Source organism: Triticum aestivum, chromosome 6B (assembly GCF_018294505.1).
Source record: "Triticum aestivum cultivar Chinese Spring chromosome 6B, IWGSC CS RefSeq v2.1, whole genome shotgun sequence".
In the NCBI taxonomy this organism is placed as follows: Eukaryota; Viridiplantae; Streptophyta; class Magnoliopsida; order Poales; family Poaceae; genus Triticum; species Triticum aestivum.
The window spans coordinates 461,203,426-461,275,514 of record NC_057810.1 but is presented as its reverse complement, the minus strand read 5'-3'; the positions used below and the strand labels follow the sequence as shown (position 1 = coordinate 461,275,514).

Sequence of the window (72,089 nt, the reverse complement as noted above, 5' to 3'; positions counted from 1 at the left end):
ATCCAAGATGGATATAATAAAAACTTTCATATAAAGTGCATTGAATACTATGAGAAGTTTGATTCTTTATGATTGTTTTGAGATATGAAGATGGTGATATTAGAGTCATGCTAGTACAGTAGTTGTGAATTTGAGAGATACTTATGTTAAAGTTTGGTGATTCCCGTAGCATGCACGTATGGTGAACCATTATGTGATAAAGTTGGAGCATGATTTATTTATTGATTGTCTTCCTTATGAGTGGCGGTCGGGGACGAGCAATGGTCTTTTGCTACCAATCAATCCCCCTAGGAGCATGTGCGTAGTACTTCATTTCGATAACTAATAGATTTTTGCAATAAGTATGTGAGTTCTTTATGACTAATGTTAAGTCCATGGATTATACGCACTCTCACCCTTCCATCATTGCTAGCCTCTCTTGTGTCGCGCAATTTTCACTGATACCATACACCCACCATATACCTTCCTTAGAACAGCCACCATACCTAACTATTATGCCATTTCCATAGTCATTCCGAGATATATTGCCATGCAACTTTCCATCGTTCCATTTATTATGACATGCTCCATCATTGTCATATTGCTTTGCATGATCATGTAGTTGACATCGTATTTGTGGCAAAGCCACCATTCATAATTATTTCATAGATGTCACTTTGATTCATTGCACATCCCGGTACACCGCCGGAGGCATTCACATAGAGTCATATTTTATTCTAAGTATTGAGTTGTAAGTAAATAAAAGTGTGATGATCTTCATTATTAGAGCATTATCCCATGTGAGGAAAGGATGATGGAGACTATGATTCCCCCACAAGTCGGGATGAGACTCCGGACAAAAAATAAAAAATAAATAAATAAGAGGCCATAAAAAAAGAAGGCCCAAATAAAAATAAAAATGAGAGAAAAGAGAGAAGGGACAATGTTACTATCCTTTTACCACACTTGTGCTTCAAAGTAGCACCATGATCTTCATGATAGAGAGTCTCCTATGTTGTCACTTTCATATACTAGTGGGAATTTTTCATTATAGAACGTGGCTTGTATATTCCAATGATGGGCTTCCTCAAATTGCCCTGGTCTTCGTGAGCAAGCGAGTTGGATGCACACCCACTTAGTTTCTTTTTGAGCTTTCATACACTTATAGCTCTAATGCATCCGTTGCATGGCAATCCCTACTCACTCACATTGATATATATTGATGGGCATCTCCATAGCCCGTTGATACGCCTAGTTGATGTGAGACTATCTTCCTCCTTTTTGTCTTCTCCACAACCACCATATTCTATTCCACCATAGTGCTATACCCATGGCTCATGCTCATGTATTGCGTGAAGATTGAAAAAGTTTGAGAACATCAAAAGTGTGAAACAATTGCTTGGCTTGTCATCGGGGTTGTGCATGATTTAAATATTTTGTGTGATTAAGATAGAGCATAGACAGACTATTGTAGGGATAGCTTTCTTTGGCCATGTTATTTTGAGAAGACATTATTGCTCTGTTAGTATGCTTGAAGTATTATTGTTTTTATGTCAATATTAAACTTTTGTTTTGAATCTTTCGGATCTGAACATTCATGCCACAATAAACAAAATTACATTGATAAATATCTTAGGTAGCATTCCACATCAAAATTTATGTTTTTATCATTTACCTACTCGAGGACGAGCAGGAATTAAGCTTGGGGATGCTTGATACGTCTCTTACGTATCTATAATTTTTGATTATTCCATGCTATTATATTATCTGTTTTGGATGTTTAATAGGTTGCTATTTCATATTATTTTTGGGACTAACCTATTAACTGAGGGGCCAGTGCCAGTTTCTATTTTTTCCTATTTAAGAGTTTCACAAAAAAGGAATATCAAACGGAGTCCACGGAATGAAACCTTTGTGATGATCTTTCTTGGACCGAAAAGCCAGAAGACTTCGAGATGAAGTCGGAGACGCAACGAGGCAGCCACGAGGCAGGAGGGTGCGCCCTGGGGGTAGGGCACGTCCCTTCCCTCGTGGGCCCCTCGTAGCTCCCCTGACCTAGTTCCTTCGCCTATATATACTCTTATACCCTGAAAACATTCAGGAGAGCCACGAGACCACTTTTCCACTGCCACAACCTTCTGTACCCGTGAGATCCCATCTAGGGACCTTTTCTGGCATCCTGCCGGAGGGGGATTCGATCACAGAGGGCTTCTACATCAACACTATTACCTCTCCGATGAAGTGTGAGTAGTTTACCACAAACCTTCGGCTCCATAGTTATTAGCTAGATGGCTTCTTCTCTCTCTTTGATTCTCAATACCATGTTCTCCTCGATGTTCTTGGAGGTCTATTCGATGTAATATTCTTTTGCGGTGTGTTTGCCGAGATCTGATGAATTGTGGATTTATGATCAAGATTACCTATGAATATTATTTGGTTCTTCTCTGAATTCTTATATGCATGATTTGATATCTTTGCAAGTCTCTTCGAATTATCGGTTTAGTTTGGCCTACTAGATTGATCTTTCTTGCAATGGGAGAAGTGCTTAGGTTTGGGTTCAATCCTGTGGTGTCCTTTCCCAGTGACAGTAGGGGCAACAAGGCACGTATTGTGTTGTTGCCATCGAGGATAACAATATGGGGTTTTCATCATATTTCTTGAGTTAATTCCTCTACATCATGTCATCTTACTTAATCATTACTCTGTTCTTTATGAACTTAATACTGTAGATGCATGCTGGATAGCGGTCGATGTGTGGAGTAATAGTAGTAAATGCAGGCAAGAGTCGGTCTACTTGACACAGACGTGATGCCTATGTTCATGATCATTGCCTTAGATATCGTCATAACTATGCACTTTTCAATCAATTGCTCGGTAGTAATTTGTTCACCCACCGTAATATTTGCTATCTTGAGAGAAGCCACTAGTGAAACCTATGGCCCCCGGGTCTCCTTTCCGTATTATTAAATCTCTTTTACATCTTGCTAGTTTCCATCTACTACTTTGCAATCTTTTACTTTTGGTTCTATAAACCAAAAATACCAAAAATATTTACTTTACCGTTTATCTATCTCTATCAGATCTCACTTTTGCAAGTGACCGTGAAGGGATTGACAACCCCTTTATCGCGTTGGGTGTAAGTTGTTGATTGTTTTTGCAGGTATTCGGTGACTTGTGCGTTGTCTCCTACTGGATTGATTCCTTAGTTCTCAAAACTAAGGGAAATACTTACGCTACTTTGCTGCATCACCCTTTCCTCTTCAAGGGAAAACCAACGCAAGCTCAAGAGGTAGAAGGTATCTCCGAAGGTGTTTGTTGGGTTGGCATAGATCGAGATTAGGATTTGTCACTCCGAGTATCGGAGAGGTATCTCTGGGCCCTCTCTGTAATGCACACCATAAGAAGCCTTGCAAGCAAAGTGACTAATGAGTTAGTTGTAGGATGATGCATTACAGAACTAGTAAAGAGACTTTCCTGTAATGAGATTGAACTAGGTATGAAGATACTGACGATCGAATCTCGGGCAAGTAACATACCGGTGGACAAAGGGAATAAGGTACGTTGTCATAACGGTTCGACCGATAAAGATCTTCATGAAATATGTAGGAATCAATATGGGCATCCAGGTCCCGCTATTGGTTTTTGACCGGAGAGGTGTCTCGGTCATGACTACATAATTCCCGAACCCGTAGGGTCGCACACTTAACGTTTGTTGACGCTAGAGTAGTATTGGGATATTTGATGAGTGGTAACCAAATGTTGTTCGGAGTCCCAAATGAGATCTCAGGCGTCGAGGAGTCTCGGAATGGTCGAGGGGTAAAGATTTATATATGGGAAGTCATATTTTGGGTTCCGGAAAAAGGTGTAGTTTTTTCGGTATTGTACTAGGGAGCTCCTAGAAGGTTCCGGAGGATTCCGGAGAGGTACGGAAGTCCCCAAGTGGGTTGACCACGACCCAAGGGATATCATGGGCTGCGGGGATGTGCCCTGGCCTTATTGCGCTAGGCGCACCAAGTCCTCAAAAGCCCATATGGCTAGAGAAGGCAAAAAAGGAAGGAGTCCTGGTAGGAATAGGATTAGACTTGGAGTCCTCTCCCCCTTAGATGTGCCCTAGGACTTGGAGGGGCTGTTTGCCACGCCCCTCCACCTATATATATAGGGGAGGGGGCGCCACAAGTGGATACACCAAGCCCTTGGCGCCCCTCTCTCTCCCATTACTCTGTAGTTCCACCGCCTCGTCCCGGCGACGCTTAGCGAAGCGCTGTCGGTGCTCCACCACCACCCTCACCATCACACTGTCGTGTTGGTTGTGATCCATCTACTTCTCATCTCCCGCTTGCTGTATCAAGAAGGAGGAGACGTCATCAAGCCGCACATGTGCTAAACCCAGAGGTGTCGTTCGTTCGGCACTAGATCGGTTGGATCGTGATCGAATCACGAAGAGTACGACTACATCAACCGCGTTGGCAAACGCTTCCGCTTTCGGTGTACGAGGGTACGCATACACACACTCTTCCCTTCTTGTTGCTATGCATGTCCTAGATAGATCTTGCATGAGCGTAGGATTTTTTTTTGAAATTACATGCTACGTTCCCCGATAGTGGCATTCCGAGCCAGGTCTATGCGTAGATGATATGCACGAGTAGAACACAAAGAGTTGTGGGCGGTGATCGTCATATTGCTTACCACCAATATCTTATATTGATTCGGCGGTGTTGTTGGATGAAGCGGCCCAGACCAACCTTACATGACCACGTTCATGAGACCGGTTCCACCGACAGACATGCAACTAGTTTTGCATAAAGGTGGCTGGCGGGTGTTTGTTTCTCCAACTTTAGTTGAATTGAATTTGGCTGCGGCCGGTCCTTGTTAAAGGTTAAAACAGCAAACTTGATAAATCACCGTTGTGGTTTTGTGCCGTAGGTAAGAACGGTTCTTGCTAGAAGCCCATAGCAGCCACGTAAAACTTGCAACAACAAAGTAGAGGACGTCTAACTTGTTTTTGCAGGGCACGTTGTGATGTGATATGGTCAAGACATGATGTGATATACATTGTTGTATGAGATGATCATGTTTTGTAAAAGTTATCGGCAACTGGCAAGGAGCCTTATGGTTGTCGCTTTATTGTATGAAATGCAAACGCCATGTATTTTATTTACTTTATCAGTAAGCGGTAGCAATAGTTGTAGAAGCAATAGTTGGCGAGACGACCACGACGCTACGATGGAGATCAAGGTGTCGAGCCAGTGATGATGGAGATCTTGGCGATGCTTTGGAGATGGAGATCAAAAGCACAAGATGATGATGGCCATATCATGTCACATATTTTGATTGCATGTGATGTTTATCTTTTATGCATCTTATTTTGCTTAGTACGACGATAGCATTATAAGATGATCCCTTAACTAAAATTTCAAGGTATAAGTGTTCTCCCTGAGTACACATTGTTGCGACAGTTCTTCGTGTTGAGACACCACGTGATGATCGGGCGTGATATGCTCTACGTTCACATACAATGGGTGCAAGACACTTTTGCACATGCGGAATACTCGGGTTAAACTTGACGAGCCTAGCATGTACAGACATGGCCTCGGAACACTGGAGACCGAAAGGTCGAACGTGAATCGTATAGTAGATATGATCAACATAGAGATGTTCACCATTGATGACTACCCCATCTCACGTGATGATCGGGCATGTGTTAGTTGATTTGGATCACGTTACACTTAGATGACTTGAGGGATGTCAGTTTAAGTGGGGGTTCTTAAGTAATTTGATTAGTTGAACTTTAATTTATCATGAACTTAGTCCTGATAGTATTTGCAAATTATGTTGTAGATCAATAGATCGTGTTGCAACTCCCCTATGTTTTTCATATGTTCCTAGAGAAAAAGTTGAAGATGATATTAGAAATGATGCGGACTGGGTCCGTGATCTAAGGATTATCCTCATTGCTACACAGAAGAATTATGTCCTTAATGCACTGCTAGGTGACAGACCTATTGCAGGAGCAGATGCAGACGTTACGAACGTTTGGCAAGCTCGATATGATGACTACTTGATAGTTTAGTGCACCATGCTTTGCGACTTAGAATCGGGACTTCAAAAATGTTTTGAACACCACAGAGCATATAAGATGTTCCAAGAGACGAAATTGGTATTTCAGACTCATGCCCATGTCGAGAGGTATGAGACCTCTGACAAGTAGCCTACAAGATGGAGGAGAATAGCTCAGCTAGTGAGCATGTTCTTAGAATGTCTGGGTACTACAATTTCTTGAATCAAGTGGGAGTTAATCTTCCAGATAAGATAGTGATTGACAAAGTTCTCTAGTCACTATCACCAAGCTACTAGAACTTTGTGATGAACTATAATATTCAAGGGATGACGAAAACAATTCCCGAGCTTTTCGTGATGCTGAAATCTGCGAAGGTAGAAATCAAGAAAGAGCATCAAGTGTTGATGGTTAACAAGACCACTAGTTTCAATAAAAGGGAAACAGGAAAGAAAGGGAACTTCTAGAAGAACGGCAAGCAAGTTGTCACTCCCATGAAGAAGCCCAAAGTTGGACCTAAGCCTGAAACTGAGTGCTTCTACTGCAAAGGAAATGGTCACTAGAAGCAGTACTACCGCAAATATTTGGTGGATAAGAAGGATGGAAAAGTGAACAAAAGTATATTTGATATACATGTTATTGATGTGTACCTTACTAGTGCTCATAGTAGCCCATGGGTATTTTGATACCTGTTCGGTTACTAAGATTAGTAACTCAAAACATGAGTTGCAGAAGAAAATAAAGTTTCTATGATCTGATCGAGGAGGCAAATATTTGATTTACGAGTTTGGCCTTCATTTAAAACAATGTGGACTTGTTTCACAACTCACGCCACCTGGAACACCAAAGCATAATGGTGTTACCGAACGTCGTAACCGCACTTTATTAGATATGGTGCGATATATGATGTCTCTTACCAGGTTTACCACTATCGTTTTGGGGTTTTGCATTGGAGATAGTTGCATTCACGTTAAATAGGGCACCATCTAAATCCGTTGAGATGACACCGTATGAACTGTGGTTTGGCAAGAAACCTAAGCTGTCGTTTCTTAAAGTTTGGGGTTGCGACACTTATGCCAAAAGGCTTCAGCCTGATAAGCTCAAACCCAAATCGGAGAAGTGCGCCTTCATAGGGTACCCTAAGGAAACAATTGGGTACACCTTCTACCACATATCCGAAGGCAAGATCTTTGTTGCCAAGAACGGAACCTTTCTAGAGAAGGAGTTTCTCTCGAAAGAAGTGAGTGGGAGGAAAGTAGAACTTGATGAGATAATTGTACCTTCTCTCAATTTGGAAAGTAGCTCATCCGAGAAATCCATTCCCGTGATGCCTACACCAACTAGAGAGGAAGCTAATGATGATCATAAAACTTCAGATCAAGTTACTACCGAACCTCGTAGGTCAACCAGAACACGATCGACATCAGAGTGGTATGGTAATCATGTTCTGAAAGTCATGTTACTAGACCATGACGAACCTACGAAATATGAAGAAGCTATTATGAGCCCAGATTCTGATAAATGGCTTGAGGCCATGAAATCTGAGATATGATGCATGTATGAGAACAAATTGTGGACTTTGGCAGGATTTGCCCGATGATCGGCGATCCATAAAGAATAAATGGATCTTCAAGAAGAAGACTGGCGCTAATGGTAATGTTACTGTCTATAAAGCTTGACTTGTCGCAAAATGTTTTCGACAAATTCAAGGAGTTGACTACGATGAGACTTTCTCGCCCATAGCAATGCTTAAGTCTATTTGAATCATGTTAGCAATTGTCATATTTTATGATTATGAAATCTGGCAAATGGACGTCAAAACTGCATTCCTTGATGGATTTCTAAAAGAGGGTTGCATATGATGCAACCAGAAGGTTTTGTCGATCCTAAAGGTGCTAACAAAGTGTGCAAGCTCCAGCGATCCATCTATGTGCTGGTGCAAGCATCTCGGAGTTGGAATATGCACTTTGGTGAGGTGATCAAAGCATATGGTTTTATACAGACTTCCGGAGAAGCCTGTATTTACAAGAAAGAGAGTGGGAGCAATATAGCATTTCTAATATTATATGTGGATGACGTATTGTTGATCGGAAACTATGTAGAATTTATGGATAGAATAAAGGATACTTGAATAAGTATTTTTCAATAAAAGACCACGGTAAAGCTAGTTACGTATTGGGCATCATGATCTATAGAGATAGATCAAGGCGCTTAATAGGACTTTCACAAAGCACACACCTTGACAAGATTTTGAAAGAGTTCAAAATGGATCAGTCAAAGAAGGAGTTCTAGCTTGTATTGTAAAGTGTGAAGTTGAGTAAGACTCAAAGCCAGACCACGGTGGAAGATAGAGAGAGAATGAAAGTCATTCCCTATACCTCAGCCATAGGTTCTATAAAGTATGTCATGCTGTGTACCAAACCTGTTGTGTACCTTGCCATGAGTTTAGCAAGGGGTACAATAGTGATCCAGGAATAGATCCCTGGATAGTGGTCAAAATTATCCTTAATTGCCTTAAAGAGGACTAAGGAAATGTTTCTCGGTTATGGAGGTGATAAAGAGTTCTTCGTAAAGAGTTACGTCGATGAAAGCTTTGACACTGATCTAGATGACTCTAAAGTCTCAATCTAGATACGTATTGAACGTGGGAGCAATTAGCTAGAGTAGCTTCATGTAGAGCATTGTAGACATAGAAATTTGCAAAATACATACAGAATTGAATGTGGTAGACCCGTTGACTAAACTTCTCTCACAAGCAAAACATGATCACACCTTTGTATGATTTGGGTGTTAATCACATAGCAATGTGAACTAGATTATTGAATCTAGTAAACCCTTTGGGTGTTTGTTGTGGAATTTTCACGTCAGATGTCCTAGTGAAAGGACTTAGTCGTGGAGCCATTGCAACTAGGAAGCTTAAAGGGGTTAATCGGGACAAAGGACACGAGGTTTATACTGGTTCGGCCCCTTACGGTGAAGGTAAAAGCCTACGATCCAGTTTTGAGTGGGATTGCTTATGACTCGATAACTAGGGAGCGGAATCGCTTGACCTAGCTCTCGATCTGATGTTACTTGCCCTGAACCGCCACCGGGTCGTCCCTTTATATACAGAGGTCGACGCCCAGCGGCTCACAGAGTCCCAGCCGGCTCATAAACAGTGTCCGGCTCGGTCTCTTAACTATTCTTGCCTTACAATACAAGTCACGTACATATGACAGTTTATTACTACGGGCCTTAAGTCGCCTCTGGGCCTTGGGCCCTTAACTGAGCCGCCATCTTCAACCTTGGTCTTTGGCTTCAAGAATACTTGTAGGTATAACCCGGCCCCTCCTGGGCGGGTCATACCAATAGTTATATCCCCAACATTAGGCCCCACATTAATTTGAACTGGTTCATGTCAATCTTCAACACTTAAGAAAAAATCTTCTGCCCTTTACTTATGAAATTTTTGTAACCCGCCATGACGTCATCCTCTAGATTTGGTAACCCGCCATGATGTCATCCTCTGGATTTGGTAACCCTCCATGACGTCACCTACCGTAAATGCACGTTTTGTTCAATGTATCCCAACTAGATCTTTATCTTGATGACTGATAACCCACAAGTATAGGGGATCGCAACAGTTTTCCATGGTAGAGTATTCAACCCAAATTTGTTGATTCGACACAAGGGGAGCCAAAGAATATTCTCAAGTATTAGCAGCTGAGTTGTCAATTCAACCACACCTGGAAACTTAGTATCTGCAGCAAGGTGTTTAGTAGCAACGTAATATGATAGTGGTGGTAACGGTAACAAAAGTAAAGACAACAAAAGTAATGTTTTTGGTATTTTTGTAGTGATTGTAATAGTAACAACGGAAAAGTAAATAAGCGAGAACCAGTATATGGAAAACTCGTAGGCACCGGATCAATGATGGATAATTATGCCGGATGTGGTTCATCATGTAACAGTCATAACACAGGGTGACACAGAACTAGATCCAGTTCATTAATGTAATGTAGGCATGTATTCCGAATATAGTCATACATGCTTATAGAAAAGAACATGCATGACATCTTTTGTCCTACCCTCCCGTGGCAGCGGGGTCCTATTGGAAACTAAGGGATATTAAGTCCTCCTTTTAAAAGAGAACCGAAACAAAGCATTAGCACATAGTGAATACATGAACTCCTCAAACTAAGGTCATCACCGGGAGTGGTTCTGATTATTGTCACTTTGGTGTTGCCGGATCATAACACATAGTAGGTGACTATAGACTTGCAAGATAGGATCAAGAACTCACATATATTCACGAAAACATAATAGGTTCAGATCTGAAATCATGGCACTCGGGACCTAGTGACAAGCATTAAGCATAGCAAAGTCATAGCAACATCAATCTCAGAACATAGTGGATACTAGGGATCAAACCATAACAAAACTAACTCGATTACATGATAAATCTCATCCAACCCATCACCGTCCAGCAAGCCTACGATGGAATTACTCACGCACGGCGGTGAGCATCATGAAATTGCTGATGGAGGATGGTTGATGATGACGACGCTGACGAATCCCCCTCTCCGGAGCCTCAAACAGACTCCAGATCAGCCCTCCCGAGAGAGATTAGGGCTTGGCGGCGGCTCCGTATCGTAAAACGCGATGATTTCTTCTCTCTGATTTTTTTCTCCGTGAAGGCCAATGTATGGAGTTGGAGTTGGCGTCGGAGGGCCACCAGGGGGCCCACGAGGTAGGGGGGCGCGCCCAGGGGGGGGGGGGGCGCCCCCACCCTCGTGGACAGGGTGTGGGCCCCCTGGTCTTCTTCTTTGGCGAGGATTTTTTATTAATTATCCTAAGATATTCCATGGAGTTTCAGGTCGTTCCGAGAACTTTTATTTTCTGCACAAAAAACAACACCATGGCAATTCTGCTGAAAACAGCGTCAGTCCGGGTTAGTTCCATTCAAATCACACAAGTTAGAGTCCAAAACAAGGGCAAAAGTGTTTGGAAAAGTAGATACGACGGAGACGTATCAACTCCCCCAAGCTTAAACCCTTGCTTGTCCTCAAGCAATTCAGTTGACAAACTGAAAGAGAAAAAGAAAAACTTTTACAAACTCTGTTTGCTCTTGTTGTTGTAAACATGAAAAGCCAGCATTCAAGTTTCAGCAAATATTATGAACTAACCATACTCACAATAACACAAAGGTCTCACAATTACTCATATCAATAGCATAATCAGCTAGCAAGCTATAATAGCAAAACTATGATGACAACACTTTCTCAAAATAATCATAATATGATATAACAAAATGGTATCTCGCTAGCCCTTTCTGAGACCGCAAAACATAAATGCAGAGCACCTTCAAAGATCAAGGACTGACTAAACATTGTAATTCATGGTAAAAGAGATCCAGTCAAGTCATACCCAATATAAACCAATAATAATGAATGCAAACGACAGTGTGCTCTCCAGCGGGTGCTTTTTAATAAGAAGTGTGATGACTCAACATAAAAGTAAATAGATAGGCCCTTCGCAGAGGGATGCAGGGATTTGTAGAGGTGCCAGAGCTTGGTTTTAAAATAGAGATTGAATAACATTTTGAGCGGCATACTTTTGCTGTCAACGCAACATATATGAGATGACGATATCTTCCATGCTAAACAAATTATAGGCGGTTCCCAAACAGAATGGTAAAGTTTATACTCCCCCTCCTCCAGAAGCATCAATCCATGGCTTGCTCGAAACAACGAGTGCCTCCAACATTCAACGGGTCCCTGGGGGAGTTTTGTTTGCAATTATTTTGATTTAGTTTTCATAAAGCATGGGACTGGGCATCCCAGTGACCAGCCATTTTCTCGTGAATGAGGAGTAGAGTCCACTCCTCTTGAGAATAACCGCCTAACATGGAAGATAAGGACAACCCTAGTTGAAACATGAGTTGCTCGAGTATACAAAACAGAATTTCATTTGAAGGTTTGGAGTTTGGCACATACAAATTTACTTGGAATGGCAGGTAAATACTGCATATAGGAAGGTATAGTGGACTCATATGGAACAACTTTGGGGTTTAAGGAGTTTGGATGCACAAGCAGTATTCCCGCTTAGTATAGGTGAAGGCTAGCAAAAGACTGGGAAGCGACCAACTGGGAGAGCGACAACAGTCGTAAACATGCATCAAAATTAATTTACACCGAATACAAGCATGAGTAGGATATAATCCACCATGAACATAAATATCGTGAAGGCTATGTTGATTTGATTCAACTACATGCGTGAACATGTGCCAAGTCTAGTCACTCAATTCATTTAAAGGAGGATACCATCCCATCATACCACATCATAATCATTCTAATAGCATGTTGGCACACAAGGTAAACCATTATAACTCATAGCTAATCAAGCATGGCACAAGCAACTATAATCTCTAGATGTCATTGCAAATATGCTTATTTCATAATAGCTAACTCAGGAATGATGAATCATCATATTTACAAAAACAAGAGAGGTCGAGTTCATACCAGCTTTTCTCATCCTAATAAGTCCATCATATATCACCATTATTGCCTTTCACTTGCACAACCGAACGATGTGAATAATAATAGGAGTGCACGTGCATTGGACTAAGCTGGAATCTGCAAGCATTCAACTCAAGAGAGAAGACAAGTAATATGGGCTCTAAGTTAAATAAACAATCATGCATATAAGAGCCACTAAGCATTTTCAATACGGTCTTCTCGACCCCCAAAGAAAGGAAAAGAAAAACTATTTACACGGGAAAGCTCCCAACAAGCAAAAGAAGAACGGGAAATATTTTTGGGTTTTTCCTTTTTAATTACTACAGCAAAGAAATAAACTACTACTAATTTTTTTGGTTTTCTTAAGGTTTATTAAACACACAAGAAGAAAGCAGGAAAAAGAAAATAATATATCATGGATATTACAGTGAAAGAGTATGAACACCGACATCTAGCAATGAGTGTGTGTAAACATGAATGTAATGTCGGTGGGAAATACGTACTCCCCCAAACTTAGGCTTTTGGCCTAAGTTGGTTTATTGCCAAGGATGGCCTGGCGGATACCCGTAAGTGAAGCTGGGGTCATACTGTGATGCAGCGGCTATTGCCTCCTGAGCTATCACTGACTGGCAGCCTCCTTTAGATCCCAAGAATAAACAGATAGTCGTGGAGGCTCATCTTGTGGCTCCCGTTCCGGGGCGGGTGCAGGATTTCGATAGGCTTGAATGGCCGCCCACGGAACAATGTGAGGACCTGCAGACAAGTTAAACAAAGAGGGAGCAGGCAAAGTAATAGTCTCACGGTGATGTTTATCAAAGTACAATTAATATTTGAGTTCCCCTTCATGACTCTTAACAAGAAAGTCATGCGCTATCATACTCCTATAATATAAATAAGCACGGGGCAGCGATGTTTCCTCTTTCTCATCATGCCTAATAGGTATTTCAAAATTTTCAGCTAGGCGTGAGGCATAAATGCCTCCAAAGATGGGTCCCTTAGTACGGTTCAGACTTAATCGTCTAGCAACAATTCCACCCATACTAACAGAGTTATTGCGGTATAAACCATGGAGCAAAATCATAACATCAGGAATACTAAGGTTTCCACAGTTTCCGCGACCTATCAAGCAACAACTAGCAAATAAGGCAAAGTAGCGTAAAACAGGAAAATTTATGCTAGTAATTCTTGCATTAGAAACCTTCCTGGTTTCTCCCACCGTGATAGTGTTAATAAAGGCTTCTACCTCATTACGGTGTGGTTCATCCAAGGTGCCCTCAAAAGGTATTTTGCAAACCTCGCAGAATTCAGCTAGTGGCATCGTCTTAACAACTTCATATAAATGAAATTCTACCGATAGGTGAATTCTTAGGGAAAAAGTAGAAATTTTGCACAAAAGTATTTGTGAGTAAGAGATACTGATGACGTTGGTCGCGGAGGAAGTCGGTGAGGCCAGCATTCTCAATTAATAAATAGAAATCTTCATAAATCCCAGCTCTCCTCAAGAAGTCATCGGAAGGCCATTCACACGGCCGGACCTCCGCGGTGCGAGGCAAATTAAATTTGGGCTTCTGTTCTTCTTCCTTTTGTTTTTCCTTCGAACTCCGGCTCGACGAGCCCCTCAAAAGTCTCTTCATTATTTCTGAAACAATCTGAAATTTTTAGTAACTTCAAATAAAAGTGAACTAACTTCAACAAAATTGATAGCAACAACCCCTACAAGTGCCTAGAGCTTAAATCAAGCACTGGAACTACTTGGAACCATATAAATTTGACATGCAAGCTCAAGAACATGGTCACCTATGCAGCACAAATTTGCAATGAATAAAACACTAGAACAAAAACTAATTGGACCAATGGAGGAGTCACATACCAAGGAACAATCTCCCCAAGTAGTTTTGCGAGAGGTGCTTTGAGCAAGGAGATCGAAAATCACAGCAACGGGGGCTGGAACTCGTGCTTGAGTTGATTTTGCGTGTTTGTGTGAGGCAGAGGAAGAAGATGGGTGCAGAAACAAGTGGAGGAGGGCCACCATGGGCCCACGAGGCAGGGGGGCGCCCAGGGGGGTAGGGCGTGGCCTCCACCCTCGTGGCCATGTGGCAGCTCCCCCCTCGTTGATTTTTGCATAGTAAATTCTTAAATATTCCCGAAAAATCATATTAAATTGGCATGGCATTCTGAGGACTTTTATTTTTGGGATATTTTTATATTGCACGGATAAGTTAGGAAACAGACAGAAAATACTATTTTACTTTGTTTCTACTAAATAACAGAAAATATAAAGAGGGTACAGAAGATTGTGCTTCCAGTTTCATCCATCTCATGTTCATCAAAAAGAATCCTTTAATAAGGTTGATCAAGTCTTGTTAACGAGCTCATTCCGATTAACACGGAACCGGAGAAATTTCGAATAGCACTAAGTTACCTCAACGGGGATATGAAAATCCCCAACAATAATAATATCATACTTTTTCTTGACAGTAGGGAGAGGAAATTCAAAACCTCCAAATATAATTGATGGAATTTTTCCAATAGAGTTGATACTGTAAATTTGAGGTTGTTTTCTTGGAAAGTGTACCGTATGCTCATTGCCATTAACATGAAAAGTGACATTGCCTTTGTTGCAATCAATAACAGCCCCTGCAGTATTAAGGAAAGGTCTTCCAATAATAATAGACATACTATCATCCTCAGGAATATCAAGAATAACAAAGTCTGTTAAAATAGTAACGTTTGCAACCACAACAGGCAAATCCTCACAAATACCGACAGGTATAGAAGTTGATTTATTAGCCATTTGCAAGGATATTTCAGTAGGAGTCAACTTATTCAAGTCAAGTCTATGATATAAAGAGAGAGGCATAACACTAACACCGGCTCCAAGATCACATAAGGCGGTTTTAACATAATTTCTCTTAATGGAGCATGGTATAGTAGGTACTCCGGGATATCCAAGTTTCTTTGGTATTCCACCCTTAAAAGTATAATTAGCAAGCATGGTGGAGATTTCAGCTTCAGGTATCTTTCTTTTATTAGTAATAATATCTTTCATATACTTAGAATAAGGATTTGTTTTGAGCACATCAGTTAATCGCATACGCAAAAAGATAGGTCTAATCATTTCAGCAAAGCGCTCAAAATCCTCACCATCCTTTTTCTTGGATGGTTTCGGAGGAAAAGGTATGGGTTTTTGAACCCATGGTTCCCTTTCTTTACCATGTTTCCTAGCAACGAAGTCTCTTTTATCATAACGTTGATTCCTTGATTGTGGGTTATCAAGATCAACAACAGGTTTAGCTTCTACATCATTATCATTACTAGGTTGAGCATCAACATGAACATTATCATCAACATTATCACTAGGCTCATGTTCATCACCTGACTGTGTTTCAACATCAGAAATAGAAATATCATTTGGATTCTTAGGTGGTTCAGCAATAGGTTCACTAGAAGTTTACAAAGTCCTATCATTTTTCTTTTTCTTCTTTTTAGAAGAACTAGGTACATCAATATCATTTCTCTGAGAATCTTGCTCGATTCTCTTAGGGTGGCCTTCAGGATACAAAGGTTCCTGAGTCATTCTACCGGTTCTAGTAGCCACTCTAACAACATAATCATTTTTCTTACTATTCATTTCATCAAGCACTTCTTTTTGAGCTTTAAGTACTTAATCTACTTGAGTGGTAACCATAGAAGCATGTTTGCTAACAAGTTTAAGTTCACCTCTAATATCAGCCATATAATCACCCAAGCGTTTAATCATATAGGCATCTAGTTTTAATTGTCTACCAAAATAAGCATTAAAGTCATCTTGCTTAAACATAAAGTTATCGAACTCATCCAAGCACTGACTAGCAATTTTAGTAGGAGGGACTTCAGCTTTATCATATATATAGAGAGAATTTACCTTTACTACCTGTGTCGGGATATCGGGAGGTTCTTGAGTAAATAAGTAATTGAGATCATATATTTCGTCAACAGGCGGTAGATTAAGACCATGTATTTCTTCAATAGGAGGTAAATTCTTAACATCTTCAGCTTTAATACCTTTTTCTGTCATAGATTTCTTTGCCTCTTGCATATCTTCAGGACTGAGAAATAGAACACCTCTCTTCTTTGGAGTTGGTTTAGGAATAGGCTCAATAATTGGCTCAGAAATTGGCTCAGGAGCTGGCTCGGAAGGTGCCCTATTATTTTCATTTGTCAACATATTGTTCAATAGAATTTCAGCTTCATCCGGTGTTCTTTACCTGAAAAGAGAACCAGCACAACTATCCAGGTAATCTGTGGAAGCATCAGTTAGTACATTATAAAAGATATCAAGTATTTCAGGTTTCTTAAGAGGATGATCAGGCAAAGCATTAAGTTACTTGAGAAGCCTCCCCCAAGCTTGTGGGAGACTCTCTTCTTCAATTTGCACAAAGTTATATATTTCCCTCAAGGCTGCTTGTTTCTTATGAGCAGGGAAATATTTAGCAGAGAAGTAATAAATCATATCCTGGGGACTTTGCACACAACCAGGATCAAGAGAATTAAACCATATCTTAGCATCACCCTTTAATGAGAACGGAAATATTTTGAGTAAATATAGGTAGCGTAATCTCTCATTATTAGTAAATAGGGCAGCTATATCATTCAACTTAGTAAGATGTGCCACAACAGTTTCAGATTCATAGCCATAGAAAGGATCAGATTCGACCAAAGTAATTATATCTGGATCAACAGAAAAATCATAATAATCCTTATCGGGAACACAAATAGGTGAAGTAGCAAAAGCAGGGTCGGGTCTCATTCTATCTCTAAAAGATTCTTTACTCCATTTAACTAGCAACCTCTTAAGTTCATATCTATCCTGTCAAGCAAGGATAGCTGCAGAAGATTCTGCATCAAAAACATAACCTCCAGGAATAGGAGGCATATTTTCATCATCACTCTCATCATTGTATTCAGGTGCAATAATTTCTCTTTCTCTAGACCTAGCAATTTGCTCATCAAGAAATTCACCAAGGGGCACAGTAGTATCAAGCATGGAAGTGGTTTCATCATAAGTATCACGCATAGCAGAAGTGGCATCATCAATAACATGCGACATATCAGAATTCATAGCAGTAGCAGGTTTAGGTGTCACAAGCTTACTTATAACAGAAGGAGAATCTACTGCAAGGCTAGATGGCAGTTCCTTACCTCCCCTCGTAGTTGAGGGCAAAATCTTGGTCTTAGCGTCTTTCAAGTTCTTCATAGTGTCCAGCAGATATAAATCCCAGGTGACTCAAAGAATAGAGCTACGCTCCCCGGCAACGGCGCCAGAAAAAGGTCTTGATAACCCACAAGTATAGGGGATCACAACAGTTTTCGAGGGTAGAATATTCAACCCAAATTTGTTGATTCGACACAAGGGGAGCCAAAGAATATTCTCAAGTATTAGCAGCTGAGTTGTCAATTCAACCACACCTGGAAACTTAGTATCTGCAGCAAGGTGTTTAGTAGCAAAGTAATATGATAGTGGTGGTAACGGTAACAAAAGTAAAGACAACAAAACTAATGTTTTTGGTATTTTTGTAGTGATTGTAACAGTAACAACGGAAAAGTAAATAAGCGAGAACCAGTATATGGAAAACTCGTAGGCACCGGATCAATGATGGATAATTATGCCGGATGTGGTTCATCCTGTAACAGTCATAACATAGGGTGACACAGAACTAGCTCCAGTTCATCAATGTAATGTAGGCATGTATTCTGAATATAGTCATACGTGCTTATAGAAAAGAACTTGCATGACATCTTTTCCTACCCTCCCGTGGCAGCGGGGTCCTATTGGAAACTAAGGGATATTAAGGCCTCCTTTTAATAGAGAACCGGAACAAAGCATTAGCACATAGTGAATACATTAACTCCTCAAACTAAGGTCATCACCGGGAGTGGTTCCGATTATTGTCACTTCGGGGTTGACGGATCATAACACATAGTAAGTGACTATAGACTTGCAAGATAGGATCAAGAACTCACATATATTCATGAAAACACAATAGGTTCAGATCTGAAATCATGGCACTTGGGCCCTAGTGACAAGCATTAAGCATAGCAAAGTCATAGCAACATCAATCTCAGAACATAGTGGATACTAGGGATCAAACCCTAACAAAACTAACTCGATTACATGATAAATCTCATCCAACCCATCACCGTCCAGCAAGCCTACGATGGAATTACTCACGCACGGTGGTGAGCATCATGAAATTGGTGATGGAGGATGGTTGATGATGACGAAGGCGACGAATCCCCCTCTCTAGAGCCCCGAACGTACTCCAGATCAGCCCTCCCGAGAGAGATTAGGGCTTGGCGGCGGCTCCATATCATAAAATGTGATGATTTCTTCTCTCTGGTTTTTTTCTCCGCGAAGGCCAATATATGGAGATGGAGTTGGCGTCGGAGGGCCACCAGGGGGCCCACGAGGTAGGGGGGCGCGCCCAGGGGGGCGCGCCCCCACTCTCGTGGACAGGGTGTGGGCCCCCTGGTCTTCTTCTTTGGCGAGGATTTTTTATTAATTATCCTAAGATATTCCGTGGAGTTTCAGGTTGTTCCGAGAACTTTTATATTCTGCACACAAAAAAACACCATGGCAATTCTGCTGAAAACAGCATCAGTCCGGGTTAGTTCCATTCAAATCACACAAGTTAGAGTCCAAAACAAGGGCAAAAGTGTTTGGAAAAGTAGATACGACGGAGGCGTATCAATGACCATCCCAAAAATCGAGGTGTCCTTGTAGTTGGATAACTTTATGTTTTCGGCCTCCTTGTTTTTCGTGCTCTTTCAGTGGTCCTTCCTTATAAATAGAACCGACTAGGTCTTTCTTCATTCTTCCCTTTCTTTGTCTTCTTCCTCCCGCCCCCAACTGTCGCTCGAGCTCCGCCGCCGCCCAGCACACCTTGTCTCCGTCAACCTTGGCCGATGCATCGACTTGAATCCGACCAGAGAACGACGGCGCCCCTCTGCAACAGATTTGCCGCTGTAAGTTTTCCCCTTTCTGCATCTCAAATCCAATGCTAGGGTTCGCAAGTTCTTCTGTACAGTACGCAGTTCATCTCGGTTTCTTCATGCTTCTTCTACCGCGGCCTCTTTTGATCCAACAATAGCATAAAACTCATGCGGTGGCTGTTTTGCATCCATTTTAGGCACTAGCAGATCCTTTTTGTTCGTAAGGAAGTCTCACTAGAACGCATGAACTCCTCTGTACCATGTTTTTAGGTCTAGAATTTTTCATTTTTTGAACAACCATTTGATACAAAATAATAGCTGCAGTTTGTGAAACTTGTTTATGCCACACTTAGGCAAAAATCTGAATTTGTTAGATCCATCTAGCCATGGCGACTCTTATCACCGGCTTTAAAGAGGCAATGCTCAATTGATAACCTTGACCACCCATGGCGGTTTAAACAGCTTTAACGGCTTATAGAGCCTATGGCGGCTTAAATAATCTTGACATAATTATCCTTATACCATTAGGCCCCTTCATAAGTGATACGTCTCCAACGTATCTATAATTTATGAAGCATTCATGCTATTTTATTATCTGTTTTGAATGTTTATGGGCTTTATTATACATTTTTATATTATTTTTGGGACTAACCTATTAACCGGAGGCCCAGCCCATATTGTTGTTTTATTGCGTATTTCAGTATTTTGAAGAAAAGGACTATCAAACGGAGTCCAAATGGAATGAAACCTTTGGCAGCGTGATTTTTGGAACGAACGTGATCCGGGAGACTTGGAGTACAAGCCAGGGAAGCTTCGAGCAGGCCAGGAGATAGGAGGGCGTGCCCACCCCCTTGGGCGTGCCCCCTGTCTCGTGGGCCCCTCGAGGCTCCCCTGACCGACTTCTTTCGCCTATATATTCCCATATACCCTAAAACTATTGAATACGAAGATAGATCGGGAGTTCCGCCGCCACAAGCCTCTGTAGTCACCAAAAACCTCTCGGGAGCCTGTTTCGGCACCCTGCCGGAGGGGGGATCCCTCACCAGTGGCCATCTTCATCATCCCAGCGCTGTCCATGACGAGGAGGGAGTAGTTCACCCTCAGGGCTGAGGGTATGTACCAGTAGCTATGTGTTTGATCTCTCTCTCTCTCGTGTTCTCTCTATGGCACGATCTTGATGTATTGCGAGCTTTGCTATTATAGTTGGATCTTATGATGTTTCTCCCCCTCTACTCTCTTGTAATGGATTGAGTTTTCCCTTTGAAGTTATCTTAACGGATTGAGTCTTTAAGGATTTGAGAACACTTGATGTATGTGTCGCTGAGGGAGTTCCGGACTAGGGGGTGTCCGGATAGCCGAACTATCATCATCGGCCGGACTCCAAGACTATGCAGATACAAGATTGAAGACTTCGTCCCGTGTCCGGATGGGACTTTCCTTGGCGTGGAAGGCAAGCTTGGCGATACGGATATGTAGATCTCCTACCATTGTAACCGACTCTGTGTAACCCTAGCCCTCTCTGGTGTCTATATAAACCGGATGGCTTTAGTCCATAGGACGAACAACAATCATACCATAGGCTAGCTTCTAGGGTTTAGCCTCCTTGATCTCGTGGTAGATCTACTCTTGTAACCCACATCATCAATATTAATCAAGCAGGACGTAGGGTTTTACCTCCATCAAGAGGGCCCGAACCTGGGTAAAAACATCGTGTCCCTCGTCTCCTGTTACCATCCGCCTAGACGCACAGATCGGGACCCCCTACCCGAGATCCGCCGGTTTTGACACCGACATTGGTGCTTTCATTGAGAGTTCCTCTGTGTCGCCGCCGATAGGCTCGATGGCTTCTTCGATCATCATCAACGACGCAGTCCAGGGTGAGACCTTCCTCCCCGGACAGATCTTCGTATTCGGCGGCTTTGCACTGCGGGCCAATTCGCTTGGCCATCTAGAGCAGATCGAAAGTTACGCCCCGGGCCGTCAGGTCAGATTTGGAAGTTTGAACTTCATGGCTGACATCCGCAGGGACTTGATCTTCGACGGATTCGAGCCACAGCCGAGCGCGCCGCACTGTCATGTCGGGCATGATTTAGCTCTGCCGCCGGACAGTACCCTGGAGGCCGCACTCGAGCCCGCTCCGATCTTCAATTCGGAGCCGGCCGCGCAGATCGAGGACGGATGGCTAGACATCACCTCGGGTGCCGCAACCTCTACGGCGATAGAGCCGAACACTGATTTTGTCCCTCATGAGGCTCGTGACTCCGAGGTGCCAGACTCCCTGCCGGACTCCGAACCTCCCGCGCCCCCACCAATCGAATCCGGTTGGGCGCCGATCATGGAGTTTACAGCCCCGGACATCTTTCAACACTCGCCTTTTGGCGACATCCTGAGTTCGTTAAGGTATCTCTCATTATCAGGAGAGCCCTGGCCGGACTGCGGCCAGGACGGTTGGGATGCGGATGACGAAGAAATTCAAAGCCCACCCACCGCCCACTTGATAGCCACTGTCGATGATCTAACCGACATGCTAGACTACGACTCCGAAGACATCGACGGTATGGACGACGATGCCGGAGACGACCAAGAACCAGCGCCTACCGGGCACTGGAAAGCCACCTCGTCATATGATATATACATGGTGGATATCCCGAAGGATGGGAATGGCGAAGGGGCAGCGGAGGATGACCCCTCCAAGAAACAGCCCAAGCACCGGCGTCAGCGGCGCCGCTCTAAATCCCGCCATAGCAAGAATGAAGATTCCGGCACCGGAGATAATAATACACCGGATAGCACCGAAGACAACCCACTCCAGCAAGATCCAGCGCAGGAGGAAGGGGACGCCAACCCTCATGAGAGAGCGGCCGAAGAAGAGGTAGAGGACTACATGCCTCCCTCCGGAGACGAGGCAAGCCTCGACGACGACGAATTCGTCGTGCCTGAGGATCCCGTCGAACAAGAGCGTTTTAAACGCAGGCTTATGGCCACGGCGAACAGCCTCAAGAAAAAGTAGCAACAGCTTAAAGCTGACCAGGATCTGCTAGCCGACAGATGGACTGAAGTCCTGACGGCCGAAGAGCATGAGCTCGAACGCCCCTCCAAAAGCTACCCTAAACGTAAGCTGCTCCCCCGATTAGAGGAGGAGGCATATGAACCCGCATCACCAGGAGACAATACGGCTGATCGACCACCCCGTGGTCGCGACAGAGAGGCCTCTAGGCCCTTCACTAGACCCGTACCCCGGCATCGCTCGAAAAGCACAATGCCACAGGGCAACACTCCGAACTTGCGAGATATATTGGAGGATAGGGCAAGACAATCAAGATCGATCTATGGATCACGTGGGCACCCCATGATACGTGATGATTACCGTCGCCCCGGACACAGTAAGTCCGGCCGGTCCGAACAAAACAGACAAAGCTCTTTTGAGCTCCGTCGCGATATCGCCCAGTACAGAGGCGCCGCACACCCACTATGCTTCACAGATGAAGTAATGGATCATCAAATCCCCGAAGGGTTTAAACCCGTGAATATCGAATCTTACGATGGCACAACAGACCCCGCGGTTTGGATCGAAGACTATCTCCTCCACATCCATATGGCCCGCGGTGACGATCTTTACGCCATCAAATATCTCCCCCTCAAGCTTAAAGGACCAGCCCGGCATTGGCTGAACAGCTTGCCAGCAAAGTCAATTGGGAGTTGGGAAGACCTGGAAGCCGCATTTCTCGATAACTTCCAAGGCACGTATGTGCGACCACCAGGCGCTGATGATCTAAGCCACATAATTCAGTAGCCAGACGAATCGGCCAGACAATTCTGGACACGGTTCTTAACCAAGAAAAACCAAATCGTCGACTGTCCGGATGCGGAGGCCCTTGCAGCCTTCAAGCATAATATCCGCGACGAGTGGCTTGCCCGACACCTGGGACAGGAAAAGCCGAAATCCATGGCAGCCCTCACATCACTCATGACCCGCTTCTGTGCGGGTGAGGATAGCTGGCTAGCACGCAGCAACAACGTCAGCAAACATTCTGGCAGTCTGGATACCAAGGACCATAATGGCAGGCCGCGTCGTAACAAAAATAAATGCCGCATTAACGGCGACAATAGTGAAGATACGGTAGTCAATGCTGGATTCAGAGGCTCCAAACCCGGTCAGCGGAAAAAGCCATTCAAAAGAACTACTCAGGGTTCGTCCAATCTGGACCAAATACTCGACCGCTTGTGCCAGATACATGGCACCCCTGAAAAGCCAGCTAACCACACCAACAGGGACTGTTGGTTATTCAAGCAGGCAGGCAAGTTAATTGCCGAAAACAGCGACAAGGGGCTACATAGCGATGACGAGGAAGAGACCCGACCGCTGAACAATAGAGGACAGAAGGGTTTCCCCCCATAGGTGCGGACGGTGAACATGATATACGCAACGCACATACCAAAAAGGGAGCGAAAGCGTGCACTCAGGGATGTATACACGATGGAGCCAGTTGCCCCGAAGTTCAATCCATGGTCCTCCTGCCCGATCACTTTTGACCGAAGGGACCACCCCACCAGCATTCCGCCATGGTGGATTCGCCGCATTGGTTCTAGACCCAATCGTCGATGGATTTCAGCTCACCAGAGTCTTGATGGATGGCGGCAGCAGCCTGAACCTGCTTTATCAGGACACAGTGCGCAAAATGGGCATAGACCCCTCAAGGATTAAACCTACCAAGACGACCTTTAAAGGCGTCATACCAGGTGTAGAAGCCAATTGTACAGGCTCAGTTACACTGGAAGTGGTCTTCGGATCCCCGGATAACTTCCGAAGCGAGGAGTTAATCTTCGACATAGTCCCGTTCCGCAGCGGCTATCATGCCTTGCTCGGACGTACCGCGTTCGCAAAGTTCAACGCGGTGCCGCACTATGCATACCTCAAGCTCAAGATGCCAGGCCCTCGAGGAGTCATCACGGTCAACGGAAACACCGAACGCTCCCTCCGAACGGAGGAACATACAGCGGCTCTCGCGGTAGAAGTACAAAGCAGCCTCTTAAGGCAATTCTCGAGTCCGGCCGTTAAGCGGCCGGACATAGCTAAGAGCGCCCGGAGTAACCTACAACAAGACCACCTGGCACATTACGAGCATGCATAGCAGTGCGGCCCCAACCCCAGCCCCTGTAAAACATCAAGACATGTCCTTCGCGTATACCATTATGCTCTGAAGATACCATGCGCATGGGGAGAGGGACGCGACCACGATAGGCCCAGACTATGGTTCATCCACACCAGGGGCTCTCAAGTGTGTCGTTCTTTTTTTTCTTTTTCTTTCTTTCTATTTTTTACCCGCAGGACTCCGTTCGTCAGAGGCCCTGTCCAGCAATAGACCTGCCGAACTCATGATGCAACAGCCAGGGAAGAAGAAAGGCTACAGCGAATATCCAGGTGGTCTCCATTACGAGCATTAAATCTGTTTTATGTACCATTCCGCAGCCTACCCCTGGAGGGGGACATATTTTACAGTCCCATCCCTTGCTTATCACACCATTTGTATCGTTCTGCACTTATAGCAGTTTTTCTTGAATAAGTAATGCAGCACCCTTTTGCTTCCAATTGCATTTCTCCTTTATACATATGTTCATTTATGACATTACGCATCCGTACATTTTGGTACGGCTAAATACACCAGGGGCTTATGTTTCCCGCATCATGGTGTGATAAGTCCGAACACTTTCACAAGTGCGGCACCCCGAACTTATAACACTATATGCATCAGCTCCGAATCATGTCTTGGGTCAATAGTTGGGTTTGCCCGGCTCCCATGTTTTGGTGCCTTACGTTCCGTTGTATCGGCTAAGGTAGCACTGGGAGAACCACTGCGATTGCGCCCCAGTTGAGCTGGGTTAATGCCTCAGTGGAGAAAGCTAAAACCGACCGTCATGATGAGGCGAGAGCTGGTCGCTGTTCGAGAGGTTTTTGCGAGTCCTTAAAGACTTATGCCGCTTAGAGCGAGGAACCGGATTCTGTCCGGCCCAGGCGTGGATAGCGCCCCAAATTCGGCCTTCCGAAGACTAGGGGCTTCGCCGAAATTTAAAATTATAGAATTCTATGGCTAAGTGAGAGTGTTCAAGCACTATAAGTCTGGTTGCCTTGTTCGTTGCGTTGAGCGCCTCCCTAGATGGACCCAAATATGGGAACAAGAGCGCTCAAATTTATCCCGAACACCCCAGCACTCGTGGCGTGGGGGCTGAAGCCGACGACTTGCCATCTCTCAGATTTGATAAACAGCCGCACAGAAGGTAATATTTTAAATTAAAAAGCGTTGCTTCGCGCAAATGAACTAAGTTTTCAGCGCACAGGATAACAAAATGCGAGTCTACTGAAATATTACATCTTTTGAGCACTCACCTGCAATAGTGCGGGCGCCCTTCAGCACACTCTTATAATACATCTCGGGCGTGCGATGCTCCTTGCCCTCTGGTGGTGGGTCCGTCACAAGCTTCTGGGCATCCATCTTGCCCCAGTGCACCTTTGCGCGGGCAAGGGCCCGACGGGCACCCTCAATACAGGCGGAGTGCTTGATAACTTCAACCCACGGGCACGCATCCACCAGCCGCCGCACCAGGCCGAAGTAGCTCCCAGGCATGGCCTCCTTAGGCCACAGCCGAACTATGAGGCCCTTCATGGCCTGTTCGGCCGCCTTGTGGAGCTCGACTAGCTGCTTCAGCTAGTCGCTAAGGGGCACCGGATGTCCGGCCTCAGCATACTAAGACCAGAAAACCTTCTCCATCGAGCTCCCCTCCTCGGCCTGGTAGAATGCGGCAGCATCGGACACGCTGCGAGGAAGATCTGCGAACGCCCCTGGAGAGCTCCGAATTCGGGTAAGTGACAGGTAATTAACACTCACATGCTTACTTTGCATGAAAAATGCCTTACCCGCTGCTATTTTCTTTATCGCCTCGATATCCTAGAGGGCCTTGTAGGCTTCGGCCTTAGCGGCTTTGGCACTCTCAAGAGCCATTGCAAGCTCAGACTCTCGAGTCTTTGAGTCACGCTCCAGGCTCTCATGTTTCTTCACGAGATCCTGGAGCTCTTGTTGTACCTCCGCCACCCGCGCCTCCTGTTTCTCTCGCTCGGTGCGCTCCACAGCCGCATTGCGTTTGGTCGCGGCCACCGCCTCTTTCAGGGTCGCCACCTCGTTAGTGGCCCCTGCAATACCCATGTTATCCTCGTCATTCTTTTTGCAACCAAAATCCTTTTCTGTAAGGTTCAATTTTAATAAGGTGTTACCCACCTTACTTGTCCTCGAGCTGCTTCTTGGCACGGCCGAGCTCGTTCTCGGACCGCTTGAGGTTCTTCTTCAAAGTATCGACCTCCACAGTCAGTGCGGAAGAGGTCAGCAGCGCAGCCTGCAATCCCATATCGACATATTTTTTATGACTCCTGTGTATATCTTCTTAGATCCTCAGTCCGACTTTTCTTTCCGAACACCGAACCGAGCATCAGGGGCTACTGTCTATGCAGTACCATTTTATACATATTGAAATTATTACCTCAAAGCCTGTTAGAAGGCTGCTGCAGGCTTCGGTCAGACTGCTCTTGGCGAGCTGCACCTTCTGAATCACTGCACTCAGAACAGTGCGGTGTCCCTCTTCAATGGAGGCGCCATTGAGCGCCTGCAGCAAATTATCCGGCACCTCCTGTTGGACGGAGGCAGCCGGTGTCACGGTCTTGCCCTTCTTGCGAAGGTGTCGCCCGCCCGACTCCGGAGCCACTGTGGGTTCCGGAGCCGAGTCCGGTGCAAAGTTCGGAAGGTTGTCCTGCAACACCTCCGGGGCCTCCTCCTCCTGGCGGGTCCCTTCCTGGGATCCCACCTCGGCGTCGTCCGTGTCATAGGGGGTGGAGGCAGTCGGAAGAGAATCCATATCCGACGCACCTAAGGACCCGCTCGACAAAGCGGGGAGATCGTCCTTGGGCGGACTGTAGGGTTGTATGCGACATTAGAAAGACATTGCGTGGCAAAGAAAAAAGATAAACCATGAAGTTATTCGGGAGTCCGGATACTCACGATCTCGCCAGGGGCTTGGCCCTTGGAGGCCAGTCCTTGTCGTCGTCACTGGCATTGGCGGAGCAGTCTGGGGGAAGAGTTTTTCCCATCTTGGACCCTTCGGCCTCCCTTGTTGGGGAGGCCTTCCTTTTCTTCTCTCCCCCCACTAGGGAAGAGGCTTTCTTCTTCTCCTCCTCACCTTGGTGAGAGGAGTCGGCCTCGGATTCATCATCCGATAGCACCTGAAAACGGGAACTCTTCCGAGTCCCCGTGGCCTTCTTCTTGGCCTTCTTCTCTGGCACCACATGGGGTGCCGGAGCCAGCAGCCCCATCAAACAGGCATCCGCTGGGTCCTCTGGCAATGGGGCCGGACAGATAGCCTGTGCGGCCTTCTTAAGCCAGTGTTGTCAAAGGAAAGGGAGTTTAGATCCCGCATAGAGTCAAACTATGGAAAACACGCGTCCCTTAAAGGACAAAATCACTTACCTCATCAGCTAGACGCTCCAAGCTGAATCCGCGATCTTCGGTAGCGGATGCGGGAGCCTTGGAGCCCTTGAACAACACCTTCCAGACATCTTCGTACGTAGTGTCGAAGAGCCCCTTCAGAGTCTGGTGTTGCGCCGGATCGAACTCCCACATGTTGAAGCCCCGTCGTTGGCACGGGAGAATCTGGCGGATGAGCATGACCTGGACTACGTTGACAAGCTTGAGCTTCTTGTCCACCAGCTTTTGGACGCAGGCTGGGAGTCCGGTCAGCTCCTCCGAATAACCCCAAATCTGGCCGCTCTCTTTCCAGGAGGTAAGCCGTGTGGGGATGCCGGATCTGAATTCGGGGGCCGCTGCCCAATCAGGGTCACACGGCTCGGTGATGTAAAACCACCCCGATTGCCACCCCTTGATGGTTTCCACAAAAGTGCCCTCCAGCCACGTACGTGGGACATCCTGCCCACCATGGCGCCTCCGCACTCCGCTTGGGTGCCCTTCACAACCTTCGGCTTGACACTGAAGGTCTTGAGCCACAAGCCGAAGTGGGGCTGGATGCAGAGGAAGGCCTCACACACGACGATAAACGCCGAGATGTTGAGGATGAAATTTGGGGCCAGATCATCGAAATCTAGGCCGTAGTAGAACAAGAGCCCCGGGACAAAGGGATGGAGCGGGAAGCCCAGTCCGCGGAGGAAATGGGGAAGGAATACTACCCTCTCATGGGGCTTGGGGGTGGGGATGAGCTCTCCCTCAATGGGGAGCCGATGCGCGATGTCGCTGGACAAGTATCCGGCGTTGCGCAGCTTCTGGATCTTCCCCTCCGTGACGGAGGAGGCCATCCACTTGCCTCATGCTCCCGACATATTTGGAGAAGGTTGAGGTGAGATGTGCGGGCTTGGGCGCTGGAGCTCGAGTTTGCAGAGATGGATAAGCCAAGGAGGAAGAAGGCGCAGGTAAAAGGGTTGGATCTTTATCCCCTTATATGGACGGACGGAAACATGCGTCCCCACCGGCCTGATAAAACTCGCTTATCCCCCAAGCATCACAATCAATGGCGCGGTTGGGTTACCCACGTCCGTATTGATGGGAATCCCGGAATAAGGGGAACACGATCTCTGCTTCGACAAGACATGCCAAGGAAACCGCTTCGCTAAACGCACTGAGGTGGTACAATAAAGACAATTTAAGTAAAGGCTTGGTAGTGGTGTGACGTCACGCCATCAAACGCGTCAGCAGATTGAACTTGTGTAAATATTATTCTCTCTACGGTGGTATGTGGAAATTATTTTGCAGAGCCGGACACTATCCTGGTGTTCACAATCTTCTATGAATTATTCGGAGGGAGAACCAGCCTTGCAATGCCGAAGACAACATGCGCGCTGGACTCGTCGTCATTGAAGCCTGGTTCAGGGGCTACTGAGGGAGTTCCGGACTAGGGGGTGTCCGGATAGCCGAACTATCATCATCGGCCGGACTCCAAGACTATGAAGATACAATATTGAAGACTTCGTCCCGTGTCCGGATGGGACTTTCCTTGGCGTGGAAGGCAAGCTTGGCGATACGGCTATGTAGATCTCCTACCAATGTAACCGACTCTGTGTAACCCTAGCCCTCTCCGGTGTCTATATAAACCGGATGGCTTTAGTCCATAGGACGAACAACAATCATACCATAGGCTAGCTTCTAGGGTTTAGCCTCCTTGATCTCGTGGTAGATCTACTCTTGAAACCCACATCATCAATATTAATCAAGCAGGACGTAGGGTTTTACCTCCATTAAGAGGGCCCGAACCTGGGTAAAAACATCGTGTCCCTCGTCTCCTGTTACCATCCGCCTAGACGCACAGTTCGGGACCCCCTACCCGACATCCGCCGGTTTTGACACCGTCACTTGCCGTTTTTATCTGTGGTGACAATGGGATATTCACGTGATCCACTTGAAGTATGTTTTGGTGATCAACTTGCGGGTTCCGCCCATGAATCTATGCATAGGGGTTGGCACACATTTTCGTCTTGACTCTTCGGTAGAAATTTTGGGGCACTCTTTGAAGTACTTTGTGTTTGTTGAATAGAGGAATCTGAGATTGTGTGATGCATATCGTATAATCATGCCCACGGATAGTTGAGGTGACAATGGAATATCTAGATGACATTAGGGTTTTGGTTGATTTGTGTCTTAAGGTGTTATTCTAGTATGAACTCTTGAATAGATCGATCCGAAAGAATAACTTTGAGGTGGTTTTGTACCCTACCATAATCTCTTCGTTTGTTCTCCGCTATTAGTGGCTTTGGAGTGACTCTTTGTTGCATGTTGAGGGATTGTTATATGATCTATCTATGTTATTATTGTTGAGATAACTTGCACTAGTGAAAGTATGAACCCTACTCCTTGTTTCCTACCATTGCAATACCATTTACGCTCACTTTTATCATTAGTTACCTTGCTGTTTTTATAATTTCAGATTACAAAAACCTATATCTATCATCCATATTGCACTTATATCACCATCTCTTCGCCAAACTAGTGCACCTATACAATTTACCATTGTATTGGGTGTGTTGGGGACACAAGAGACTCTTTGTTATTTGGTTGCAGGGTTGCTTGAGAGAGACCATCTTCATCCTACGCCTCCCACGGATTGATAAACCTTAGGTCATCCACTTGAGGGAAATTTGCTACTATCCTACAAACCTGTGCACTTGCAGGCCCAACAACGTCTACAAGAAGAAGGTTGTGTAGTAGACATCAAGCTCTTTTCTGGCACCGTTGCCGGGGAGGTGAGTTCTTGAAGGTATATCTTTAGATCTTGCAATCGAATCTTTTTGTTTCTTGTTTTATCACTAGTTTAGTTTATAAAATAAAACTACAAAAAATGAAATTGAGTTTTCCTCATACGCTTTATCTTTTTAATATCTCTCGTGAGAGTGATGGAAAGAAAAATTGTGCTCAAGTGCTAGAACAAGAATGCATTAAAATGTTTGGTACTAGATCTTTGTATGATGAGCATGACTACAATGTTGTTAGTATGAATTCCTTGAATATCCATGATGCTAATGATATGCAAAGCCACAAGCTTGGGGAAGCTATGTTTGATGAAGATGATATTTTTTATCCCCCAAGTCTTGATGAGCAAATTTATTATGATGAAAGCATGCCTCCTATTTATGATGATTATATTGATGAAAGTGGGTTTGGAAGAGTGTCAACTTTAGGAAGTAGTGATCCCACTATTTTGGAGGATGTTGAATCTTATTGTGATGAATATGAAAGTTGATTTGGAAGAGTGTCAACTTTATTTAGTGATGATTCCACTATTTCGGAACAGGGTTCCAATTGATTATGAGAACAAAGTTGCTATCTATGATGATTATTGTGATGACCTGTATGCTATTAGGAATAATGATAACCATGAAACTTGTCATCATGATTTTAGTTTTCAATTGGATTATGCCTCACATGATAATTATTTTGTTGAGTTTGCTCCCACTACCATTCATGAGAAGAAATTTGCTTATGTGGAGAGTACAAAATTTTCTATGCTTGTAGATCATGAAAGGAATGCTTTAGGTGCTGGTTATATTGTTGAATTCATTCATGATGCTACTAAAAATTATTATGAGAGAGGAACATATGCTTGTAGGAATTGTAATAGTATCAAGTTTTCTCTCTATGTGCTTAAAATCTTGAAGTTATGTTTGTTTTGCCTTCCTATACTAGTTGATTATTGTTTCCATAAGTTGTTTGCCCACAAAATACCTATGCATAGGAAGTGGGTTAGACTTAAATGTGCTAGTCATATGCTTCATCATGCTCCCGTTATGTTTCAATTCTTATCTTTTATGTGAGCATCATTGTCATCATCATTCCTAGCTAGAAAGGCATTAAAGAAAAGCACTTGTTTGGAGACAACCCAATATTCACCCTTACTGTTTTGTGTGTCCACATGATTATGCTACTGTAGTAATCATGTTTTATAGCTTTTGTTTCAATAGAGTGCCAAGTAAGACCTTTAGGATAGCTTACGGTGATAGTTGTGTTGATCCTGCTGAAAATCAGAAACTTTTGCACCCAGTAAATTAGTTTTGCTAATTTACATAAACGTGTTTTTGATCTGATTCTTTTTTCTCTGGATTAGTACACAAATTTCTTAGGACTTCCTAATTTTGTAGGATTTTTGGAGTTCCATAAGTATACGGTTGATACAGATTACTACAGACTGTTCTGTTTTTGACAGATTATGTTTTCTTTGTGTTATTTGCATATTTTGATGAATCTATGAGTAGTATCGGAGGGTATGAACCATAGAGAAGTTGGAATACAGTAGATAGTACACCAATATGAATTTAGAATGAGTTAACTACAGTACCTAAGTGGTGGTTTTATTTTCTTATACTAACGGAGCTTACGAGTTTTCTGTTGAGTTTTGTGTTGTGAAGTTTTCAAGTTTTGGGTAAAGATTTGATGGACTATGGAATAAGGAGGGGCAAGAGCCTAATCTTGTGGATGACCAAGGCACCACAAGGTAATATTCAAGGACAACCAAGAGCCTAAGCTTGGGGATGCCCCGGAAGGCATCCCCTCTTTCGTCTTTGTTCATCGGTAACTTTACTTGGAGCTATATTTTTATTCACCACATGATATGTGTTTTGCTTGGAGCGTCATTTTCTTTTGTTAGTATTTGCTTGATGTTATTTATAATAATGTTTTGCATCTTTGTTTTCAATAAAAATGTCAAGGATAGCCTTTACCATGCTTATTTTGCTCGTATACATGTTGCTGTTTGAAAACAGAAAGTTTACCGCTGTTGCAAAAATTCCCTAGGAAAGTCAGAGAATGGTATAATGTTGAAACTTTTTGCATATTGAGCTCTGAAAAATCTTCTGAAGTGTAGTATTTTTCTCATAATTTTTGGAGTTAGGGAAGTATGATGAATAATCTTTACAGACTGTACTGTTTTGGCAGATTGTTGCTATGTTTGCGTTGTTTGCATATGTTTGCTTGTTTAATGATTCTATTCGAGGATAGGAGTATTAAATATGCAGAGGCATTTAGTATGCAATGAATAATAATTTTAGTGATTTGTTACAGTAGAAAATGATAAGGTTTTGCATTGGTTTATACTAACTTATCTCACGAGTTCTTGTTGAGTTTTATGTGGATGGAGTTTTTGAGAAATAGAGAAACCATGATATGAGAGGAATTAAGGTGACACAAAAGCTCAAGATTGGGGATGCCCAAGGCACCCAAAGATAATATTCCAAGAAGTCTCAAGCATCTAAGCTTGGGGATGCCCCGTTAGGCATCCCACCTTTCTTCTTCAACAACTATCAGTTAGTATCGGTTGAACCTAAGTTTTTGCTTCTTCACATGAGTTGTGCTATCCTTGCAATGTCATTTTATTTTGCTTTGATTTATGATTGAATAAAGTACTTAAGATCTGAAATTCTTAAATGAGAGAGAGTCTTCACATAGTTACATAATTATTTAGCTACTCATTGATGTTCACTTATATCTTTTTGGAGTAGTTTGTCATTTACTCGTATGCTTCACTTATATCCTATGAGTAAATGGTTGAATGAGTTGAATGTCATAAATCTGAAATTATATATGTCTCATTTGCTTATCCCATGGGGAGTAATGACTTCACATCTAAGAAGTAGAGGCTGTAAATTTGTTGAAAGTTAGCAAGCATTGTATTGGTCATTTGAACAATTCATGAAAGAATATTGAAGGAAGAGAGATTTCACATATAAATATACTATCTTAGACATCTTTTATAATTGTGAGCACTCATTAAGTATGACATGCTAAAGAGTTGATGTTGGACAAGGAAGACAACGTAATGGGTTGTGTTTTCTCACATCTCAGTTAAAGTATATTTTCATGGATCATTCAAACACGTTAAGCTTGCCTTTCCCCCTCATGCTAGCCAAAATTCCTTGCACCAAGTAGAGATACTACTTGTGCTTCCAAATATCCTTAAACCCAGTCTTGCCATGAGAGTCCACCATACCTACCTATGGATTGAGTAAGATCCTTCAAGTAAGTTGTCATCGGTGCAAGCAATAAAAATTGCTCTCTAAATATGTATGATCTATTAGTATGAAGAAAATAAGCTTTATATGAACTTGTTATGGAAGCAATAAAAGCGACTGACTGCATAATAAAGGTCCATATACAAGTGGCAATATAAAGTGATGTTCTTTTGCATTAAGATTTTGTGCATCCAACCATAAAAGCGCATGACAACCTCTGCTTCCCTCTGCGAAGGGCCTATCTTTTACTTTATGTCTTTTACTTTATGCAAGAGTCAAGGTGATCTTCACCTTTCCCTTTTTCATTTTATCCTTTGGCAAGCACGTCGTGTTGGAAAGATCCTGATATGTATATCCAATTTGATGTAAGTTAGCATGAACTATTATTGTTGACATCACCCAAAGGTGAATACGTTGGGAGGCAACACTATAAGCCCCTATCTTTCTCAGTGTCTGATTAAAACTCCATAACCATAAGTATTGCGTGAGTGTTAGCAATTGTAGAAGACTATATGATAGTTGAGTATGTGGAGTTTGCTAAATCAAAGCTCTGACATAGACCCTTCCTGAAAATAAGATTAATTGCAATTGTTTGATGACTGAGAATGAAGTTTGCTACTTTTCAAGAAAGTTTGTGGTCTATGCTTTAACATGTGAATTGCTTGTTACTTGATCGTGAGAAGTTTTATGAGATGAACTACTGTTATGACATATAATCATGCTAGAAATGGTGATTGAAATTACCATTGATCAAACTTGTGCACCTGCTAGCATTCACACTTCATAAATTCTTTCTTTTATCATTTACTTACTCGAGGACGAGCAGGAATTAAGCTTGGGGATGCTGATACGTCTCCAACGTATCAATAATTGATGAAGCATTCATGCTATTTTATTATCTGTTTTGAATGTTTATGGGCTTCATTATACACTTTTATATTATTTTCGGGACTAACCTATTAAGCGGAGGCCCAGCCCATACTGCTGTTTTATTGCCTATTTCAGTATTTCGAAGAAAAGGAATATCAAATGGAGTCCAAACGGAATGAAACCTTTGGCAACATGATTTTTGGAACGAACGTGATCCAGGAGACTTGGAGTACAAGCCAGGGAAGCTTCAAGGAGGCCAAGAGATAGGAGGGCGCGCCCACCCCCTGGGCACGCCCCCCTGTCTCGTGGGCCCCCCGAGGCTCCCCCGATCGACTTCTTTCGCCTATATATTCCCATATACCCTAAAACCATCGAATACGAAGATAGATCGGGAGTTCCGCCGCCACAAGCCTCTGTAGCCACCAAAAACCTCTCGGGATCCCGTTCCGGCACCCTGCCGGAGGGGGGATCCCTCACCGGTGGCCATCTTCATCAGCCCGACGCTCTCCATGATGAGGAGGGAGTAGTTCACCCTCGGGGCTGAGGGTATGTACCAGTAGCTATGTGTTTGATCTCTCTCTCGTGTTCTCTCTATGGCACGATCTTGATGTATTGCGAGCTTTGCTATTATAGTTGGATCTTATGATGTTTCTCCCCCTCTACTCTCTTGTAATGGATTGAGTTTTCCCTTTGAAGTTATCTTATCGGATTGAGTCTTTAAGGATTTGAGAACACTTGATGTATGTCTTGCCGTGTTTATCTGTGGTGACAATGGGATATTCACGTGATCCACTTGATGTATGTTTTGGTGATCAACTTGCGGGTTCCGCCCATGAACCTATGCATAGGGGTTGGCACACGTTTTCGTCTTGACTCTCCGGTAGAAATTTTGGGGCACTCTTTGAAGTACTTTGTGTTGGTTGAGTAGATGAATCTGAGATTGTGTGATGCATATCGTATAATCATGCCCATAGATACTTGAGGTGACAATGGAGTATCTAGGTGACATTAGGGTTTTGGTTGATTTGTGTCTTAAGGTGTTATTCTAGTACGAACTCTTGAATAGATCGATCCGAAAGAATAACTTTGAGGTGGTTTCGTACCCTACCATAATCTCTTCGTTTGTTCTCCGCTATTAGTGGCTTCGGAGTGACTCTTTGTTGCATGTCGAGGGATTGTTATATGATCTATCTATGTTATTATTGTTGAGATAACTTGCACTAGTGAAAGTATGAACCCTACGCCTTGTTTCCTACCATTGCAATACCGTTTACGCTCACTTTTATCATTAGTTACCTTGCTGTTTTTATAATTTCAGATTACAAAAACCTATATCTATCATCCATATTGCACTTGTATCACCATCTCTTCGCCGAACTAGTGCACCTATACAATTTACCATTGTATTGGGTGTGTTGGGGACACAAGAGACTCTTTGTTATTTGGTTGCAGGGTTGCTTGAAAGAGACCATCTTCATCCTACGCCTCCCATGGATTGATAAAACTTAGGTCATCCACTTGAGGGAAATTTGCTACTGTCCTACAAACCTATGCACTTGCAGGCCCAACAACGCCTACAAGAAGAAGGTTTTGTAGTAGACATCAATAAGCCGCCATCTTGAATGTGCACCGTAATGTTTTTTCCTCTCCGGCTTAAATTTGAAGCGGTACTTTTACTCTGTCCTAGGCTTTCATCACAATGGCACCGAAAGCACGCACTTCCTGCAACTGGGTTAAATGCATTGTCACAGACAGCACACTTGACGACTTTGTGAAGACCGGATATCTGTCGAAGAAGGAAATCATGTCTTATCGTGCTCCTAACCCGGAGGAGGAATTTCCTCATCCCAAAACGGGGGAAGTTATTGTTTTCACGGATCACATGGACCGGGGTTTCTCTCCACCCGGCTCAAAATTCTTCAGAGATGTGTTGCACTTCTTTGACCTTCGCCCACAAGACATGGGACCCAATTCCATGTCTAACATCTGCAACTTCCAAGTATCAGCGAAGTACATCTTGGAGAAGAGCCCAACATTTTACTCTTCAGAGAGCTATTCTACTTGAACCGCCAGAATGAGTGCGCCAGCGGCCAAAGCTTAGAACTTGGTGGTGTTTCGATCCAACATCGTAGGGACGTAATCTTTCCTTATGCCAACCCGCCGAGTCATCCCAAAGACTGGAATCAGACATGGTTTTATTGCCAAGACACCTCTCCGGCTGGTGAGAACCCTCTGCCCGGGTTTCGCACTCTATGTCTTGGGTCCAACCATCAGCTTCCTGACAAGATCACAACCGTCGAGCGCAAAACACTCGCCCCTACCCTAGCTAAGATCAAGGCTCTTCTAGGGAACGGGTTAACTGGCATTGATTTAGTCCGGGTTTGGCTAGTCTGGTGGGTCATTCCATTGAGCTGCTGCCCCGACTTAATGTGCTCCTACACAGGCAAATAGGATGACCATCTGCGGCACAGCCCTGATGACTTGCCTGAATATGTCATTAATGATATGACGAAATCCCTTTTGAACGAGAGCCTAGCAGATTGTGGTAAGGTGGGCCTAGCCCCCTTCTGCAAAGCTAACCCAGCTCCAAAGATAAGTCGTTCATCTGAACAAATTACTTTGGTTTTTCGATGTTTTTTCCCATACTCATACCTCTGCTAACTCTCACAGGTGGGTGACAAATTCTGGAAGGTCAAATACGACCATGAAGCTGCAAAGAGAGCCAGGAAGGCCAAGAAAGCCGCCAGGAAAGAGGCTGCCAAGAAGAAGGGCAAGAAAGCCACCGCCTCCGACTTGCTTCGGCTAGAAGATTCTTCCGAGTCGGAGGTAGCCCTTGACTCTCTTGGCTCCTTTTTTAATCATGTTATTGACATTGATTATCATCAAGAGGACACAGGAGCCAGCCGTAACAAGGCTGAAGAGGTAACTATCATTTCCTCCGACTCCGAGCCTTTCCCAAGACAGAAAATCCGCAGAGTAACCCAGAAAGTAAGATTTTCACACCCCTTAGCTTACCAAGAGTCTCAATTTCTTTTGAAACGACAGATTCATGAGAGCTGGAGGCAGACCCGGACTAACAAGGATGCGGAGCTCTCCTCCGTCTTGCTAAACACCCCAAAGAAGCGCCGGAACAAGGTCACCTCTAATTTAAATCTCTTTTATCCTTTGGCGGGTCTCACTCGTCAACCACTCAATTCTTCTAACTCGGATTATCAGGAAACTTCCCCTTCCTTCGGCGACTCAATGTAGTCCAACTTGCCGGCTTTCAAGACCGCACCAGGGTAATGATAACCTGCTTATCCTGTATTCATTTCAATTCATTGCATTTGTACTAACCTTTTGATTTTATGCAGTGGACAAGCCAAGCCCAGCAAAAGTGTCAAGAAGAACAAGCCGGTTGAACACACGGTCGTGACCAAGCCAGTACTTGGAACAGCCACACCTAAATCGTCAACTCATGAGCCGCCAGCTGAACCAACTCAAGATATACCAACTCCAACTGCTGACCCACCTGCTGAGCGAGCCGTTGATGGCTCAGAAAACCCAGAAGCTCCTAGCCCGGTCAGGACAGATGATCCTCAAGACACTGATGTTGAGATTACTAGAACCGGCTTTGCTGAGCCAGGAAGGCCAACCGTGCTGGCCAAGTGTTCCGCCAAGGAGGAGCTTCTGGAACACCGTCGGGTCAAGCTTGACGTCGCGGACTATACTCACATGAGTATTGGAGAAGTCTTTCTGGCTACATGAGCCAAGTGCACAGCAGTCGTAACCTCGAGATTGACATGGTGAAGCAGACGCACCAAAAAATTGAGGTACAACCCTTTCTCTGTATTCATTTATCTTTACTATGCCAGCCCCCAAGTCTATTTCTTATGATGAATATGCTGTAGACTTAGAAACAAATTTAGTGACATTAGTAACATAGATGGATAAAATATGCAAGAAGTTCGGATTACTCCGTAGTCCCCAAGGGGAGGCTTAACCAACATAGTTGAACCGGTCCATCATATGGTTGTATAAAATAAAATAATTAAAAAGCTTTGAACAGCAATATGCATTAGCCCCCAAGTGCCAAGTACTATTGCTTGCAAAGTGCTTGGGACTTACTGTCATGAACCGCCACTTTAATTAAAATTCTTCGGTAGACATGAGCCCCCAAGTGCCAAGTGTCGTTGCTTGCAAAAGGCTTGAGACTTTAATATTGCATTAGGATTGTCTTGATTTTGACCCTGTATTTGTATAGGCCGCCACGAGTCAACTCGAATCAGAAGTGACTGACCTGAAGAACCGCCGTGAGGCCCAAGAGACAGAAACCCACAGGGCCGACTCCAAGTTTAAATTCAGCGTTTCTGAATAAGAAAAACCGAAGAAAGAATTTGAAATGGAGAAAAAGGCGTGGGCTGATGAAAAAATTGCATTGATTAATCGAGCTGAGAAGGTAGAGGCGGCTCTTGAAGAAGCAACCGGTGAATTAACCAACTTAAAACGCCATGTCTCTCAGATGGTCTCAGCGATCTTTGGTAAGTCGCCCTGCATGTGTTAAATACTTGAACCTTTCAATTGATCATATAAATGGAATTGACTCACCTGATCATGCTTATGCAGGCCCCAGGAGTTCAAACCTGAACCAAGATATGTTGATCAAGGTGAAGGCGGTTTATACGCTGGTGGAGCAACTGTACACCGGGTCTCAGCATGCCTTAGCCATAGTGGCTTTGTCAAATGAAGTGCCTACCCTCCTGGCGGAGGTATTAAAGAAGCTTTCCGTGCTACCCCAACGATTCAATGAACTAAGGCGGTCAGCTGCAAGAGCTGGAGCGGTGAATGCTTTGAGCCAGGCCAAAGCTTGGCTACCGGAGTTAGACCCGGCCGATATCGCCATTGGCTATCCAAGCCTGAAGGAGGATGGTACTTCCTTTGAACAGGAAGACTTTACCGCTTGTGTGAAGGAGGTACGCCCCGTGGCCACCCTGATAGCTGACGAAGTGGATCTCACCAAGTACTAGGCGGGTTATGATGCAGAGAACTGGAGAATTCCAACGCCTCACTATAAAGTGACCAGTCTGATCCCCCCCACTCCGTAAGCATACCTTCGCCCTTGAAGTTGACCCGGCCGGACTAGTTGATGATGAAGCGGAATTTGAAGCTTTGAACAACATTGACTGGTCATCATCAACCTTCCAGGAAAAGGAACATGGCGAAGAAGCGGAGAGGGCTGACCCGGACGCTTCAGGCCAACATGAGAGCTAATCTGCCATGGCGGCTCATACCCGTGATGTGCTAAAAAACAATATGAATCATTTGTACTCGGGGAGTCATGTAATAGAATAGAAATAACTTTGATTTTGTCGTGCCATCGTGCATGTTTTTGGTGCTTAATGCTATTAAGCTGTCATGTTATATTCACATGTGTTTACTTTTTATCTGCTTTCCGTATGCTTGACCATATCTTTTAACTGTCCTGCACATAAAAATAGACCACAAGATCCCTTGGCGGCTTACCGCAAGGCGGGTGATAACAACTTGATATATTAAGCTACAAAAAGAATCAGAGATAAGCCTGTTGTAACATATTGTGACGCCCCCGATTCAATCGTACACTAATCATGCACGCAAACGTGTACGATCAAGATTAGGGACTCACGGGAAGATATCACAACACAACTCTAAAACATAAATAAGTCATACAAGCATCATAATACAAGCCAAGGGCCTCGAGGGCTCGAATACAAGTGCTCGATCATAGATGAGTCAGCGGAAGCAACAATATCTTAGTACAGACATAAGTTAATCAAGTTTGCCTTAAGAAGGCTAGCACAAACTGGGATATAGATCGAAAGAGGCGCATGCCTCCTGCCTGGGATCCTCCTAAACTACTCTTGGTCGTTGTCAGCGGGCTGCACGTAGTAGTAGGCACCTCCGGGGGTAGTAGTCGTCGTCGACGGTGGCGTCTGGCTCCAGGGCTCCAGCATCTGGTTGCGACAACCAGGTAGAAGGGAAAGGGGGAAAAGTGGGAGAAAAGCAACCGTGATTACTCATCCAAAGTACTCGCAAGCAAGGAGCTACACTACATATGCATGGGTATATGTGTAAAGGGCCATATCGGTGGACTGAACTGCAGAATGCCAGAATAAGAGGGGGATAGCTAATCCTGTCGAAGACTATGCTTCTGGCAGCCTCCGTCTTGCAGCATGTAGAAGAGAGTAGATTGAAGTCCTCCAAGTAGCATCTCCAAGTAGCATCTCCAGGTAGCATCTCCAAGTAGCATCGTATAGCATAATCCTACCCGGCGATCCTCCCCTCGTCGCCCTGTGGAAAAGCGATCACCGGGTTGTTTGTGGAACTTGGAAGGGTGTGTTTTATTAAGTATCCGATTCTAGTTGTCATAAGGTCAAGGTACAACTCCAAGTCATCCTGTTACCGAAGATCACGGCTATTCGAATAGATTAACTTCCCTGTAGGGGTGCACCAACTTACCCAACACGTTCGATCCCATTTGGCCGGACACACTTTCCTGGGTCATGCCCGGCCTCGGAAGATCAACACGTCGCAGCCCCACCTAGGCTCAATAGAGAGGCCAACACGCCGGTCTAAACCTAAGCGCACAGGGGTCTGGGCCCATCGCCCATAGCACACCTGCACGTTGCGTACGCGGCCAAAAGCGGAACTAGCCCCCTTAATACAAGAGCAGGCTTACGTTCCAATCAGGCGCGCGCCAATCAGTCGCTGACGTCTGAAGTGCTTCGGCTGATACCACGACGCCGAGTGCCCATATCTTTCCCACGTAGTTGGTTAGTGCGTATAGGCTCGTAGCCAACTCAGATCAAATACCAAGATCTCGTTAAGCGTGTTAAGTATCCGCGAACGCCGAACAGGGCCAGGCCCACCTCTCTCCTAGGCGGTCTCAACCTGCCCTGTCGCTCCGCCACAAAATCCACTCGCGGTTGCTCCACCAGCCGACCCGACTTTAGTCTCCACATGTATCATGTATAAAGTATATAGTATATACCCGTGACCACCTCCCGAGTGATCACGGACCGATAGTATAGCACGGCAGACGGACAAGAATGTAGGGCCACAGATGAATATACTAGCATCCTATACTAAGCATATAGGATTACAGGTAAACGTAACAACAGTAGTAACAAGGCCAGGCTATGCATCAGAATAGGTGTAACAGAAAGCAGTAACATGCTACACTACTCTAATGCAAGCAGTATAGAGTAGAATAGGCGATATCTGGTGATCAAGGGGGGGGGGCTTGCCTGGTTGCTCTGGCAAGAGAGAGGGGTCGTCAACTCCGTAGTTGAACTGGGCAGCAGCAGCGTCGGTCTCGTAGTCTACCGGAGAGAAGAGGGGGAAGAAACAATGAATACCATGTAAACAGATGCATATCGATGCATGACAAGACAAGTAACGATGCTAGGCGTGCCCTAGCGTGGTATGAGGTGGTACCGGTTAAGGGGGGAAACATTCGGGAAAATATCCCCGGTGTTTCGTGTTTTCGGGCAGAGGAGCCGGAGGGGGAAAGTTGCGGGTTCGATAGGTTAGGGGTGTGTGGCGGACGAACGGACTGCGTATCCGGATTCGTCTCGTCGTTCTGAGCAACTTTCATGTTGAGAATATTTTAATCCGAGTTACGGATTAAAAGATATGATTTTCTAAAGATTTTATTAATTTCTGAAATTTAATTAATTATTTAATTAATTCGAAAATGGATTTATGACATCAGCATGATGTCATGCTGACGTTAGCAATCAACGTTGACCGTTGACCTGGTCAACCTGACATGTGGGTCCAGGGGGACCCACCTGTCAACCTCTAATTAGGTTAATTAGGATTTAGGTTAATCTAATTACAGTCTAATTAAACTTAACTAGTTAATTAAATTAATTAAACCGGATTAATTAACTTAATTAATTAATTAATTAGTTAATTAATTAATTAATTTTATTAAATCATTTTTATTTTTATTAATTATATTTATTTTATTTTATTTTATTTTATTTTTTAATTCCTTTTTTTTAAACGTTTTGGGGCGGGGCCCTGCGGTCAGTGGCCCGGGGGGGGCTTGCGGGTCGGGCGCTGCGGCGCCCGTCTGGGCGCTCGCCCCAAATCGGCGGCGAGGAGGACCGGGGCATGGCCGGGCGGCCACCAGAGGGGAATCGCCGAGGGAGGGAGCAGCAGGGCGCCAGGGCGCGACGGCGGGTGCGGCGTAGCCCACCCAGGCGGCGAGGGAGAGTTGGGCGCAGGCGCCGGCGGCCAGCGACAGAGAGGAGGGGAGGGTTCAGGGGGTCGGCATCGCTGGAGGGAGAAGGGGCCGGGGTGGAGGCGACTCGGTGGAGGGCCAGCGACGACGTGCAGGGGACGGCGCACGGGAGCCGCGGTGAGCGCGGGCGCCGGCGAGGCCAAGCAGGGCGACGGCCAGGGCGGAGGGCGACGCCGTCCAGGGCAAGACGAGGCCGGCGCGGGCGGAGGCACGCCGGTCAGGGCGAGTGCGCGCGATACGGAGAGAGAGGGGGGGTGGCCGGGGTCGAGGGCGCAGTCGGTGGTGCCGGAGCACGACCAGGGGCTGAGGAGGGTGGCCGCGGGCGGAATGGTCCGGCGCGGGCGACGGTGGCGCCGGAGCGCGTCGAGCGGCGACGGCCGAGGCGACCTAGGGGGAGAGGAGGACGAAGGGGGAGCTCGCGGGGGGGAGTAGGGCAACGGGGCAGTGGGCTCGAGGGCGGTCGGGGAAGACCAGCGAGGAGGAGGGCGAGGAGGCGGCGTTCGGCGGCGACGAGGCCTGGCGGCGGCGAGCGCTGGGCGTCGGGGTCGACGGGATCGGGGCCGATCCCGATCCTGATCGGTGGGGGGAGGAGAAGGGGATCGTGGGGGGAGTGGGGGGTGTTGTCCCCGATCCAGATTGGATCGGGAGGAAGGGAACGACATGGGGGGGTGCGGGTGGTTGGGTTAGGGTTTCCTAGGGTGGGGGGATATGGGAGGCTGGTTGGGCCAGGGAGGAGTTGGGTCGGATGGCCCAGTTGGCCTGGGGCTTTCCATTTTTTTAAACCTTATTTTCTTTTATAGTTTCTGTTTATTTGTTTTCTTTTATTTCTCATTTTAGTAAAATACTACAGTGGCAAGAAAATAGAGGTTGCAAGCTAAGCCACAGCCACAAACCACTTAGCATCGAAGCAAAATAGTTTTGAAATTGTTTAACATTTTGAAAGCATTTAAATAATTATTATTGTTACTATTTTATTCACTTTAGAGTATTTAAACATTTTATAAAGGTGTGCTTTCCACACCATAATTACCTATGCAATATTTGGTTCACTCCGAACAGTTTAGTTTTAATATTCGAAAACTTTTATTCTTTGGTTGATTTTGAATTTGAATTTGAATCAGTTATGAACTAACACGAGATTAGGAACAGTAATCGAGGTGACGTGGCATCATTAGCAGAGGATCACTGTAGCTTAATTACCCGAGCGTCACAATTCTCCTCCACTACAAGAAATCTCGTCCCGAGATTTAAGAGGGGGACTAAGGGGGAAAGGTCTGGTTACGAAATCCTAACGAATCTTCTCAGTCTTGGTTCGTCTTCTCGAAGAGGTCGATCCATAACGTTGATGTCTCCATTCCACGGCTTCAGGTCCTCACGATGATTTTTTTTTGAGTTTTCATTGTACATATGAAGGACAAGGGGTAACTTTGGAAAAACGGACCTCTGAAAGGTTGACTATCTGGTTGATAACATCGGGGATGGTGGCGGAAAGTAAATCTCGAATTGCAATTTAAGAAAACACCGAGAGCAAGTAAGACGGTGCAATAAGAAGTTTCGAGAGGATAGGCAATCGTTCATTGCCTAAAACAAAGTGTGAAAGGGGTCTAGAGCAACAAGAATAAGTATTGTGTCTGATACCAGAATAGATCACTTGGCAGGTGGCCCGTGAATTACATAAGAAGTCAAGCGCGAGGAATAACTTTGACAACAGGGTGTACAGGAGAGTCAGGTTTCGATCCTGTGTAACTGTGGGTTATGGGCACACCATATGGTTAAAAGTATGAAGGCCGCTGACATCTTGTACGATCATGTAAGCCAGGCATGCCAGAGGGTAGTCTATCGGTTATGTCGACGACAACATCGATAATAAGGGCGAGGGACGAAGAGAACCATTTTCCTGCTCGTTGAACGAGGCGGACCAATAGGCAAAGTTCTCGTCCATCAATGGTTACTGAAATGTCATCATCAGTAGCAACAGGGTCTTACTGACAGAGTGGTACAACAAGGTGTTTGCATAAGTAGTGAATTATTACTGCTTAGATCATATAGATCACAAGAAACGTTAACCCAACCAATGGAAAGGAAAATATGGTTATCAGGTTGAGCAGAACAATGGAAAGGAAAATGTGTTTAAACACATATTTCAAGGTTATATCCTTCCCAAGGACAAGTAGAGCATGATATCCATGACAGGATAGAAACTAGAGAACCTTTTAGGTAAGGGGAGAGGAATTTCATGACATTATCCATACAACGTTGTCTAGATAATTGAGCAAGAAATATTTAGCATTGGGCTTCAAATGTTCTTATTGAAAATCGGAGTACCACAGACATGCTTCGAGATAGCATTGACATGGTTATCAAGTAAGGGTCAGAATTTGGATGCACAAAGGATCCATCAGGAACAACTTATAGAATAAGTCTTATAATTTCCTCAAGGAAGAATGGTTAAACTTGCTAAACAAGAAACTATAATAACAAGTCCTCCGGCCAGGTGTGATAGGCATGACATCACCCTACCGATATATAAGGTCCAATGTTATAACTCTTGGAAATATGTCACAACCATCATATCTGACCGAGATTCAGATCTGATCGATGTTAGGAATCAGGATACCTCAGACTTAGGATGCCTAAGAAGAGAAGGTGCGACACAAATTGACGAGATGCCATTGTAAGATTCTTAGGAAATGAACTATGGAAGTGAGTTTCGAAACATGAGTTCATCAGTAAACCAACGAGAGGATGAGGAGGTAGCTGATGGAATCAGCGGTAATTCATCAAGATTAACAAAAGATGGGTTTCCACAATTAGGTGAATAAGGAAATATCATTTGTCGGATCAAATGATATAATGAAGCATGTTTGAGGAAAACATACACAATTAAACATTGGTAGAAAGGTGCGCCCGAAATATGGGTTGGGCTGCACGACCAATGTCAGAATGGTGATTCAATAATCAATAGTCTAAGAAGGAATGGCCGGCCATTAACTTCAAAGTAATAGGGTTGCTAGAAAGGCAGAATCCAAACAGCACCGTTCTTGTTGGTACCCCGGTTGGAATCAACGCGAGGACCAAGAAAGAATGGTGATGATGAGAAGTATCACTATTCCAAGAATTCTTAAGAGGTGGAGCAATCCTCACAACATCCTTGATATTTAAAAGGTGGTAATACTCCAAGGTAAAGAAGAACAAATGATGGATAGCAGGAAACTCAAGGTATAACACAAAACACGAACACGTTTGTGTTGACCGGAAGGCAATAAAGTGGTCAAAACTAACACAAATCATCGGGGGCAAGGATAATATTTCTCATCATGAACTCAATTGATATCCTGGAAGACCTCATAAGGTCGATGACGATCACGACACATTTGTCGAGGGATTTCATGAAGATGATTCAATCAGCGATGACATCAGGTCAAAGTAATGATGAAGCAGAAGGTTATTGGAACCATGGGTAGGACACAAACTTGAAATCAAGCTTGTTGTTCAAGGCGAAATGGAATGATGAGGGAGATCGGCGTAAGCTTAGCTATCGTCGCAAATCGGTCACTACTAGGAAAAGGCATGCTAGTGGCGCACCGAATTTGCCTTCTAATGGCGCACTACTGGTGCGCCACTGGCATCACGCCATTAGAATTAAATTCTAATGGCGCACCACATGTGCGCCATTAGTATCTGGTGTTCTAATGGCGCACCACGTAGTGCGCCATTAGTATAGCCCACAGTGCGCCACTATTATCTGCTATACTTATAGCGCAGCACATGGTAGTGCGCCATTAGTAACAACTTTTTTAATTCTTTTCTTCTTAATCTCAGGTCACTATTGCACATATGAGATATTCAACACATATATATATATACACAACAAGCATCCATATAGCAATCATATCCAACACACAAGTTTCATCATATATACATACATTGCCAACACATAGTTCCGTCGTTACAAAAGTTTCACATTGTTCATCCAACACCGTTATCCATCAATTCACAAAAGTTTCACATTGATACAAAATAAAAACACAAATGGAAAAGAAGCACTCCATCCACGCAAGCTTCTGTCAATTAAATCAAATCTGCAAAATGATAAACAAGAAGTTAGAAGAAGAAAAAGAAGAAGACTAGAAGAATACTAGAAGAGGAAGAACACTAGAAGAAGAATAAGAAGAGTTTTGGAAAAGAAGAAGAATAAGAAGAAGACTATAAGCTTATTATGTAAACTTGATCATTTTGTGCTAACATAAGTTATTTTGGAGCTAACCTATAGGAAACTAAGCATATAAGGTCTAAGTTAGTATATTAGAGCCAACTTAAGTAAAATGAAGCTAACCTATGTCATTTTGGAAAAGAAGAAGAATAAGAAAAAGACTATAAGCTTATTATGTAAACTTGATCATTTTGTGCTAACATAAGTTATTTTGGAGCTAACCTATAGGAAACTAAGCATATAAGCTCTAAGTTAGTATATTAGAGCCAACTTAGGTAAAATGAAGCTAACCTATAGGAAACTAAGCATATTAGAGATAACATAGGTAACTAAGTATATATATATATATATATATATATATATATATATATCATTTTGGATAGCTAACCTATAGGAGATCTGACATACCTGACAAAGTAGGAAGTTCTTCTCCTTCTTCTCCTTCATCTCCCTGATGCGCCTAGAGCGGCGAGGCGGTGGAGGCAGTGGAGGTAGTGGGATGTAGTCTTCTACCACAATTGGCGTGGTCATGTCGCCCAGCTGTGGGATCGCCGGCGCCACCACCGGTGCGTGGTCATTGTCAGGCACCACCACCATCGCGAGGCCACCTTCAGGCACGACCATCGCTAGGTCATCCTCAGCCACCTCCATCTCTTGCCCATGGTCAGGCACCATCATCTCTTGCCCTTGGTCAGCCACCACCAGCGCTAGGTCATCCTCAGCCTGATGCCCATCGTCATCATGCAGCTCCTCATCCTCACTCTGCTCCTCTTTTCCCGCACTCCAGTCCGGATCATCCTTCTTGTTGTCTATGCTGGTGCCAGAATCGCTGCTGCTTTCGCTACAGCCAGAATCGCTGCTGCTTTCGCTACAGCCATAGTCGCTGCTGCTTTGGCTGTAGCCAGTGTCGCTGCTGCTGCTCCTACCTGTCCAAAATGCAACAATGACCATTAACAATCGATGTGAGACAAAGCCAAATGTAGAGGAATAAGAAGAGGCAGAACGTACATACCGGCATCATCATCGGCAGCGTAGTGCATGTGACACATAGTCTTGTTGTACACCTTCACGATGAGCATGTTGGCGTCGTCGTCGTACCTGAAGACAAGGAAGTACCCCAGCTGCAGGTCGTAGGCACGGTAGAACTTCTCCCACCCACGAGACAAGTACATGTGGCCCTTCTTGATCGCCAACTGCACATCCCACTGCCTGCGAAACCCGCTGCCGGCCTGTCGCAGCTTCACATTATTTGGCGGATCTTCACCCATCAGCATGTTCATAAAACTGTCAGGCAGCCTCTGCAGTTTGGGAAAATGAGTGATGTGGCAAACAACAGATATCATAATGAGATGGGTGAAGGGGAGATCTCTCGTTTTATATACCAGCGTCATGGATGATACTGAAGCCTCAAGTATGACAGTGAAGAACTCAGAAGCATCCAACTCGTACTGCGGTGTCGCAGATCGGCGGTGGCTGCTTCCCGCCATCTCTGATAAGCAGCAGAAGAGACCAATTAGTACCCATGCATGATAACAGGCATTAGTCGCAAGTACCCCATATGTCCTATTTTTAGCAAAGTCATGCTAAAATTCACGGAAAATTTTAGCATGACCTTTGCTGAAATTAGGACATATGGAGTGCCCGAATTTGCCGGAACGGAAGTTAATCGACATTCCGGCAAACTCAAGGGCCTCTTCGGGTACCTGCAAATTCATCACGACACAATGGTCGGAGACAAAACCCAACAAACTAGCAAGTCTTTCTCAATGTGATCACAAGTAATTCAGAGGCATCACAATAAAGCAACACCCTGCACTAGCCTAAAAACAAGTGAAGTTTCACCCATATAAGAACAACTTTATAAAATCAAAGAAGTTGCTAAATTTTTTGTATCCTTCATACACACTGGAGTACAATGCTTTATAATGTTCCATCATCATTACATAAATCCAAGACCATGTGTTCCATCATCATCATCATTACAGAAATCCAAGAAACATCATGCTTTTTAACAGTTTTCAGTTTGGACAGAATACTGAAAACTACAGTTTGGACAAAATTCCTAACACTTTGGTCTTCTAGTTACAAAACAAAACTGACATAATTCTAGATGCCATAACTGAATTTTTTGACAGTAGCTCAAGTTTTCGACAGTATCTCCTAACAGTAGCTCCTAACTGAATTTTCTGCTTAAAGGGAAGGCTGACTTAAGTGGCAAGATGATACAATTTGCGTAACATAACAATATATGCATCTTAATATAACACCATCTCCTAACAGAAATAGTATCCCAGGTTTCCATCTTAATACCACAAAGAATTACATAAAAAAATCTAGGATCATTTTTTCTAGAGAAAAGCATCATTATAAGGGGCCTGGCCTTCAAACTAACCAATTTCCGAGGCCTGGCCTTCTTCATAGGAGAATCTGAATTAGTTCAAATTCAAAATTTATCACTTTGCAGATAATAAATCAAATCCACAGTACAATCTAAAATAACAAGAAACAGAACTCAGCTGTTCCAATCTATATGCCACTGGATGAAGGTCAACATCTATGAATTAACTCAATCCCTGAAGCAACTAGTTGGAACTTGCAAGCGCATGTACTCTACTACTACCTAGCAACAGGGCAATCCTGCAGTTCTTGTTGTTTGCCGCAAGATGAAACTTATTAAGCATTCTGCCTAGACATCATTAATGGAACAACCGAACTGAATCTTCAATCACATCCATTGCACCTTCCCTGGAGAACAATGCCCTCATCTATTTTACCATCTCAGAAAGTTCACGGTCTATTTTCCTATCCCAGGCTGAGCAACTAACACAACCTTCTCATGTTCACCGCTAGAAAGTAGAAACATCCCATCTCTAATGAAAAGATAGCACAGTTTCAAAAAGAAAACAAACAAAAGTAGGAGGAACTCTGATTCTCCTATATAGTTACAAAAAATGCAGTACAAAAATGCAGTGCAATTTGAATCGTGAACCCTAACTTTTGGAGCATGTGCTTTCTGTCTTGAAATTCCTTTTGGAGCATCGGTTGGAAGGAATGGGGAATGATGGAGAGAGGGAGGAAGGAGGAAGGAGGAGAGGTACCTGGTCGCCGGAGGGGTCGGAGTTAGGGTCGGCGAAGGGGTCGGGGTCGGGGTCCGAGCTTGTCCGGGTCCTCGCTCACCGCGGTCGAAGGAGAGCAGGGGCCGGTGGCGGAGGATGGCAGGGGCAGGCCGGGTGGGCATGTCGGGGCCGCGCTCGCCGTCTGCTGCAGGGGACGGAGGAGGCCCTCGCTCGTCGGAGGGAGGAGGAGAGGAGAGGAGCGGGCGGCGCGCGCTCGGCCGATCCCGTTCGGGGGGCGCGGGGGCGGCGGGGGTGGACTCCTGCGGGGGTCGGGGCGGCGGCATCGGGGCAGCGCAAGACCACAGCGGCGGCGGCGGCACCGACGTCGTGCAGGCGCGACGGACGGAGGGGGCGGAGCAAGGGAGCGGCGGCGTACGGTTGGGTCGAGTGGATCTGGCGAGGGAGGGAGGGAGGCAACAGTGAGAGGGGGACAAGTGAACTGGGGCGAGGGATCTAATGGCGCACGCAACCATAGTGCGCCATAAGTACAACCACTCTAATGGCACACCCCGCAACGGTGCGCCATTAGAATTTATCAAAATAGAAATAATTTTTTAAAAATATCATCAAATTTGTTATTTGAAAATATTTATGAATATGAAAAAATATCATCAAATTTATTATTTGAAAATATCATCAAATTTCTTATTTGGAAATATAATCAAATTTGTTTTTTTTGCAATTTTAGTTGCATCCATTTGTGACGGTGGAGCGGGCCGGGGAGGGTGCGGGGGAGAGGGTGCGATGGGACGTCGGCGGCGGTGGAGTGGGGAAGGGTGCGGGGGGTCGGCGGCGGTGGTGGAGTGGGGAGGGTGCGGGCAGGGGGTCGGCGGTGGAGTGGGAATGGTGTTTTTTATATTTATTTGTGTTTAAATATGTTCAAACTTGTTTAAATCATAACAGTAATATTTTTTATGCATTTTAAATGCTGTTTTTTATATTTATTTGTGTTTAAATATGTTCAAACTTGTTTAAATTATAACAGTAATATTTTTTATAAAAATAGTAAAAAAATTTAAAAAATATGTTCAAAAAGTGCGGGTGCGGGGGGCCGGGTGCTCCGGCGGTGGAGCGGGGGAGGGTTGCGATGGGTGGAGCTAGCGGGGGAGGGTGCGGGTGCGATCGAGATGGAGGGGGATCGAGATCGAGATGGAGGGGGAATCGAGATCAAGTGTCCTCATGAATTCAAAAAGTGCCCATGAAATTTAAAAATATTCATGATATCAAAAAGTGATCATGAAATACAATCGAGAAATGAAGACTACGATTTAAAGTGCCCATTAGTAGTTTTGCAAAAAAAGAATAAAACAAAATTTACAGTAATGGCGCACTGCCTGCTCGGTGCGCCATTAGTAGTTATAGATAGTAATGGCGCATGATGGACCAGATGCGCCATTAGTATGTATGGGAAAATGGAAAAAAAATTCATACTAGTGGCGCACCCTGTTTACGGTGCGCCATTAGTGTATTCCACACTAATGGCGTATCACAAGCAGGTGCGCCATTAGTATATAGTAGTGGCGCACTGCTTCCACGGTGCGCCATTAGAATCAATCCTATCTATAGCCCTTTTCCTAGTAGTGGGTGCTCCGAGAATAAGGACCAGGTAGCACAGTTAGAATCATCACGACAATGATATAGCCCAACAGGCTAGGAATGGGTACAAACTCGTAAGCAAAGAAGATTTCTACGAGTTGTTTAATCGCGAGGCGGACTCGATTCAGTTATCGATGTCCGTGAGTGTTTAATAACTCCGAGCCCATGAAAAACTTTAATCAGTGAGAATGTAGTACTTGATGAAGAACTCATAAGAAGTTATGCAATTCCAAGATAATCTCGAGATACCAGGAGGGTAATACTCGATGACGAATCAAAGTAGAGGTTGGACTGGGGAGTTGCTCTGCAAAAGACAAGTGCTTAAACTTTCACAAGAAATGGTATTTAAAGGAGGACATGGTCGGAACCACGATTGCAAAAAGGCCAGATCTCAGCTATAAGATGAACTTATACCAAGGGAATAATTAATTTTAAAAGAAGCTTCGATGAGAAGATGTACATCGTGTCCATGGGCATGAACACAAAGTTCAAGGTCGACTCCCACTTCTCCAATGCATAACCTTTCATTCACTTCTCGCGTTCAATGAAGTCGTAGTGTTGAAATTTTATCTGGCAAAATACTAGAAGAGTATGACTTGTGAAAACTTTCGAGTTCACACATATTAAGGAAGGCATAGGTTCAACCTATAGGGGCTTCTTGGAAACATATACCACAAGTTTCAAGAGTAAATATCACAAGCTCGAAAGTAGAGCAAGGTTGAGAAAGTAGATGATACAATTACCAAGGGCATTATGTATCCAAGGGAAGGCTCACAAGGTTATTGAATATGAAGGATGCTGACGGATAAAATCCAACAATGGACCTGATGGTCCACAAGGGATCTGACGTGAGCATCGGTACTCAACTAGAGGAAGAAGAGTGCAAGGAGATCAAATTATAGAAACAACTGACTAACTCAATTGTCAAATGCAAAGGAATTATGATTTCCAAATCAAGGGATCAGAAGCAATGCTCTGATTAGGGATGGATAAGTTGAATAGCCTTAGGGTACAATCAACGACAATTGGATTGGTCGAGAACCAATTCCAGTTAAAAGAATGGCAGCTCAGCCGGAAAGGTAATTTATAAGGATCAATGATGTTTGCGGGTATTCGCAAACATATTGAGTCAACAGACTCAAAATGATAATTACAAGGAATGTCAATAAGACTATGAGACTTATGGGACTAACCATAATGCAAGCAAGTAAGAATTTCAAGAGGAATAGGCTGCTCGAGATTTTTGGAAGATCGAATGGCATTTTGAAGACTTTTGTGAAATACAAGAATCAACTGGGGATGAGTGGATACTCGATAAGTGCGAGAAATTATTTGAAGTGGTATTCATGTGGAAAAGAACTGCTAGGCAGTAGGCACAAGGTATTCTCGGAACAATAGAGAAAACTTCGGGGTATCTTGTAATAACAAGATCAATGGGGGATGATCGTATGAATGGCAAGTGTAAGTAGTTTTCCATACGGATTTATCAGTGGTCGGGAATAGCAAAAGTGATGGGCACAAAGTCTCGAGAGAATATCAAAGAGTATCTCCGAAATCTTCTGGTGCAGTCGGTGATCATCCAGACTGAAGGGCCCCTCCGGGAGAAAGCGTTTTCGAGAACCTAAAGTTAGATTTTAGAAAATCATTTAACCCGACTAGAAGAGAGATTAGATTCCCAGAGTATAGACGAGGAGTAAAAGATCCTAATACCACCCAATGGTGACGTGGGCCCGTAAGGCACACAGCCAAGTTAGTAAAAGTTTTGCAATGGCTAGACTCAACTTCGGCCAAGGAGTTGGAAAGGGGATTCCTACAGGCAGTCGGCTCTGATACCAACTTGTGACGCCCCCGATTCAATCGTACACTAATCATGCACGCAAACGTGTACGATCAAGATCAGGGACTCACAAGAAGATATCACAACACAACTCTAAAACATAAATAAGTCATACAAGCATCATAATACAAGCCAGGGGCCTCGAGGGCTCGAATACAAGTGCTCGATCATAGACGAGTTAGCGGAAGCAACAATATCTGAGTACAGACATAAGTTAATCAAGTTTGCCTTAAGAAGGCTAGCACAAACTGGGATACAGATCGAAAGAGGCGCAGGCCTCTTGCCTGGCATCCTCCTAAACTACTCCTGGTCGTCGTCAGCGGGCTGCACGTAGTAGTAGGCACCTCCGGGGGTAGTAGTCATCGTCGACGATGGCGTCTGGCTCCAGGGCTCCAGCATCTGGTTGCGACAACCAGGTAGAAGGGAAAGGGGGAAAAGAGGGAGAAAAGCAACCGTGAGTACTCATCCAAAGTACTCGCAAGCAAGGAGCTACACTACATATGCATGGGTATATGTGTAAAGGGCCATATCAGTGGACTGAACTGCAGAATGCCAGAATAAGAGGGGGATAGCTAATCCTGTCGAAGACTACGCTTCTGGCAGCCTCCGTCTTGCTGCATGTAGAAGAGAGTAGATTGAAGTCCTCCAAGTAGCATCTCCAAGTAGCATCTCTAGGTAGCATCTCCAAGTAGCATCGTATAGCATAATCCTACCCGGCGATCCTCCCCTCGTCGCCCTGTGGAAAAGCGATCACCGGGTTGTCTGTGGAACTTGGAAGGGTGTGTTTTATTAAGTATCCGATTCTAGTTGTCATAAGGTCAAGGTACAACTCCAAGTCGTCCTGTTACCGAAGATCACGGCTATTTGAATAGATTAACTTCCCTGCAGGGGTGCACCAACTTACCCAACACGTTTGATCCCATTTGGCCGGACACACTTTCCTGGGTCATGCCCGGCCTCGGAAGATCAACACATCGCAGCCCCACCTAGGCTCAACAGAGAGGCCAGCACGCCGGTCTAAACCTAAGCGCACAGGGGTCTGGGCCCATCGCCCATAGCACACCTGCACGTTGCGTACGCGGCCGAAAGCAGAACTAGCCCCCTTAATACAAGAGCAGGCTTACGTTCCAATCCGGCGCGCGGCACTCAGTCGCTGATGTCTGAAGTGCTTCGGCTGATACCACGACGCCGAGTGCCCATATCTTTCCCACGTAGTTGGTTAGTGAGTCTAGGCTCGTAGCCAACTCAGATCAAATACCAAGATCTCGTTAAGCGCGTTAAGTATCCGCGAACCCGAACAGGGCCAGGCCCACCTCTCTCCTAGGTGGTCTCAACCTGCCCTATCGCTCCGCCACAAAGATCCACTCGCGGGTGCTCCACCAGCCGACCCGACTTTAGTCTCCACATGTATCATGCATAAAGTATATAGTATATACCCGTGATCACCTCCCGAGTGATCACGGCCCGATAGTATAGCACGGCATACGGACAAGAATGTAGGGCCACAGATGAATATACTAGCATCCTATACTAAGCATATAGGATTACAAGTAAACGTAACAACAGTAGTAACAAGGCCAGGCTATGCATCAGAATAGGTGTAACAGAAAGCAGTAACATGCTACACTACTCTAATGCAAGCAGTATAGAGTAGAATAGGCGATATCTGGTGATCAAGGGGGGGGGGGCTTGCCTGGTTGCTCTGGCAAGAGAGAGGGGTCGTCAACTCCGTAGTCGAACTGGGCAGCAGCAGCGTCGGTCTCGTAGTCTACCGGAGAGAAGAGGGGGAAGAAACAATGAATACCATGTAAACAGATGCATATCGATGCATGACAAGACAAGTAACGATGCTAGGCGTGCCCTAGCGTGGTATGAGGTGGTACCGGTTAAGGGGGGAAACATTCGGGAAAATATCCCCGGTGTTTCGTGTTTTCGGGCAGAGGAGCCGGAGGGGGAAAGTTGCGGGTTCGATAGGTTAGGGGTGTGTGGCGGACGAACGGACTGCGTATCCGGATTCGTCTCGTCGTTCTGAGCAACTTTCATGTTGAAAATATTTTAATCCGAGTTACGGATTAAAAGATATGATTTTCTAAAGATTTTATTAATTTCTGAAATTTAATTAATTATTTAATTAATTCGAAAATAGATTTATGACATCAGCATGATGTCATGTTGACGTCAGCAGTCAACGTTGACCGTTGACCTGGTCAACCTGACATGTGGGTCCAGGGGGACCCACCTGTCAACCTCTAATTAGGTTAATTAGGATTTAGGTTAATCTAATTACAGTTTAATTAAACTTAACTAGTTAATTAAATTAATTAAACCGGATTGTTTAACTTAATTAATTAATTAATAATTAATTTTATTAAATCATTTTTATTTTTATTAATTATATTTATTTTATTTTATTTTATTTTATTTTTTTAATTCCTTTTTTTTAGAACGTTTTGGGGCGGGGCCCTGTGGTCAGTGGCCCGGGGGGGGGGCTTGCGGGTCGGGCGCTGCGGCGCCCGACTGGGCGCTCGCCCCAAATCGGCGGCGAGGAGGACCGGGGCATGGTCTGGCGGCCACCGTAGGGGAATCGCCGAGGGGGGGAGCAGCAGGGCGCCAGGGCGCGACGGCGGGTGCAGCGTAGCCCGCCCAGGCGGCGAGGGAGAGTTGGGCGCGGGCGCCGGTGGCCAGCGACAGAGAGGAGGGGAGGGTTCAGGGGGTCGGCGTCGCCGGAGGGAGAAGGGGCCGGGGTGGAGGCGACTCGGTGGAGGGCCGGCGACGACGTGCAGGGGACGGCGCACGGGAGCGGCGGTGAGCGCGGGCGCCGGCGAGGCCAAGCAGGGCGACGGCCAGGGCGGAGGGCGACGCCGTCCGGGGAAAGACGAGGCCGGCGCGGGCGGAGGCACACCGGTCAGGGCGAGTGCGCGCGAGACGGAGAGAGAGGGGGGGCCGGGGTCGAGGGCGTGGTCGGTGGTGCCGGAGCACGACCAGGGGCTGAGCGGGGTGGCCGCGGGCGGAACGGTCCAGCGCGGGCGACGGTGGCGCCGGAGCGCGTCGAGCGGCGACGGCCGAGGCGACCTAGGGGGAGAGGAGGGCGAAGGGGGAGCTCACGGGGGGGGGGGGGAGTAGGGCAACGGGGCAGTGGGCTCGGGGGCGGTCGGGGAAGACCAGCGAGGAGGAGGGCGAGAAGGCGGCGTTCGGCGGCGACGAGGCCTGGCGGCGGCGAGCGCTGGGCGTCGGGGTAGACGGGATCGGGGCCGATCCCGATCCAGATCGATGGGGGAGGAGAAGGGGATCGTTGGGGGAGTGGGGCGTGTCGTCCCCGATCCAGATTGGATCGGGAGGAAGGGAACGGCATGGGGGGAGTGCGGGTGGTTGGGTTAGGGTTTCCTAGGGTGGGGGGATATGGGAGGCCGGTTGGGCCAGGGAGGAGTTGGGCCGGATGGCCCAGTTGGCCTGGGGCTTTCCATTTTTTTAAACCTTATTTTCTTTTATAGTTTCTGTTTATTTGTTTTCTTTTATTTCTGATTTTAGTATAATACTACAGTGGCAAGAAAATAGAGGTTGCAAGCTAAGCCACAGCCACAAACCACTTAGCATCGAAGCAAAATAGTTTTGAAATTGTTTAACATTTTGAAAGCATTTAAATAATTATTATTGTTACTATTTTATTCATTTTAGAGTGTTTAAACATTTTATAAAGGTGTGCTTTCCACACCATAATTACCTATGCAATATTTGGTTCACTCCGAACATTTTAGTTTTAATATTCGAAAACTTTTATTCTTTGGTTGATTTTGAATTTGAATTTGAATCAGTTATGAACTAACACGAGATTAGGAACAGTAATCGAGGTGACGTGGCATCATTAGCAGAGGATCACTGTAGCTTAATTACCCGAGCGTCACACATATAATGTTGAAACACAACTATAATCTTATACCTGTGATCTTTTGATTTGCCCTGTCGGATTATATGACCCAGATAGTAAGGGTGATAACCCGATTTTTTGGAAGCCAACAGTTCCAAAGGTATGATGATTCTTATCTATTGGCGACTTATTAGCCAAAATCAAGCCGGGTTTCAAATTAACCTCACGTGTACTTTTAAAAAAAAGTCTCAAGTCAAATAAAGGGTGCTTCCAAAGAAAACTTAACCAAATAGAATATAAGAAATTCAAGGCTTCTAATTCGAATACGATCAATAAACCGTTCAAAAGGGGTTAAGCTAGGATTCAAATACGATCATGTAGCCCCAAGTGGCTTTGGCGTTGCACCGATCAAGAGGGTACCGATAGCTATGTTCTCTTTGGTTCGAATATGACCTATGTTCGAACAGGAAGCCCCCTAATGACCTTGAGAGTTTTTTAATGACTCTGATTCGAATACGATCAAAGTTGGTTCCCAAAAGTGGTTGAGCTATGATTCGAATACGATCAAGAAGCCCCCTAGTGAGCTCGGCAGTGTGCCAATCAAAAGGGTACCGACAGCTATGTTCTCTTTGGTTCGAATACGACCTATGTTTGAACAGGAAGCCCCCTAGTGATCATATGGTTTAACGGCTAGATTCGAATATGATCATAAGCCGGATCAAGCGGGTCAAGTGAGATTCGAATACGATCAGCCCCCAAGTGATCATGTGAGATGACAATGATAATAATAATGACATATTTACGTTTTGAGGATGAAAAAAGGACAGAGGTCCTTGTCGGTATCAAAACCGGCGGATCTCGGGTAGGGGTTCCCGAACTATGCGTCTAGGCAGATGGTAACATGAGACGAGGGACACGATGTTTTTACCCAGGTTCGGGCCCTCTTGATGGAGGTAAAACCCTACGTCCTACTTGATTAATATTGATGATGTGGGTTACAAGAGTAGATCTACCACGAGATCAAGGAGGCTAAACCCTATAAGCTAGCCTATGGTATGATTGTTGTTCGTCCTATGGACTAAGGCCATCCGGTTTATATAGACACCGGAGAGGGCTAGGGTTACACAGAGTCGGTTACAAAGGTAGGAGATCTACATATCCGTATCACCAAGCTTGCTTTCCACGCCAAGGAAAGTCCCATCCGGACACGGGACGAAGTCTTCAATCTTGTATCTTCATAGTCTTGGAGTCCGGCCGATGATGATAGTTCGGCTATCCGGACACCCCCTAGTCCGGAACTCCCTCAGTAGCCCCTGAACCAGGCTTCAATGACGACGAGTCTGGCGCGCATATTGTCTTCGGCATTGCAAGGCGGGTTCCTCCTCCGAATAATTTATAGAAGATTGTGAACACCAGGATAGTGTCCGGCTCTGCAAAATAATTTCCACGTACAACCATAGAGAGAATAATATTACACAAGTTCAATCTGCTGACGTATTTTGTGGCGTAACGTCACACCACTACCAAGCCTTCAAATTGTTTTTATTGTTCCATCTTAGCGCGTTTAGCGAGGCGGTTTCCTTGGCACGTCTTGTCGAAGAAGAGATCGTGTTCCCCTTACTTCGGGATTCCCATCAATACGGACGTGGGCAACCCAACCGCGCCATTGATTGCGGCGCTTGGGAGATAAGCGAGTTTTATCAAGCCGGTGGGGACGCATGTTTCCGTCCGCCCATATAAGGGGATAAAGATCCAATCCTTTTACCTGTGCCTTCTTCCTCCTTGGCTTATCCATCTCTGCAAACTCGAGCTCTAGCGCCCAAGCCCGCACATCTCACCTCAACCTTCTCCAAATATGTCCGGAGCGGGAGGTAAGTGGATGGCCTCCTCCGTCACGGAGGGGCATATCCAGAAGCTGCGCAACACCGGATACTTGTCCAGCGACATCGCGCATCGGCTCCCCGAAGAGGGAGAGCTCATCCCCACCCCCAGGCCCCATGAGAGGGTAGTATTCCTTCGCCATTTCCTCCGCGGACTGGGCTTCCCACTTCATCCCTTTGTCCGGGGGCTCATGTTCTACTACGGCCTGGATTTCCATGATCTGGCCCCGAATTTTATTCTCAACATCTTGGCGTTTATCGTCATGTGCGAGGCCTTCCTCTGCATCCAGCCCCACTTCGGCTTGTGGCTCAAGACCTTCAGTGTCAAGCCGAAGGTTGTGAAGGGCAGCCAAGCGGAGTGCAGAGGCGCCATGGTGGGCAGGATGTCCCACGTTACGTGGCTGGAGGGCACCTTTGTGGAAACCATCAAGGGGTGGCAATCGGGGTGGTTCTACATCACCGAGCCGCGTGATCCCGAATGGGCAGCGGCCCCCGAATTCAGATCCGGCATCCCCACACGGCTCACCTCCTCGAAAGAGAGCGGCCGGATTTGGGGCGATTCGGAGGAGCTGACCAGACTCCAAGCCTGCGTCCAAAAGCTGGTGGACAAGAAGCTCAAGCTTGTCAATGTAGTCCAGGTCATGCTCATCCGCCAGATTCTCCCGTGCCAACGACGGGGCTTCAATATGTGGGAGTTTGATCCGGCGCAACACAAGACTTTGAATGGGCTCTTCGACACTATGTACAAAGAGGTCTGGAAGGTGCTGTTCAAGGGCGCCGAGGCTCCCGCATCCCCTACCGAAGATCGCGGATTCAGCTCGCAGCGTCCAGCTGAAGAGGTAAGTGATATTGTCCTTTACGGGACGCTTGTTATTCCTAGTTTGACTCTATGCGGGATCTAAACTCCCTTTCCTTTGACAGGACTGGCTAAAGAAGGCCGCACAGGCTATCTGTCCGGCCCCATTGCTAGAGGACCCAACTGACGCCCGCCTAACGAGGCTGCTGGCTCCGGCACCCCACGTGGTGCCGGAGAAGAAGGCCAAGAAGAAGGCCACGGGGACTCGGAGGAGTTCCCGTTTCCAGGTGCTATCGGACGATGAATCCGAGGCCGACTCCTCCCACAAAGGCGAGGAGGAGAAGAAGAAAGCCTCTCCCCCAGCGGGGGGAGGGAAGAAAAGGAAGGCCTCCCCAACAAGGGAGGCCGAAGGGTCCAAGAGGGGAAAAACTCTTCCCCCGGACTGTTCCGCCAACGCCAGTGACGACGACGAGGACTGGCCTCCAAGGGCCAAGCCTCTGGCGAGATCGTAAGTATCTGGACTCTCGAATAACTTCAAGGTTTTCGTTTTCCGCCACATTATGTCTTTCTAATGCCGCATACAACCCTGCAGTCCGCCTAAGGATGATCTCCCCACTTCGTCGAGCGGGTCCTTAGGGGCGTCGGATATGGATTCTCTTCCGACTGCCTCCACCCCCCGTGATGCGGACGATGCCGAGGTGGGATCCCAGGAAGGGACCCACCAGGAGGAGAGGGCCCCGGAGGTGTCACAGGACAACCTCCCGGACTTTGCACCGGACTCAGCCCCGGAACCCATAGTGGCTCCGGAGTCCGGCGGGCGACCCCTTCGGAAGAAGGGCAAGACCGCGACGCCGGCTGCCTCCGTCCAACCAGAGGTGCCGGATAATTTGCTGGAGGCGCTCAACGGCGCCTCCATCGAAGAGGAACACCGCACTGTTATGAGTGCGGTGATTCAGAAGGTTCAGCTTGCCAAGAGCGGGCTGACCGAAGCCTGCAGCAGCCTTCTAACAGGCTTTGAGGTAAGAATTTCAATATATGTAAAATGGTACCGCATAGACAGTAGCCCCTGATGCTCGGTTCGGTGTTTGGAAAGAAAAGCCGGACTGAGGATCTTTAGAAAGATAATCGCAGGAGTCATGAAAATATGTCAATATGGGATTGCAGGCTGTGCTGCTGACCTCTGCCGCACTGACTGCGGAGGTCAAAACTTTGAAGGAAAACCTCGAGCGGTCCGAGAACGAGCTCAGCCATTCCAAGAAGTAGCTCGAGGAAAAGGAAGGTGAGTAATAACTTATGAAAATTGTACCTTACAGAAAAGGATTTTGGTTGCAAGAAAAATGACAAGGATAACTAGGGTATTGCAGGGGCCACTAAGGAGGTGGTGACCCTGAAGGAGGCGGTGGCCGCGGCCGAACGCAATGTGGCAGCGGAGCGCACCGAGCGAGAGAAACAGGAGGCGCGGGTGGCGGAGGTACAGCAAGAGCTCCAGGATCTCGTCAAGAAACACGAGAGCCTGGAGCATGACTCGAAGACTCGAGAGTCTGAGCTTGCAACGGCTCTTGAGAGTGCCAAAGCCGCTAAGGCCGAAGCCTACAAGGCCCTCCAGGAGATAGAGGCGGTGAAGAAAATAGCAGCGGGTAAGGCATTTTTCATGCAAAGTAAGCATGTGAGTGTTAATTACCTGTCGCTTACCCGAATTCGGAGCTCTCCAGGAGTGTTCGCAGATCTTCCCTGCGGCGTGTCCGATGCTGCCGCATTCTACCGGGCCGAGGAGGGGAGCTCAACGAAGAAGGTCTTCTGGTCTCAGTATGCTGAGGCCGGACATCCGGTGCCCCTTAGCGACCAGCTAAAGGAGCTGGTCGAGCTCCACAAGGCGGCCGAATAGGCCATGAAGGGCCTCACAGTTCGGCTGTGGCCTAAGGAGGCTATGCCTGGGAGCTACTTTGGCCTGGTGCGGCGGCTGGTGGACGCGTGCCCGTGGGTTGAAGTTATCAAGCACTCCGCCTGTATCGAGGGTGCGCGTCGGGCCTATTGCCCGCGCAAAGGTGCACTGGGGCAAGATGGATGCCCAGAAGCTTGTGACGGACCCCCCACCAGAGGGCAAGGAGCATCGCACGCCCGAGATGTATTATAGGAGTGTGCTGAAGGGCGCCCGCATTATTGCGGGTGAGTGCTCCAAAGAAGAAGTTTTTGAGTAGACTCGCGTTTTGTTATCCTGTGCGCTGAAAACTAAGTTCATATGCGTGAAGCAACACTTGTTAATTTAAAATATTACCTTCTGTGCGGCTGTTTATCAAATCTGAGAGATGGCAAGTCGTCGGCTTCAGCCCCCATGCCACGAGTGCTGGGGTGTTTGGGATAAACTCGAGCGCTCTTGTTCCCATTTTTGGGTCCATCTAGGGAGGCACTCAACACAACGAACAAGGCGACCGGACTTATAATGCTTGAACACTCTCACTTAGCCATAGAATTCTATAATTTTAAATTTCGGTGAAGCCCCTAGTTTTCGGAAGGCCGAATTTGGGGTGCTATCCACGCATTGGCCTGACAGAATCCGGCTCCTCGCTCGAAGCGGCGTAAGTCTGTAGGGACTCGCAAAGAACCTCTCGAACAGCGACCATCTCTCACCTCATCATGACGGTCAGTTTTAGCTTTCTCCACTGAGGCGTTAACCCAGCTCAACTGGGGCGCAATCGCAGTGGTTCTCCCAGTGCTACCTTAGCCGATAAAACGGAACGTAAGGTACCAAAACATGGGAGCCGGGAAAACCCAACTATTGACCCAAGAACATGATTCGGAGCCGATGCATATAATGCTATAAGTTCGGGGTGATGCACTTGTGTAAGTGTTCGGACTTATCACACCATAACGCGGGAAACATAAGCCCCTGGTGTATTTAGCCGTACCAAAACGTACGGATGCAACATGTCATAGATGAACATATGTGTAAGAAAGAAATGCAATTAGAAGCAAAAATGCGCTGCATTGCTTTATTCAATAAAAACTGCTGTAAGTGCAGGACGATACAAATGGTCCGGTAAGCAAGGGATGGGACTGTTTAACATGTCCCCCTCCAGTGGCAGGCTACGGAATAATGCATAAAACAGATTTAATTCTGATGATGGAGACCACCTGGGTTTTCGTTGTAGCCTTTCTCCTTCCCTGGCTGTTGCATCGTGGGTTCGGCATGTCTGCTGCCGGACAGGGCCTCTGACGAACGGAGTCCTGTAGGTAAAAAATAAAAGGAAAAGAAAAAGGAAATGACACACTTAAGAGCCCCTGGTGCGGTTGAGCCGCAGTCTGGGCTTATCGTGGTCGAGCCCCTTGCCCCATGCCCATGGTATCTTCAGAGCGTAATGGAGTACACGAAGGTTCTGTCTTAATGTTTTACAGGGGCTGGGGTTGGGGCCGCATTGCTACACATGCTCGGAACGTGCCAGGTGGTCGTGTTGTAGGTTACTCTGGGCACGCTTAGCTGTGTCCGGCCACTTGGCAGCTGGACTCGAGAATTGCCTTAAAAGGCTGCTTTGTACTTCTGCCGCGAGAGCCGCTGTATGTTCCTCCGTTCGGAGGGAGCGTTCAGTGTTTCCATTGACCGTGATGACTCCTCTAGGGCCTGGCATCTTGATCTTGAGGTATGCGTAGTGCGGCACCGCGTTGAACTTTGTGAACACGGTACGTCCGAGCAAGGCATGATAGCCGCTGCGGAACGGGACTATGTCGAAGATTAACTCCTCGCTTTGGAAGTTATCCGGGGATCCGAAGACCACTTCCAGTGTAACTGAGCCTGTACAATTGGCTTCTACACCTGGTATGACGCCTTTAAAGGTCGTCTTGGTAGGTTTAATCCTTGAGGGGTCTATGCCCATTTTGCACACTGTGTCCTGATAAAGCAGGTTTAGGCTGCTACCGCCGTCCATCAGGACTCTGGTGAGATGAAATCCATCGACGATTGGGTCTAGAACCAATGCGGCGAACCCACCATGGTGAATGCTGGTGGGGTGGTCCCTTCGGTCAAAGGTGATCGGGCAAGAGGACCATGGATTGAACTTCGGGGCAACTGGCTCCATCGCGTATACATCCCTGAGTGCACGCTTCCACTCCCTTTTGGGTATGTGCGTGGCATATATCATGTTCACCGTCCGCACCTCTGGGGGGAAACCCTTCTGTCCTCTATTGTTCGGCGGTCGGGTCTCTTCCTCTTCGTCGCTATGTAGCCCCTTGTCGCTGTTTTTGGCAATTAACTTGCCTGCCTGCTTGAACACCCAACAGTCCCTATTGGTCTGGTTAGCTAGTTTTTCAGGGGTGCCATGTATCTGGCACAAGCGGTCAAGAATTCAGTCCAAATTGGACGGACCCTGAGTTGTTCTTTTGAATGGCTTTTTCCGTTGACCTGGTTTAGAGCCTCTGAATCCGGCATTGACTGCCGTATCCTCACTATTATCGCCGTTAATGCGGCATTTGTTTTTGTTGCGACGCGACCTGCCACTACGGTCCTTGATATCCGGACTACCAGAATTTTTGTTGAGCTTGTTCCTGCGTGCTAGCCAGCTGTCCTCACCCGCACAGAAGCGGGTCATGAGTGATGTAAGGGCTGCCATGGATTTCGGCTTTTCCTGTCCCAGGTGCTGGGCAAGCCACTCGTCGCGGATGTTATGCTTGAAGGCCGCGAGGGCCTCGGCATCCGAACAGTCGACGATTTGGTTTTTCTTGGTTAAGAACCGTGTCCAGAATTGTCTGGCCGATTCGTCTGGCTGCTGAATTATGTGGCTTAGGTCATCTGCATCTGGTGGTCGCACGTACGTGCCTTGGAAGTTATCGAGGAATGCGGCTTCCAGGTCCTCCCAACTCCCGATTGACTCTGCTGGCAAGCTGTTAAACCAGTGCCGGGCTGGTCCTTTAAGTTTTAGTGGGAGATATTTGATGGCGTGGAGATCGTCTCCGCGGGCCATGTGGATGTGGAGGAGATAGTCCTCGATCCAGACCGCGGGGTCTGTTGTGCCATCATAAGATTCAATATTGACGGGTTTAAACCCTTCTGGGATTTGATGATCCATTACCTCATATGTGAAGCACAGTGGGTGTGCGGCGCCTCTGTACTGGGTGATATCGCGACGGAGCTCAAAAGAACTTTGTCTGTTGTGTTCGGCCCGGCCGGACTTACTGTGTCCGGGGTGACGGTGATCGTCACGTATCATGGGGCGCCCACATGATCCATAGATCGATCTTGATTGTCTTGCCTTATCCTCCGATATGTCGCGCAGGTCTAGAGTGTTCCCCTGTGGCCTTGTGCTTTTCGAGCGATGCCGGGGTACGGGTCTAGTGAAGGGCCTTGAGGCCTCTCTGTCGCGACCACGGGGTGGTCGATCAGCCGCATTGTCTCCTGGTGAAGAGGGATCATATGCCTCCACCTCTAATCGGGGGAGCAGCTTACGTTTGGGGTAGCTTTTGGAGGGGTGTTCGAGTTCATGCTCTTCGGCCGCAAGGACTTCGGTCCATCTGTCGGCTAGCAGATCTTGATTAGCTCTAAGCTGCTGCTGCTTTTTCTTGAGGCTGTTTGCCGTGGCCATAAGCCTGTCTTTGAAACGCTCCTGTTCGACGGGATCCTCAGGTACGGCGAATTCGTCGTCATCGAGGCTTGCCTCGTCTCCAGAGGGAGGCATATAGTCCTCTACCTCTTCTTCGGCCGCTCTCTCATGAGGGCTGGCATCCCCCTCCTCCTGTGCTGGATCTTGCTGGAGTGGGTTGTCTTCGGTGCTATCCGGTGTATTATTGTCTCCGGTGCCGGAATCCTCATTCTTGCTATGGCGGGATTTAGAGCGGCGCCGCTCACGCTGTCGCTTGGGATGTTTCTTGGAGGGGTCATCCTCCGCTATTCCTTCGCCGTTCCCATCCTTTGGGATATCCACCATGTATATGCCGTATGAAGAGGTGGCTTTCCAGTGCCCGGTGGGCGCTGGTTCTTGGTCGTCTCCGGCATCGTCGTCCATACCGTCGATGTCCTCAGAGTCGTAATCTAGCATGTCGGTTAGATCATCGACAGTGGCTACCAAGTGGGTGGTGGGTGGGCTCTGAATTTCTTCATCGTCCGCATCCCAACCGTCCTGGCCGCAGTCCGGCCAGGCCTCTCCTGATAACGAGAGGTACTTTAGAGAACTCAAGATGTCGCCAAAAGGTGAGCGTTGAAATATTTCCGCCGCGGTGAACTCCATGATCGGCGCCCCGTCGGATTCGATCGGGGCGGGCGCGGGAGGTTTGGAGTCTGGCGAGGAGTCCGGCACCTCAGAGTCACGAGCTTCGTGGGGGACAGGATCGGTGTTCAACTCTATCGCCGTAGAGGTTGCAGCCCCCAAGGCGGTGTCTAGGCATCCATCCTCGATCTGCGGAGCTGGCTCTAAATTGAAGATCGGAGTGGCTTCGAGTGCGGCCTCCAGGGTACTGTCCGGCAGCAAAGCTAAATCATGCCCATCGTGACAGTACGGCACACTCGGCTGTGGCTCGAATCCATCGAGGATCAAGTCCCCGCAGATGTCAGCCGTGAAGTCCAAACTTCCAAATCTGACCTGACGGCCCGGGGCGTAACTTTCGATCTGCTCTAGATGGCCAAGCAAATTGGCCCGCAGTGCAAAGCCGGCGAATACGAAGATCTGTCCGGGCAGGAAGGTCTCACCCTGGACGGCGTCGTTGATGATGATCGAAGAAGCCATCGAGCCTATCGGTGACGACACAGAGGAACTCTCAATGAAAGCACCAATGTCGGTGTCAAAACCGGCGGATCTCGGGTAGGGGGTCCCGAACTGTGCGTCTAGGCAGATGGTAACAGGAGACGAGGGACACGATGTTTTTACCCAGGTTCGGGCCCTCTTGATGGAGGTAAAACCCTACGTCCTGCTTGATTAATATTGATGATGTGGGTTACAAGAGTAGATCTACCACGAGATCAAGGAGGCTAAACCCTAGAAGCTAGCCTATGGTATGATTGTTGTTCGTCCTATGGACTAAGGCCATCCGGTTTATATAGACACCGGAGAGGGCTAGGGTTACACAGAGTCGGTTACAAAGGTAGGAGATCTACATATCCGTATCGCCAAGCTTGCCTTCCACGCCAAGGAAAGTCCCATCCGGACACGGGACGAAGTCTTCAATCTTGTATCTTCATAGTCTTGGAGTCCGGCCGATGATGATAGTTCGGCTATCCGGACACCCCCTAGTCCGGAACTCCCTCAGTCCTGCTTTATTATTTATCATAATATATACATCGTCAAAATATGTACATCATGAGAGCCGGTGGCTCAAGTGTAGTAAGGCCGAAGATGAGCGATATTCCACGGCCGGTGGGTCTCCTCCTCCAACTTATGTGAGTCTTTGTGCTCTCAAACATCAATAAGGTAGTATGACCCGTTGTTCAAGTTCTTGCTGACCACAAAGGGCCCTTCCCAAGGTGGGGATAACTTGTGTGCATCAGTTTGATCCTGGATGAGCCGGAGCACCACATCACCTTCCTGAAAGGTTCTGGACTTAACCCGACGACTGTGATAGCAGTGCAGGTCCTGTTGGTAAATCGCCGAGCGAGCTGCTGCCAAGTCACGCTTTTCATCTAACAGGTCAAGGGCATCCTGACGCGCCTGTTCATTGTCCTCCTCAACATAAGCCGCCACACGGGGCGAGTCATGACGGATGTCACTAGGGAGAACCACCTCGGCTCCGTAAACCATGAAGAAAGGCGTATAACCCATAGACCTGTTAGGAGTAGTGTTGATGCTCCATATCATAGAGGGTAACTCCTCAACCCAACAACCCGGCGTCCGCTGCAAAGGGACCAAAAGCCGGGGCTTGATGCCTTTCAAGATCTCCTGATTGGCTCTCTCAGCTTGACCATTGGATTGGGGTGAGCCACTGATGAAACATGAAGCCAAATATGCTCACGTTGACAAAATTCTTCCATGGCGCCTTTAGACAGATTAGTGCCATTGTCAGTTATAATGCTGTGTGGAAAGCAAATGCGAAATATTACCTTTTTCATGAACTGAACCGCCGCAGCTGCATCACACTTACTTACTGGCTCTGCCTCAACCCACTTTGTAAATTTATCAACCACCACCAAAAGGTGGGTCTTTTTATCTTTGGACCTTTTGAAAGGCCCAACCATGTCAAGCCCCCAGACTGCAAATGGCCAAGTAATTGGAATCATCCTCAACTCTTGAGACGGCACGTGAGCATGTCTTGAGAACTTCTGACAGTCGTCACATTTACTGACCAGGTCCTCTACATTAGCATGAGCCGTCAGCCAATAGAATCCATGACGGAAAGCCTTGGACACAAGGGATTTTGACCCGACATGATGGCCACAATCCCCTTCATGAATCTCACGTAGGATTTCTTGGCCTTCTTCAGGAGAGACACAACGCTGAAATGCCCCTGTAACATTGCAATGATGCAACTTTCCATTGGCAATTGTCATTGACTTAGACCACCGGGTTATCTATCTAGCCAAGGTTTCATTCTCAGGCAACTCGCCCCGGGTCATGTAAGCCAAATATGGCACTGTCCAATCTGGGATGACGTGAAGAGCCCCCACCAATTGTGCTTCCGGGTGAGGAACGACCAAGTCTTCCTCTGTAGGTAACTTGACAGAAGGGTTATGCAGAATATCCAAGAAAGTATTAGGCGGCACCGGCTTACGCTGAGAGCCCAACCGGCTTAAGGCATCAGCCGCCTCGTTCTTTTTGCGGTTAATGTGCTCCACATGGTAACCCTTGAAATGTCCAGCAATGGCATCAACTTCATGGCGATAAGCCGCCATGAGAGGATCCTTGGAATCCCACTTGCCTGATACTTGTTGAGCCACCAAATCTGAGTCGCCAAAACACCTTACCCGGCTTATGCTCATCTCCTTAGCCATCCGAAGACCATGGAGTAAGGCCTCATACTCAGCTACATTGTTAGTACAGGGAAACATCAACTGTAGCACATAACAAAATTTTTCACCTCGAGGGGAAGCTAAAACAACTCCAGCCCCCGAGCCCTCCAATTGCTCGGACCCATCAAAGTGAATAGTCCAATACGTGTTGTCTGGCTTCTCTTTAGGCATCTGCAGCTCTGTCCAATCGTTGATGAAATCCACCAGTGCCTGATATTTGATAGCAGTGCGTGGCACATACTTTTAACCACGAGGCCCAAGTTCAATGGCCCACTTGGCGACTCGTCCTGTGGCTTCTCTGTTTTGAATGATATCTCCTAAAGGAGCAGAACTAACCACAGTGATAGGGTGGCCCGAGAAATATTGCTTAAGCTTCCAGCTTTCCATGAACACCCCATAAACGAGCTTCTGCCAATGTGGATACCGTTGTTTGGACTCAATAAGCACCTCACTGATGTAGTAAACCAGCCGCTGAACCGGATGTTCCTTGCCAGCCTCCTTGCGCTCCACCATGATGGCCACGCTGACAGCACGTGTGTTAGCAGCCACATATAAAAATAAGGGCTCCTTATCAATGGGAGCAGTAAGGACGGGTGCTTAGCTAGCTGTCTCTTCAAATCTTCAAAGGCGGCATTGGCAGCGTCAATCCAGATGAAGTCATCTGTCTTCTTCATCATTTAATACAGTGGTATAGCCTTCTCACCTAACCGGCTTATGAACCGGCTTAAAGCAGCGATATGACCCGCCAAACGCTAACATCATTGATGCACGCTGGCTTAGATAGAGAGGTGATTGCCTTGATCTTCTCCGGGTTAGCCTCGATGCCCTGTTAGAAATCAGAAAACCCAAAAGCTTGCATGCAGGCACACCAAAAACACACTTGGTCGGGTTAAGCATCATCTTGTAAACCCAGAGATTATCAAAGATCTGCTTCAGATCATCTATCAAGGTCTCCTTCTCTCTGTATTTTACCATAGTGTCGTCCACATAAGCATGAACATTGCACCCAATTTGATTATGAAGACAATTCCGCACAAACCGCTGGTAAGTCGCCTAGGCACTCTTGAGCCCAAAAGGCACAGACACATAGCAGAAGGCTCCAAGCAGAGTAATGAACGTTGTTTTCTCCTGGTCCTTAACTGCCATCTTGATCTGATGATAACCAGAGTAAGCATCCAAAAAACTCAGACGCTCACTACCCGTCATAGCATCAATAATTTGATCAATACGAGGGAGAGTAAAAGGATCAGCCGGACAAGCCTTGTTTAAATCCGTATAATCCACACACATACGCCAAGTGCCATTTTTCTTAAGCACAAGCACCGGGTTAGCCAACCACTCTGGATGAAAAATTTAACAATGAACCCGACCGCCAAGAGCCGGGCTACTTCCTCACCAATGGCCTTACGCCTCTCCTCATTGAATCACTGAAGAAACTGCTTGACCGGCTTAAACTTTGGATCAATATTAAGAGTGTGCTCAGCGAGTTCTCTCGGTACACACGACATGTCAGAAGGCTTCCACGCAAAGATGTCCCGGTTCTCATGGATGAACTCGATGAGCGCGCTTTCTTATTTGGGATCCAGATTGGCACTGATACTGAACTGCTTAGATGAGTCACCTGGAACAAAGTCAACAAGCTTAGTATCATCAGCCGACTTAAACTTCATGGCTGGCTCATGCTCTGTGGTTAGCTTTTTCAAAGACGTCATATCTACCGGGTCAACATTGTCCTTGTAGAACTTCTCTTCTATTGCACAGACCGACTCAGCATAAGCCGCGTCGCCTTCCTCACATTCCAAGGCTATCTTCTGGCTTCCATGCACTATGATTGTACCTTTATGACCCGGCATCTTGAGCTGTAAATACACATAACACGACCGTGCCATGAACTTGGCATAAGCCGGCCGCCCAAACAGAGCAAGATACAGGCTTCTGATCTTGACCACCTCAAAAGTCAATTTCTCAGCCCTGGAGTCATATTCATCTCCAAATGCTACCTCCAGCTCGATCTTGCCAACTGGATATGCCGACTTACTAGGCACCATGCCATGGAAAATAGTGTTGGACTGCTTAAGGTTTTTATCAGTTAACCCCATGTGATGGAAGGTCTCATAATAGAGGATGTTGATGCTGCTGCCTCCATCCATGAGCACTTTAGTGAATTTATATCCACCAACCTGAGGGGCCACCACCAAGGCCAGGTGGCCCGGATTGTCAACCCGGGGAGGATGATCTTCCCTACTCCATAGAATAGGCTGCTTAGACCATCTCAAATAATGAGGAACTGCCGGCTCAACAGTGTTCACAACCCTCTTATGAAGCTTCTGGTCTTGTTTGCACAAACTGGTGGTAAACACATGATATTGTCCACTATTCAGCTTCTTTGGCTGGCTCTGGTATCCACCCTGATGTTGTTGTTGTTGCTGACCACCCTGGCCGACTGTTGGTTATAACCACCTTGATTACTTTGAGAATTTTGAACCGCCGCCCGGGCCATGAAAACCGCCGCCACCTGAGCCGCCGCCCTTCCCATTATTACCGTTGAACATGTTGGAATTCTTGAAAGCCTCATGGTCATACAGTCCTTCCATAGATGAGTGGCCGGCTTCTGCTGAATGCAATGCCTTGGACAGGGCTCATTCAGTAACTGCTCAAGCGTGGGGCCTAACCCACCGG

At 46.2% G+C, this 72,089-nt stretch overlaps 1 protein-coding gene across 1 annotated transcript; it reads right to left on the bottom strand.

Moving 5' to 3' along the window:
• Positions 1–40,449: 40,449 nt before the first annotated feature.
• On the bottom strand, positions 40,450–48,617 carry LOC123139268 (B3 domain-containing protein Os03g0212300-like). The gene is made up of 3 exons (XM_044559065.1): positions 48,413–48,617; positions 48,237–48,326; positions 40,450–40,454 (listed from the first exon to the last, which is right to left on the bottom strand). The coding sequence occupies exons 1-3, from the start codon at positions 48,570–48,572 to the stop codon at positions 40,450–40,452; spliced, it is 255 nt and encodes an 84-aa protein (XP_044415000.1). The 5' UTR covers positions 48,573–48,617.
• Between the last annotated feature and the right edge of the window lie 23,472 nt (positions 48,618–72,089).

Excerpts from the sequence above, each read along its gene's own strand:
- LOC123139268 (XM_044559065.1), bottom strand. The coding sequence starts at position 48,572 with ATGTACTTGTCTCGTGGGTGGGAGAAGTTCTACCGTGCCTACGACCTG. Across the intron at positions 48,327-48,412 it reads CGCTGCCGATGATGATGCCG|GTAGGAGCAGCAGCAGCGAC; the intron begins GTATGTACGTTC and ends CATTTTGGACAG.